General features: G+C 38.1%; 1 pseudogene; it reads left to right on the forward strand.

Moving 5' to 3' along the window:
* The first annotated feature begins 31,098 nt into the window (after window positions 1-31,098).
* LOC104105628 (tryptophan aminotransferase-related protein 4-like) lies at window positions 31,099-59,286 on the forward strand (annotated as a pseudogene).
* The last annotated feature ends 1,662 nt before the right edge of the window (window positions 59,287-60,948 follow it).

Raw genomic sequence — 60,948 nt, forward strand, 5'->3', positions numbered from 1 at the left:
TTTTTATTAATAAATTTAATTGTTTTTATATAGAGTTTTAACTTAGCAATTTTTTTTCATGTTGCACAATTGGTGTTCGAAATGAGATTGTCAATCAATAAATTTTAAAGTTGTTTGATTCTCCACCATTGACAACCATTAAAAAATTTTAAAACTTTAAATTCGAATTTGGGTTGTCAATAATTATTGTCTGTTTGGATTGGGTATTGTTGAAAATAATTGGGAATATTCTTTAGAATTTATATCTCAATTCTGAGGGTGTTTGGTGAAGATTAGACTTGATTTTGGCTGAATTTCAGATTGAAACTCGAATAAAAAGATGATATACAATATACTTATGAAATTGTATTAAAGTTGTATATAAATTGTATTATGTTGTAGTTATATATATTTTTTATTTGAATGTTATATGTAAGCTGAAAAATAGTTTTATAATGTATTAGTCGTTGTATGAAATTTTTATTTAAGTTATAAATACTATCTTTTTATATAAAGTTGTTAATAAATATGTATCGCATTAAGAGAGGAAGTTTTGAATGAAATTTCATAGAGGAAGAAGAACACACCACTTATAAAATATATACAAATCATATACAAAATACAAACAAAAAATATATTGTATAAAATTTGTATGAAAATTATATTTAAGTTGTATGATGTCATAGTTATAATTAATTGGATAAAAATAATGTATAAAAGTTATAGATTATAAATTATAAATAAGTTATATATTATATAATTATTGTATGAAATTTATTTTTACTATGCATGTTATTGTAGATATTCAAACCAATGTGAAAATTTTGCAAAAGAACGTCAAAGTCCTCAAAAGAGAAGAGAGAGAAGCTTTTGATCATCTTTGTTGTCTAATAAAAGAGCTATTCTTGCAATAAAGTACTGTCTTAGAAAGTCCTTTTAAGATACATTAAGAATTTTTTTAGGGAGGCCAGTTCAAGGCTCCACAACGCTCTCATTATTATATATCGAATATAAGAAGAATGAAGTCCAAAAGAACTACAGAAAGATTTGACAAACTGATCAAACTCTATTGGAAGGCTACAGGCAATACTCGGGATTTACACAAACTCAGAAAGTGTTAGATACCAAAAATATTTACTCAACTAATAAAGCTAATTTTGTCTTAAAATAGGTAAAACACACCTCTAAGGAGTCTTATTAAAAGAGGAGTGGAGAGAAAATAGGAAAAGAATGTAACTAAATTCCCTAATTTAAAGCATTATTGACGGATTGTATATAATTTGTTAGTAATCCTTGTTTATGGCGGGTAATATACAAAATTAGGATAATTTTAGTAAATAAGTTTTAAATATTGTATAGCGAGGAAAAGTTTTTGAATCGTAACTGCAGGTTTAAAAGTTTGAACAACACAGTTGAGTCTTTCCTTTCCATTAACATGTTAATTACATGAAAAAAGAAGAAAAGAAAAAGACTAGTACTATCAGCTTCATCCTAGATTCTCAATTGAGGTAACGCATAAAAAAAATACTTCACAAAATATTATTTTTTTAAGAGTACATAGATTATATATTGACTGTACACGGTTATACACATATTATGCATGAGTATATACACACACACACCTAAGAAATAACAAATTAAATCGCATTTTTTGACGAATTTCCGACTGAAAAAGGTCAGTAAGAAAATACGTGGTCGCAAAATATTTGCGATAGAATCAATCAAAAATTTCCGACGAATTCAGTTGCAAACTGAAAAATACAGGCACATTTGAATTTATGTCATTTGCGACCGAATCAGTCGGTAAATTTATGACTGATTCAGTCGCTAATAAAAAAAATAAATTAAATGTTCCGACCGATTCCGCAGAAAAATTTAATAATAAAATTAATTTTTAATTAAATATTCCGACTAAAACAGTCGTACATATTGAGTATTGATTAATTAATTTTTTTCAGAAATTCTCAATTTGCAATCAAATTAGTCCCAAATCTGGGTAATTTATGGTGAAATTTTCAACTGATTCAGTCGCAAATCACGGAATTTTTTAGCAGAATTTTGTTGTATTTTTAGTTACACCACTTGCCAAATAAAACAGCCAACAAAACACCTAATAACCAACCAAACACTTAGTATAACAATTCAAATCCAATATTTACTATAAAATGAACAATAATATTTATAACAATACAACCAACTAATCAAACAACATACATTAAACATGTCTCTAACTTCAACTCTAAAACATTCAGATAGCAAATCCTAGTCAGACTCAGTCTCATCCTCAGACTTAGACTCCATTGCAGCTTGACTACCTTTCTTGCTTTTCTTTTTAATAATTTTTGGATCAAAACCTGAGTTGCTTGAAATTTTTGCGACATTTGATCCACATTTTGACGCATAGCTTTCATGTCTTCTTGGGAAACTGATGCCCCAGTGAATAATGCTGCCGGTGGACGACTGAAGGATCGTTGTACTCTAATTCTGTAGACTCGACCTTATTTATTTTCACGAAAAATAAAGAAAAGAACGTAAAAGGAGTAAGAAAACAAACACGCAACTTTCAAATTAATACCAAAATAGATAATTACATAATATTTATACTTTTATTCACGGCAACAACCACCTGTGTCCAAATTGCAGCCATATCCTCCAGGGTCGGCAGAGTTTGTCGCCATGTATCAAGAACAATATGATACTTATCCTGAAATAAAAATAATACACGTTATATAAATAAAATAAACCAAGAGAAAAAATAATATAGTGTCGGAGTTGGGATCATGAAAATGTCTCTAAAGCACACGGTTCGACCCATCCTTCTCTAAAGCTAACAATTCCAAATATACATAAACTTTGCAATTGTTAAAACCACATATAGGTACTAACCTCAATTTTAAAAGTACTAATATATCTTAATGAGAGATTAGGATGTTAATGACCAAAACACTAAAATGAACAATTTTGTTTACATGAATTACGGCATGCCCAAAATAGAAAAATGATACCAGATAATCCTCCTTTGCCAAAAAATATATTGGGAGATGTAAAACTCAATAAATACCTCCAAATATTAAATGTCAAGTTTCATTATAGTAGCCTTTGGGGGCACTATAAATCAAATCGATTTCAAATGATTAGATTTGAGATAATTAGAAAATGAAACCCTTTAATTGAGTAATTCAAAGAATTTGATTCGTCCCTACTGCAGAAAGCTCATTACTACCATTCTACTATATTTTAAGGACAGAACATGAAGAAAATTATTTATTAATATTGAAAAGACAAATTAAATGTAGGCATGCTTTCAAGTTCAACAGTTAAACTCAATTCAACAGTTATGTAGGCATGCTTTCAAGTTCAACAGTTAAACTCAATTCTAGTAAAATAGATCAAATTCTGAATGATGTGAGGAGTATGACCTTTCTACATCTACATGCCAATGCACATGCTGTATGTGATGCACCATGCTGAAAGCCTCGTGTACTCACACTCTTAGAATATTTAATCGCTCAGTACTGTATATGGCCAATCCAGCCTAGGGAGGATCTATCCCATATATATATATCGACTAATAGTCAGTCACTCGGTATTGTATAAGGCCAATCCAGCCCAAAGGAAGATCTATCCCCAAGTATAAATGATTCGGACAAGATCCATCTCTCAATATAATCAACTGCAAGCTAGGTGTGTGTACAAACTCCGGAGGGTCTCCTTCATCCCAAGCACTATAATAAGCCAGATCCAGGTATAAATCAGTAAACATGTTGCGACGTGTTCGATCCCGTAACTGTCACTCTCAATCAGGCCCTTGGCCTCACTAAGTCATCAATCTGTCCAGTCTCTATCTCTTTCTCGGGCTCACAATGTCGTGAAGCTAGCCCAAAAAGGATGATATGATATAACAATAAATAGAAACGGAGGTTGAGATATGATATGCAATGAATAAATATTACTGAGTACGAAATTTCAATGAAATCAATAAGTCAACAACAAGGAAACAACCATTATGGGTCCCAACAGTACCAACAATAACCTAAACATGATTTCTAGCATGATTGGAAGCTCAATTACATGATAAAAATACGGATACCAACAAGATAAATCCACTATACAGTTCCATGGAATTGACCAGGTCACAGTTCTTATGGTGCACGCCTGTTGATACCCAATTTTCCCCTCATATTTCTAAATATATATATATATATATATATATATATATATATATATATATATACCTTCAAAATAGTATATTTGCATCATCATTTAGTTTATGAACCTATACAAGCATTTTTCATAATTTTTCATAACTTTTAAAGACTTTAAATTAATTTCTTTCTGCATTTTTATTGTATAAATATCCAATAATTTTCCTTCAAATTATTTTTATGATGATTTAATCATCCAAACTCATCATTTACACCAACATATATGTTTTTAAATATTTTACTGCATTTTTTATAATTACATTTGTATTTTTAGGCTAATTGTATATTTTTTCTTTGCAATAATAGCCTACATTCATGTATAATTACATTATTTATGCCAAAATATCTTTTATATTTCTACAATGTCACGTTATTATTTTCTATCATTTTAGTGCACAAATAATTTTTTTTTTACTAATTACTTTTATAAATTACTTATTGATAAAGATACAGGGTATTTAAATAATAGCCTAATTTTAACCTATTTTCGGACCTAAAACTACCAGCCTCAGCCCAATTACCCCATACACCAGACCAATTATCCTATACACTAGCCCAATTACCCAAGCCTAAAAAAATCCCTTTTATTTTATAACCCAACCGGTAACCCATTTACACGACCCGCCCAACTCCCTCATATCATCTCAAGAGATCAACGACCCCTAACAAACTAACCTATTTTAATTACCCCTTTCACCCAAAACCCTAACCCATTTTCCCCTTCACCCTCCGCCCTTGAACTCTCTCAAACTCCCCTTCTCTCTCTGTCAAACCCTAGCCGTCGTAACCCCTAATCCTCTCCAATTCCATCTCAAACATGGAATCAATCTATGATCTACTTACCTATTTTGTAATACTCTATCATTATACACATATTTTTGGCATCACTTAGTTCTTGCCCTATTTTTGGCAAGAACTACCTCTCAAGAACGGGCCAATTCACTTTGATTCTATGAAGATCTGGACGATATTCTGTCTCTATACATGTTATATTGAACGACCCTTGTATTTTTTATCCGATTCAAGGCGTCAGTCTCAACTAGGGTTTGAGATTTTTCCTTTCTTTACTGATTTCTGATTGATACTCTTCCCTTTCTTGTGTTTGACTGATATTTTCCTTATTTCTGTTTAACCCATCGATTTCCCTTATTTTTACTTTATTTCGCCCTAAATCTGACTCTAATTGATCTTTGTATGATATTTTCCTTATTATCTATTCTATCCCCTTATTTTAAGTGTTATTTGCATGATTATGTTATCTCATTTTCTGTTAATTTACTGAACTCCCTTGTTTTACGTATTATTTGCCCTAAAAAATCGATTCTAATTGATTCTGGGTTTAATATTTACCGTGTTTCCTGTTTTATGTATGCAATATGCTACTATATAAACCCCTCTCATAAAACCCCTCAACGAGGGATTGGAACCTCTGGATCCTTACTTTGTTCTCACTACTCTTTTCTCTTACTCACTGACTAGCACACTCAAACACTCTCTAAATTGTTGAACAACCTCCTCCGGTGCAAAGCTCATTCTCGAGGCTCTTGTGAACTCTGAAGCATCGGAGATTTGGGGTTTTTGCTACTACACTCTGTACTCTTTTTAATTCTGCTACTGGTTAGTGTTTAAACCTTCATAATGTTTAATTTCTTTCCTTCTCTCTGCACATGTATATGAACTTTGGTTCAATTGTGATGGTGTTCATATTTGATATCATTATGTGTTAGTTGATGCTTGAGAATAGTATATTGTTCATGTCATGCTTTACCATAATATGCACCCTGTGATATCTTATCTCCTAGTATTAGTTCTATACCCATGTAACATCTTAACATGTTAATTTGGACTTCAATATTGTGGTTGTATGCTGTTTTGCATGTAATGCTTAGATAATGCCCTAACTCTATGAGAACCCCTTTACTTGAATGACCTTTCAATGAATCCTGTGTATATTGGAGTGTTTTAAGGCATGTTCAAACTCGTTTCATGCTGTCCTGGATTTCCAACTCTATTTTCTAAGACTCTTGTGATAACATGTTTCCTAGTATGTCTTGGTTTATCTGCCGTTCTCTCCTTTCTGTGGTTATCAACATGTGTATCCCTCTATTGTGTTCAAGTATTGATTAATGTGGCATTAGGATAGACTAAGTTAATTTAGACCCTTAGATGTCCACTAGTGCAACCTATGTATGCTTGCAAACCTATCTCTTCTCCTCGTCCCTATGATGTTTGTTTATGTGATATTCTACCATGTGCACCTTGCTGAACCTACTGGCTTGCTTGACTATTTGTGCTGTATGTTCAGTTCAGTGATCTCTATCTACCCTCATTACTTGTTACTTTGACATTCTAAATTCCTATTCTTAGCCAGCTGAAAGCCAATACTATCTAGGCTCTGTTGTTGGCCTTCCTAGTGTGAGCATTGCTCGGGGTCTAATTGGGATCCTTGTGAACTCTGACACACTAGGGTTAGACTCTAGTAATTCTTTAACTTATATAAAAACTATCCCTAATACCCTACCTCCATATTATGTATTGTGTTGATTCCAAGTGATGCAATATTTGGTGTTGTGGCTCTCTAAAGGGGTCTGAACTACCCCATGGACCTGTGATCGTGTGGTATGCTAGGCCGGAAATGTTGAAGGCCCAGCAAGGCTGTGTATTTAGTTGTTTATTTGGGCCTGCTATAAGCATGTCTATTGCCATGTAATATTACTATTTTACTTGTTAATATGGGCGTGCAATAATACTTTGTATAAATAATTGAGGTGTTAGTGAAAAGGGAATGGGTAGAATTCTATATCTACATGCCATGGGTAGATAACATGCCTATAGGACTTGAAAATGTGTTTGCTATATGCATTGTTCGATTACATGAGCCCTATAGAAATTATGATATTAGGAGAAGTACACACACACCCTACGTGTTTACTATTCAGACGCTATGTCTATTGTTGCGTGGTTATAGACAACATATCCATATGAAGTGAGCACTTTGCATGACTACTCAGTTGTTCACTAGAAAGTATGCCTATAGAATGTATAATATCTGCTTTGTCGACTTAGAAACCATGCCTATAGGAAATCACACACTTCATTTAACTTGCCTAATACCTGCACATTATTCAAAAGCATGATTGTTTGACTAAATATTTTACCTGCTCTTATGTCTGTTTCTGTCCGATTATTAGATATATGCCTATAGGGAATGGATGCTAATAACAACCCTTTCAATCTGCACCACGCTCAATAGATATCATGCCCGTAGGATTTTAGTTACTTAAATTCGCTATTGCATCATATTGTCCATCTAGAAAGCATGCCTATATGAGCTAAATATGTATAAAATCAGCTCAAATTGTCAACCTTTAGAAAGCATGCCTATATGAGCTAAATATATGAGAATCAGTCCTAATCGCCAGTCTCTAAAAATCATGCCTATATGACATCACTACTCGCTCTTCAAACGATGTTATTCACACGATTATTAGGAAACATAAGTAATTTTGAGCATTTCCAATAAGTTTTATTGTCCCTACTGCGTAAATCACCTAAAGATCATGTCTATAGGTTTAATAACTTATAACCTGTAGTCTTAATAATCAGCGTGTAATACCAAATACTCATAAACTGTATAGTTGCTTAGAAATCATGTCTATAGGTTTCATAACCCTCACCCCCCCCCCCATAATATGCAAATCAGTTAACTTGGGACAACAATACCACATATACGATATTGAATTCAGTATCACCTAGAATCCATGCATATAGGACTCTAAGTCTCAAATTCTGAAACTATGTATTGCTTAAACTGCCCGCGTGCATTTGTTTGTTTGTGTATGGAGGCTAACTTGAGCCCTTAATTGCCTTTACATGAAGTCCAACTTGTTTTTGTATATCGCCTAGTTTTATCATTTTTGAGAAGCTTAAGTAAAGTCTAGAACTACCCAAATAGAGGTCCAAAGCCTCCTGGACCGTAGGTATGGGACGGGTAGTACACGCATAGGGTACGAGTTATAATTGAACTAGTACACTTTAGGTAACAACTTAAAGATAGTAATCAGGTAGCAGGAGATGATAGCCTGTGCCCGCTGAATAGTACAAGTAACACCCCATCTGGAGGGAGTTACGAAGTATTATTTATGTTGCACGGGGTGATCCTTCAGGCTAAAAAACTTAGGACCTCCCTATTTTCTTTCTTTTCCTACTAGAATCGAAAATAGTTGTACCCTCTGTTCAAATTCTGTTCATAATAAACTTCTTAATTTTTTGTGCTCTCTCTTCATTTATTTGATCACATAGACTAATTCATATAATTAGAGTTCGGCCGGGACTCACAGTTATGGACCTCGAAGAGTACCTAATACCTTCTCCTCGAGGTAATTTGAGTCCTTACCCGATCTTTGGTGACGCAACTGGTTAATCCAGAGTTATCTGCAAATACATGCCCTAACACACCTTACTCCGATTGGTGGCAACTCTCTATTTTAACACCCTTTCTTTAAAAAGGTTGTCACGTGTCGAGGCACGATTTCGCGAGAAAGAAGGGGCGCGACAACGCCCACACACCGGTCACTTGGCATGTGCGTCACCTCAATACATAATTCGGGGTTTCGAACCCTCATGGCCAAGTTTAGAAGTGTTACTTACCTCAATACGAGCAAATCTTTGCTCCAATACACCTTTGCCTCACGAAACGGCCTCTGAATGCCTCAAATCTAGCCACAAACAATGTGATACAATCAACATGGGCTAAAGGAATCAATTCCATAAGAGAATACTAAGTTATTAATCAAAAGTCAAAAGTCGACTCAAAATTCACCCCCCCAAGCCCACATCTCCAAATCCGGTACAAGTTACAAAACCCGAATGCTCATTCATTCACGAGTCCAACCATACCAAATTTATCAAAATCCGACACCAAATCGTCACCCAAATCCCCAAATCAAACTTTTCAAATCTCTAGCCTTAAACTCCCAATTTATACCTTAAATACACACCAACTAGGTGGGAAAATCAATGGGGAAATAAGATTATCGGTAAAAAAATGAGCACAAGGGACTTACCTTGTGAAACTCCTCGAAAATCCTCTCAAGAATAACCAAAACCCGAGCTTAAAATGTTTAAATTGAATCAAAATCACGAGCCCTTGTTTTTAAATAATTTGCCTAGCATTCTAGCTTCTGCGGCCACTTACCCGCTTCTGCGGCGTCGTAGAAGCGACCACATACCCACTTCAGCGGCTTTCTCCACTGCTGCGACCCCTAACTTGCTCCTACGGACTCGCTTCTGCGAGCCACCAAGTCGCTTCTACGGACCTAAGGCCTATTTCCGCTTCAATGATCCCCCTGCCGCATTTGCGGTCACGCAGGTGCGACACTTCCCTCGCACCTGCGACCCCTTGCACACTCCCTTCCAAAAGTCGCATCTGCGCAATGCAGCCCGCACCTGCGATCAAAGCTTTGTAGGTGCGGTTACACAAGCTGAGTCCCAGCTTCAGCAGTCCTTCAAACTCAACTTTGATCCGAAAACCATTCGAAATCAACCTAAGGCCACCGAGACCTCAACCAAACATACCATCAAGTCTCAAAATATTATACGAACTTAGTCGAGCCCTCAAATCACCTTAAACACCATCAAAAATACTAATCGTACCCCGATTCAAGCCTATTGAAATTAAGGAATTCTAATTTCTACAAACGACGCCGAAATCTATCAAATCACGTTCGATTGATCCCAAATTTTGCACACAAGTCACATTTGATATTATAGACCCACTTCAACTTCCGGAATCAAAATCCGACCCCGATATCAAAAAGTCCACTCCCTGCCAAACTTTCAAAAATCAAATTTCGCCATTCCAAGCCTAATTCTACTACGGACCTCCAAATCACAATCCTGACACGCTCCCTAGTCCAAAATCACCCAACGGAGGCAACAGAACCATTTAAACCCCATTTCGGAGTCGTTTACACATAAGTCAACATCCGGTTAACCTTTTCAACTCAAGCTTCCAACTTTGAGACTAAGTGTCTCAATTCATTCCAAAACCACACTGGACCCGACCAACTACCCCGGCAAGTCACATAGCATTTATAAAGTACAAAAAATAAGCAGTAAATGGGGGAACGAGGCTATAACTCTCAAAACGATCGACCGGATCGTTATATGGCGGCAGGGCTGGGGTTTTAAAAGACTTTTGTGAGCGATTCGGTTGCAATAATAGCGACTGTTTCGGTCACAAATTTTAAAAATAAGTTGTCTAAATTTTTATTAAGGTTTGCGTCCATTTCGGTCAAATGGTCAAATCAAAAAGTTTGACTTTTAGTTTCCGATCGTATATGTCGGAATTTTTTATACCGGATTTTTTTGCCAAAAGTTGCTAGCAATGTTGTCCGAAATATAGTCGAAAGAATTTTAAAAAATAAAACAAATATTATTTTTGAAATTTTTGTCCGAATCAGTCGGAAATTTCCGACTAATTTTTTTGGTCGGAAATTTTCAGTCGCAAATTTGTTATTTTTATTAGTGATATATATATATATATATATATATATATATATATATATATATATATATATATATATATGCGTATGTGTTAGCTATTTTAAGTTTAATCAATTTGATGAGCGATTATTTAAGTTAATTATTTTTATTTCTTTAAAAAGTTTATGTGCTAATAAGGCTGAGAACTAGCTTGAATCCTCACTATCTTTTTACCTAAAAGGTTATGCCAGCATGACTCCCTTTATTAGCTCAAAATTAAGGCAACTTAATTTCCTTTTTCTTTTCACTAAATGGTTCTCCATTTCTTTAAACAAAAGATAAAGGTCATTTTTTTCCAAAAAGCCAGCTCAGTACCTATCGCTTAATGGTCAATAATCACATGATACAACAGTAGCTGGGCACATTTAGCATGTTAATATAACACTAAGAACTATAATTAATTTCGATAGGATCTCGTGCATTAGCTAAAAGTGTTGGGGTCAATCACATTAAATTGTTGCATTATTGTTTATTTTTTATAGTTGGACACCTCGTGATTGTCAAGTTGTGATAAATGAAATATCCATATGCAAATAGGTAGGCCATACATGTTAATATATATTTTTTGGTTTTCATGTCCGGTACTCTTATGGGAACCCGGCTATATTCGAATTTGCATCGCGTAGGACCCTATTCCGAGGGAAGCGTTCCTTACCAAAGATTTTTCCATCCCCAAAACCTGAACCCGAAACCTCTGATTAAGAGAAGAGCAGCCTCATCCTCGGCACTAGGTGATCACGTACATTAGTATGATGCCCTTCTATTTGGAAGGATATAAGAGGATTCTCATTCTTTTCTTCAGTCTTTCTTTAATGTCCATAACCTATTTTTTCTTTCTATAGTTTCCATGCAGATTAAATATGATAGTGCATGCCAATTAGTTAATTTCGACTATAATATTTTGCAAATGGTAGTTGTCTTTAGCACATTTTAAAACAAACGCACCAAAAAAATGTGGTGTTTGGGCTAGAAAAAGAAGCTCTGTTTTTAGATTTTATTATACCACCGGAGAAACAAAAAATACTGTGTATGTGTCAAAGAATGTATTTACTATTTTATGCGAGTGTACTAATTTTGTACAAAATGCAAGGTCAAGATTTGGTAGTTTGGTATTAGATTCTCATTTTTGTTTATCCGAAGGCGAGGCATTCATTCAAATCCTCATCTTTAATTATTTATTCTATTGCTTATTCATTTACTCCCTTCGATCCATTTTAATTGATTTTATAATTTTTTTTATGGTCCACAATATTTGATTTTTCAGATATCAAGAAGGAAGTAATTTCTTTTTCCAAAGTTGCCATTGAAGTAAAGAGCCTAGGAGCATGTGTTATATTTCCAACGATGTTAATCAGAGGCAGAGCCATAATCTGAAGCTTATGGGTTCAGTTTTCCAATTAGTATAAGCTACTGGGTTCAAAATTAGCAATATATATATATTCAATGAATTTTTTAAGACAAATATAGGGATTGAACTAAAACTATTGGGTTCGGACGAATCCGCAACCTCAAGGCTAGCTCCGCCCCTGATGTTAATTAATACTAAAAAATTAATTCCTTAATATGTGTGAAAACAATAAAAAAAATCAATTAAAGTGGACAAGAAGGAATATTTGATTAAGTTGCAATAGTTATTTCTTGTTTTTTCTTCTTTTCCAAATGCCTTAAGCACTTTTTTTCCAATCACGATAGGTAACCGTATCTTATTCGGGGTTTAAGGACGGCTTACACCTTTATATTAACCAATACACTTAGTTATGTTGGGCGGTGACTCCAAATTTGTATACGGTCAAAACCAGATTTTTTCTTCGAGATTGGAACATGATGGACCAAGATTCGTCATTGTAATATCGAGCCATGAAGCGGAGTTTGGTTATCGAGCTCGAGCCCCAGAAACCAATCTAGATCGAGATCGGTCAAGATCGAGCTCGAGATATCGAGGTCGAACAAATAGAGATCGACCAAGATTGAGCTCGAGACATCGAGGTCGAACAAATAGAGATCGGCCAAGATCGAGCTCAAGCCCCAGAAACCAATCAGGATCGAGATCGGCCAAGATCAAGATCGAGCCAAGAAACAAAAAAGTCGTTATAGCCACAATTAGGGGGAGAATCTCGGCAGAAATCACGTCTTGAATCAAGGAAAAGCTAATTAATTAATCTATCATGGGATTCCCACTATGTATTTTTAATTATATCCAAAATGGGATTCCCCCGTTATATTAAGAGTTGTTATCATGTGTAGAAGGACATATTCATTTTTGAGATATACAGAAAATAGAGCAAATACTATCCTTTTTAGCTTTTGATATTTAGTTATATATTTTTTTTCTACCAATTATTCTTCACTCATTTTGGAGGTGATAAAACTTGAAGGCTTAGGCTAATTATTTCATTCGGTTTGCATTCATTTCTTTTATAACTAATTTCGATATTCATTTACATATCTTTCCCAATTTGTACCAATTTATATCACGTATCATTAGAACTACGTATAAATTCAACTCTATCTATTTTTCGGGTAAACAGTTTAGCATTCACCATGGGGCTAAGGATAATAGTGGTTATTTGGTACGAATATCTATAAAACGCACTATTTTACACTTGCTCTTGGAAGTATATTTTGATTTCAGGCTAAAAATGACAAACTCTCAATTAATGGCCATACCTATCGACAATGAAGCTAGCCAGACAACGAAGCTAGACATCAAGGTGAGAATAATAACCTGACGACCGAGGATGAAAGGCCACTCGTTGACCCCGTTGGAACTCGGGTCGTGGATCCAATTGACGTTAATTCACATGTGGCCATTGAAGCGAACTAACATTCCGACCCCGAAAATAACATTCTTGGTGGAACTCAATCTGCAGTTCGAAATACCCAAAATGTTGGAGAAGACAGGATCAACATGCGTATGATTTTCAAAATGTTGCAAGCTCAACAGGTAGCGATAGCTCAGTTGCAGAGCCAATTCCAGGCACCGAGCAGGACTAACACCGAGCAGGACTAACCCACAGAATGGGCCCATCTATAGTAAGGTCAAATGAACAAGAATCGGGGACTAACCCCAAAATTATAAAGATGCTCGAGGAACTGACAAAACGGATAGAAGTGCGGAGAAAAGAGGATTGAAGCAAACGGCAAAAAAGTAGAAACTTATAGCTCCAGGGTTGATCAGATCCCAGGGGCACCACTAATATTGATGGGTTTGGATTTCAAAAGGTTCGTACAAAAGCCTTTCCCCCGAGAACAACTCCCAAACCGATCCCCAAGATGTTCCACATGCCCGAGATTCCTAAATATAATGGAACGACTGACCCCAACGAACATGTCACCTCTTACACATGTGCCATTAAAGGGAACGATCTAGAGGACGACGAGATCGAATCCGTATTATTAAAGAAATTTGAGGAAATCCTGTCAAAGGGAGCAATGATATGGTATCATAATTTACCACCTAACTCTATCGATTCTTTTGCCATGCTTGCAGATTCTTCTATAAAAGCACACGCTGGAGCCATAAAGGCCGAGACTAGGAAGTCAGACCTTTTCAAGATAATGAAAAACGATAACGAGATGCTAAGAGAGTTTGTATCTCGTTTCCAAATAGAACGAATGGATCTACCACCGGTCACGGACGATTGGGCCATTCAAGCTTTCACCCAAGGACTAAACGAACGAAGCTCAATGGCTTTGCAACAGTTGAAAGAGAACTTGATTGAGTACCCGGCTGTTACCTAGGCCGATGTACATAATCGATATCAATTGAAGATTAAAGTGGAAGACGACCAATTGGGGGCTCCTTCTGGTTCCGTTATTAAAAGGGACATCGACCGAGAACCGAGGTCGAACAGGGATTGATACCATCCATATAATAGAGATCGTAGGGGCAACGAACCAGGACGCAACTCTATACGAGGTGAAAGAAGAAGTGATCGAGGCCAAGGGTCTCGATGGATGATGAACAAGAATGGTTTCGACAGGCATACCAGACCTAAGGGAGCACCGCGATTGTCAGAGTATAACTTCAACATTGATGTATCCACCATCGTATCGGCTATCGAACGCATCAAAGATACTAAATGGCCTCAAACTCTGCAGGCTGATCCAGCCCAGAGAAATCCCAATCAAATGTGCAAGTATCATGGCACCCATGGACACAGAACAGAAGATTGCAGGCAGTTAAGAGAAGAGGTAGCTCGGTTATTCAATGAAGGGCACCTTCAGGAGTTTTTAAGTGACCGGGCAAAGAATCATTTAAAAAATAGAGAGTTCCATAGACAAAACGAACAAGAAGAGCCACAACACATTATCCACATGATCATCGGATGGATCGATGTCCCCCAGGGTCTAGTGTTTAAACACACTAAGATGTCGATTGTAAGAAATAAGCGATCTCGAGCTCATAATTACATACCAAAATGAACATTGTCCTTTAATGATGAAGACGCAAAAGGAATCATGCAGCCCTATAACGATGCACTGGTAATATCTGTACTTATGAATAAAACTCAAGCTAAGCTTTTGTTAATTGATCCAGGTAGCTCGGCGAACATCATTCGATCAAGGGTCGTAGAACAACTCGATCTATAGGACCAGGTCGTGCCCGCAACCCTGGTACTAAACAGATTCAATATGGCATGTGAAATTACTAAGGGTGAGATAATTCTGCTAGTAAACGTGGCCGAGACCATCCAAGAAATGAAGTTTCACGTGATCGAGGGAGACATGAGGTATAACGCCTTGTTCGGGAGGCCGTGGATCCATAACATGAGAGCAGTACCCTCGACCCATCACCAGGTTCTAAAATTTCCAACACCAGAGGGAATCAAAATAATCTACAGGGAGAAACCAACCGTAAAGGAAATATTTATCGTCGATGAAGTGATTCCGATATCATCACTCCCATCGACAAAGGGATCAAATTCGAAGGAAAAATGAGATACCAAATAGCAATCACAAACGTCAGCCTCGACCCAACTAGAGAAGCAGAAGACTGACGAAGATGATGATTATGGGATCCCTCGATCCTTTGTGGTCCCCGATGATTCCAACGCTACCAAATCAACGGTCGAAGATTTGGAGAAAATCACACTAATCGAACATCTTCCCGAACGAAAGGTATACTAGGGCATGTGGTTAAGTATCGAGCTCAGGAAAAAGCTTATTCAATTTCTTATAGCTAACATGGACTGTTTTGATTAGTCCCATATTGACATAACAGTGATCCCACTAGAAATCACCACTCATAGACTAAGCTTGGATTCGAAATTCCATCCGGTGAAGCAAAAAGAAGGCCCCAGTCCGAGGTCAAACATGCCTTCATCAAGGACGAGGTAACTAAACTTCTCAAAATAAGATCCATTCGAGAAGTAAAGTACCATGAATGGCTAGAAAACGTGGTGGTAGTCCCTAAGAAGGGAAACAAACTTAGAATGTGTGTAGATTATAAAGACCTAAATAAAGCATGCCCCAAGGATTCTTTTCCTTTGCCTAATATTGATCATATGATCGATACGCCGGCCGGCCACGAGACTCTCAGTTTTCTCGATGCCTACTCCGGGTACAACCAGATACAGATGAACCCAGAGGATTAGGAAAAGACCTCGTTTAGCAATAAGTACGGCACCTACTATTATAATGTAATGCCATTCGGTCTAAAACATGCTGGTGCAACTTATCAACGCCTAGTAAATCGAATGTTCGAAGAAAAAATAGGAAAATCAATGGAAGTTTATAGTGATGGCATGTTAGTCAAGTCCCTGCGAGCAGAGGACCATTTAAAGAATTTGCAGGAGACTTTCGATATATTGAGGGAGTACAATATGAAGCTCAACCCCAAAAAATATGCATTCGGGGTTGGCTCGGGCAAGTTTCTTGGTTTCATGGTGTCCAATCGGGGAATCGAGATCAACCCCGATAAAATCAAAGCTATCGAGGATATCACAATAGTAGATAATGTAAAGGTCGTATAGAGGCTGACATGGCAGATAGACACCCTAGGACGATTCATTTCGAGATCCTCAGATGGGAGTCACCGATTTTTCTCACTGCTTAAAAAGAAGAGCAATTTTGCTTGGACTCCGAAATGCCAGCAGGTCTTGGAGGAACTGAAACGGTATTTATCGAGCCCGCCGCTGCTTCATACCCTGAAAGTGGACGAACAACTTTACCTGTACTTAGCTGTCTCGAAGATAGCGGTAAGTGAAGTCCTGGTCCGAGAATAACAAGATACGCAATTCCCTATTTATTATGTCAGTCAGACCTTAGGTGAGGCCGAAACTAGATATCCACACTTAGAAAAATTAGCGCTTGCTTTAATAAGCGCATCTAAGAAACTAAAACCATATTTACAATGTCATCCGATATGTGTTGTAACAACTTATCCTCTTCGAAATATTTTACACAAACCCACGCTTTTGGGTCGATTGGCCAAATAGGCCATAGAAATCAGTGGGTACGATATTGAGTATCGACCCCGAACCGCCATCAAATCTCAAATCTTGCCAGACTTCGTGGCTGACTTTACGCCGGCCTTCGTACCCGAGATTGAAAAAGAACAACTGATAAAGCTGGAAACATCTTTGGGAGTCTGGACCCTCTTTACGGACGGTGCTTCGAATGCGAAGTGGTCCGGACTAGGCATCGTACTAAAATAACCCACATGTAATGTATTTAGATAGTCTATTAGAACTACAAAATTGACTAAGAATGAGGCTGAGTATGAGGCCGTGATCGTAGGTCTCGAACTAGCTAGAAGCTTGGGAGCGAAGGTCGTAGAGTCTAAGTGTGATTCCCTCATCGTGGTAAACCAAGTTAACGTGACTTTTGAAGTCGGATAAGATCGGATGCAGAGGTACTTGGATAAACTATAGGTGACTCTACATCGATTTAAGGAATGAACCTTGTAACATGTACCTCAAGAACAAAACAACGATGCCGACGCTCTTGCAAACTTAGGTTCATCGGTCGAAGACGACGAACTCAACTCGGGGACTGTCGTATAACTCATAAGATCGGTAATCGAAGAAGGACATGCCGAGATAAACTCCACAAGTTTAACCTGGGATTGGAGAAACAAATACATAGAGTACTTAAAGAATGGGAAGCTTCCATCAGATCCAAAGGAGTCGAGAGCTCTGCGCACAAAGGCAACACAGTTCACTTTGTCCAAATACGGAACACTGTTTAGAAGGACGTTCGATGGACCATTGACAATATGTTTGGGACTGGAGGATATCGACTACATCCTACGGGAAATTCACGAGGGCACTTGTGTAAATCATTTCGGTTTTGCTGGTCCACAAAGTAATCAGAGCAGGGTATTATTGGACCGATATGGGCAAGGATACAAGGGTGTTCATTCGAAAATGCGACAAATGCCAAAGGCATGCGCCCATAATTCATCAACCCGGGGAACTACTCTACTCGGTCCTACGCCCATGGCCCTTCATGAAATGGGGAATAGATATCGTTGGCCCCCTCCCATCGGCCCCAGGTAAGGTTCAATTTATTTTATTTATGACTGATTATTTCTCTAAATGGGTTGAAGCACAAGCTTTCGAGAAAGTCAGAGAAAAAAAGTCATAGACTTCATTTGGGACCACATCATATGTCGATTTGGGATGCCGTCCGATATTGTATGTGATAATGGAAAACAATTCATCGGCAACAAAGTAACTAAATTCCTCGAGGATAACAAGATCAAAAAGATCCTATCAACACCTTATCATCCCAGCGGGAACGGACAAGCCGAATCAACCAACAAAACCATCATCCAAAATCTTAAGAAGAGACTGACCGACGACAAAGGAAAATGGAGAGAAATACTACCCGAGGTCCTATGGGCATACCGCACAACATAGAAATCCAGTACCGGAACAACACCATTCTCGTTGGTTTATGGCACCGAAGATCTGATCCCGGTCGAGGTCAGAGAACCTAGCATCAGGTTTCGATATGAAATAGAGGAGTTGAATAACGACATCATGAATACGAGCCTAGAATTGTTGGATGAAATACGTGAAGCCGCTCTCGTCCGATTAGCCGCCCAAAAATAGCGGATCGAAAGGTACTACTATCGAGGAACCAATCTTCGACATTTTAACATCGGGGAGTTGGTGCTAAGAAAAGTCACCCCCAACACTCGAAATCCGAATGAAGGGAAATTGGGTCCGAACTGGGAAAGACCGTATCAGGTTCTCGAAATCATCAGAAAATGATCCTATAAGCTCGGCATGATAAATGGCAAACAACTACCGAGTAATTGGAACATATCGCACCTAAAACGATACTACTGCTAAGGTACGATTTCCATTTCCATTTATATTTCAAAACTAACCCTTGCAGGTGTTCGACCAGTAATATCGATGGATTCTTCAACACGAAGCCTTTAAGACTGAAAGCACGCCTTGCACTCTTCTTCCCTTAGGTCGGTTTTTATCACGATCCAAATCGATGGGCCGTGACGAGTGCCCGAGTTCTACCTATCGAGCACCCCTAAGCATTCGTCTAAGATATAAACATGAAATAAGTGTAGGTCATGCATAACATCTGGAAATAAACTACTAATCCATATGAACAACCTACATGAGAAAACATGCCCAAAAGACATATATATATATATATATATATATATATATATATACATACGGTAGGGCGAGCCGACAAGGCCACATACTATATAACTATACATGACTATCTACAGACCTCTATTAGAGTGTACAACTGTATAAAGGACGCGATTAGGCCCCGTCGTACCTATATATGTATGCAAACACATCGTACCAAAACTCAAAGCAACTCCGGATCAAATGGCACCCAACGTGTCAAGGATCCTAAAAAGGGGGACCGTCAGCCTGTCTACCTGCACCTGCGAGCATGAAACGCAGCGTCCCCAGGCAAAAAGTGACGTCAGTACGAATAGTGTACTGAGTATGTAAAGCATGAAAATCAGTACATAAAAGACATAGATGAAACATGGGGTGAAGAATTCCACACGTGAGTCTAAATAACTTTGTGTATCCTGAAACATTAATAATGTCATGCACGTGCATGTAAATGTCGTATCATGCATAGGTATAGGTGTACATAACATCATCAAGACTCTTATCGCTTCTCGATTTCGTACCCGAGATGTTAGTATTATTTGAAGCACTATTAGAGAGCTCAAGGACTATTTTTATGGTGTTCCCTGGTCAGATTCTGTGTAAAACGGAAGAGAGAGAGAGACGAGTTAAAACATATTTAACAACTTTTGAAAAGTCAAAAGGTGCTAGCTTGGCACCCTCTGATTCGCCCATCTTCCGATGCTTATATCTTTTTATCCGGATATCGTATGAACGAACGGTTTAGAGAGTTGGAAATTACATTCCAAGACCTTCAATTTGGTTTATAATATGTCCTAAAAAGACCTTATATAACATACAAAATGTATTTCTCAAAAAGCTATGTTACAGGGCAAATCCTTAGTTGGGTTTTCCGCAACTTTAATTCGATTTTTTCCAAACTTATATATTTTATCCAAACATCATATAGTCATATTATGACTTTAAACTCATTTAAATCATGATTAACAAGTCTCATATTCATTATACGTCACCTTGGGGCGCATAGGGTGTAACAATCTTCCCCCCTTAGAAATATTCATCCTCGAATGTTAAACTCTAAGATATTTATAGAATTGTTTTTTGCAGAGTCACCTCTGTAATGGTGACATTATCAACCTTCCAGACAAAAAAACCCAACAATACAAAGCCACACATGTCCACAATCAACAATAACACCAATGGTCTCACACGATCAATGGCATTAACTAACATAAGAATCAAGTACCATATACGTACCTAAGGCTGTGATGTCTCAGTCCGATCCTCCTCCGGAAGCGAAAATAAGTGAGGATACCTAGACTTCATGTCTTCTTCAGATTCCCAAGTCATCTCCTCCATATTATTGTTCCTCCAAAGTACTTTAACTGAAGATACGTCTTTAGTTCTCAATCTCCGAACCTGTTTATCTAGTATAGCAATGGGAGCTTCTTCATATGATAGGTGTTGTGTGACCTAAACATCGTCAACTAGAACGACTCTATAAATATCTCCAATACACTTGCGGAGCATAGACACGTGAAAAACTAGATGTACGGACTCCAAGTTGGAAGGCAAGTCTACCTCATATGCTACCTGGCCTACTCTGCGTATGATCTTATAAGATCCGATGTACCGAGGGCTAAGCTTTCCTTTCTTACCGAATCTCATAACGCCTTTCATCGGTGATACCTTTAGGAATACCCAGTCATCTACCTGAAACTCCAAGTCTCATCGTCGATTATCTGCATTTGACTTCTGACGACTCTGAGCTGCTAATAACCTTTCCCGTATAAGCTTAATTTTCTCAACTGCCTATTGTACCAACTCTGGTCCTACTAACTTAGTTTCCCCAACTTCGAACCATCCGATAGGTGATCTACACTTTCGTCCATAAAGAGCTTCGTATGGAGCCATATAAATGTTGGAATGATAACTAATATTATATGCGAACTCAATAAGTGGAAGATGATCATCCCAGCTACCCATGAAGTCCATCACACAAGCCCGTATCATATCTTCCAGTGTCTGAATAGTACGCTCAGCCTGACCATCTGTCTGGGGATAAAATGTTATACTAAGACTCACCTGAGTCCCCAATCCTTTTTGGAAGAACCTCCAAAAATTAGTTGTAAACTGAGCACCTCTATCTGAGATAATAGATATAGGGACACCATGAAGTCGTACTATCTCCTTAATGTAAATCCTTGCATAATCCTCTACTGAATACGTAGACTTGACAGACAGAAAATGGGTTGATTTTGTAAGTCTATCAATAATAACCCAAATAGAATCGAACTTATGTTGGTTACGAGGTAAGCCTATGATGAAATCCATGTTAATCACTTCCCATTTGCAAGTCGGAATCTCTATAGCCTGCAATAATCCACCGGGTTTCTGATGCTCAATCTTAACCTGCTGACAATTAGGGCACTGAGCAACAAACTCTACTATATCCTTCTTCATTCCGTCCCGCCAGTATATTCCCCTAATATCATGATACATATTCGTTGCTCCTGGATGAATAGAATAACGAGAATAGTGGGCTTCTCCTATAATCTGCTGGCGTAACCCTTCTACATTAGGAACACATAATCGACCTCGATATCTGAGGACTCCATCTCCTGTAATCTACAATGGTGTCTTCTCATTTTGAGGGGTTGTATCTCTATAGTGAGCTAGCACATGATCTTCCTACTGGCGTTCCTTCACTTCAGCTACTAGAGAGGATGTTGCCGTGTCCTGAATAGTAACTCTGGTACCACCTGAATCTAATAATCGAACTTCAAGATTAGCTAGATGATGAATCTCAAAAGCCATCTCACTCTTCTCTGGCTGTAAATATGATAAGCTACCCATAGATCTACGGCTGAGGCCGTAGGCTACTATATTCGCCTTTCGTGGATGGTATAAAATATCAACATCATAGTCTTTTAGTAGCTCCAACCATCGCCTCTGACGTAAATTCAATTCCTTTTGCTTGAATATATACTGAAGGCTCTTATGGTCCGTATAGATATCAACATGAATGCCATACAAATAGTGCCTCCACATCTTTAGTGCATGAATCACCGCGGCTAACTCTAAATCGTGGGTCGGGTAGTTTTTCTCGTGGTTTCGTAGTTGTCTAGAAGCATAAGTGATAACCTTACCATGCTGCATCAATACACAACCCAATCCAACGCTCGAAGCGTCACAATAGATAACATAACCATCAGTCCCTACTGGAAGTGTCAGAACCGGTGCTGAAGTCAATCTGTTCTTCAATGCCTGGAAACTCCGCTCACAAGAATCAGTCCATTGAAACTTGGTTGCCTTGTGAGTCAACTTTGTCAATGGTGCTGAAAGGGAAGAAAACCCCTCTACAAACCTCCTGTAATAACCTGCCAAACCCAGGAAGCTACGAACCTCTGTCGGTGTGGGTCTAGGCCAAGTATTCACTGCCTCAATCTTCAATGTATCGACCCAGATACCCTCACACGAAATAATATGACCAAGGAAGGCTACATAATTCAACCAGAATTCACATTTAGAGAATTTTGCATACAACTTCCTTTCTTGTAGATCTCTGAGCACAGTACGCAAATGATCTGCATGCTCAACCTCTGAACGAGAATAAACCAAAATATCATCTATAAATACAATCACGAACAGATCTAAAAAGGGCCTGAACACACAGTTCATCAAGTCTATGAATACCGATGGGGCATTGGGCAAGCCGAACGACATAACACGAAACTCAAAGTACCCGTATCTGGTCCTAAATGCTGTTTTCGGAATACCTTTCTCTCTAACCCTTACCTGATGGTACCCCGACCTCAAGTCTATCTTCGAAAAACACCTGGCACCCTGCAACTATTCAAATAAATCATCAATCCTCGAGAGCGGGTACTTATTCTTGATCGTCGCCTTATTCAACTGTCTGTAATCAATACACATTCGCAAGGAACCATCTTTCTTTCTCACAAATAACACAGGTGCTACCCATGATGTTGTACTGGGTCTGATAAAGCCTTTTCAAGCAAATCCCTCAGTTGTTCTTTCAACTCTCTCATCTCTACAGGTGCCATTATATAAGGAGGACTAGATATCGGCAGAGTATCTGGTAATGTGTCAATAGCAAAATCAATCTCCCGCTCTGGCGGAAGACCTGAAAGCTCATCGGGAAAAACATTGGGAAACTCATTAACCACCGGGATAGATTGAAGGGTCGGTGACTCTACTTTCATATCCTGTACCCGAACTAAGTGATAAATATAGCCCTTTTTGATCATCTTCCTTGCCTTGAGATAGGAAATAATCATACCTCTTGGCGATACAGTATTACCTTTACACTCTAGAATTGGCTCCTATGGAAACTGGAATCGAACCATCTTTGATCTACAATCAACGCTAGCATAACAAGAAGCCAACCAATCCATACCCATTATAACATCAAATTCCAACATATCTAACTCAATCAGGTCTGTTACTGTAGAACGACTATGAACTACTACTATACGGTCTTTATATACCTGTCTAGCTATCACTGGATCCCCAATAGGTGTAGACACCTCAAAAGGTTCAATCAACTCAAGTTCTATCCCAAACTTACTAGCAACCAACAGAGTGACATGTGATAAGGTGGAACCTGGATCAATCAATGCACATACATCATATGAGGAGACTGATAAGATACCTGTAATAACATCAGGTGATGACTCATGATTCTGTCGACCCGCTAAGGCATAGATACGGTTCTGAGGATCGCTCGAGATAGATGCTCCACTTCTGCCTCTACCACGACCAGCTGGTGCCTGTGATCCTTGCCCGGGGGGGGGGGGGGGGGTCTGATGATGATGAACCAACTATAGATCCCGCTGGCTGAACTATACCTGCACCACTTCTCGTCGGACAATCTCTCATAACGTGGTCTGGATAACCACAAGTATAACAAACACCCAACCCAATGAGGCACTGCCCCACATGTTGCTTACCATACTTAGCACATCGTGGCAATGGTGGCCTCATCTGACTTGACTCACCCCTATACTGAGAACGAGAGGCCTTGGAACTTTGACTGGGCCCTGAATATATGGAACGATCAAATCTCCTACCGAAAAACTGAGGGGGTGCACTAGCTGAAGGCTGAGGTGGATACCTCGGATACTACTGTATCTGACCACCTCGAAACTCACCATAAGGACCTGAAAATTTCGCTATATTACTCCGGCCTCTATCATGCTCACGATTGGCCCTCTGCTTCTGCTTATGCTCCTTTAAACCCTGAGCGTATGCCTGAATACGAGAAATATCAATGCCTGGATGAAGTGAGACTGACATACAGTCATTGAGCAGGTGCAACTCCAACCCCATCACGAACCGGTGAACTCGATCCTCCATCTTAGCTACAATACCTAGCCAAAGAATCAAACTGAAGGCTGTACTCTCGAACACTCATATTACCCTATCGAAGGGTCAAGAACCTATCAATTCTGGCCCGTCTAAGCTCTGGTGGCAAATATTGACGAAGAAAAGCCTCTGTAAAATCCTGACATACTGCTGGAAGGGAATCCTCACCTCTGGACAACTCCTAATACTCGTACCAATTAATTGCAACATCCCAAAGTCTATAGGAAGCTATCTCAACTGACTCAGTCGCAGTGGACTTCATTACCCTCAAAGTTCTCTGTATCCTATCGATAAATACCTGAGGGTCCTCGTTTGGATCTACTCCAGTGAATATAGGAGGGTCCAAATTAATGAAATCACGAACCCTCGCACTAATGTCCCTATCTGCATGACCAATACCTACCTCCTGGCGCCAAGCCTGTGCGGCCACTATTCAAGTCAATAGCTGAATAACATCTCTCATCTCCTGACCCGGTGCATCTGGATGAGGAGCTGGGGGTACTGGTGAGGGTGCTGGAGCTGGTGCCCCTCGGATCTCCTCTGGATAGGGCAGGGTATGTGAAGTCTGAGATGGAGTCTCACTATGCGACTCTCCCCGAGACTTGGTAACTCGTGGCGCTCTACTTGTAGTCTTATCATCCACGGACTTGCCCTTCTGGGCGGCTGTAGCCTTCTTGGGCATCGCTGAAAACATAACATGTTGTTAGGAAAATGAATTCTTATATCGCACGATCTAAGATGAGAAAGAAAAGTAACCATCCTAAATATCTTGTAGCCTCTTGTCTATAAGTGTGGTGCACAACACACCCATAAACAAAACTCTACTAGACACGGTCTGTAGACAACCCTAGGACAGAACTGCTCTGATACCACTTTTGTCACGACCCAAAGCGATGGGCCGTGACGAGTGTCCGAGTTCTACCTATCGAGTACCCCTAAGAATTCGTCTAAGATATAAACATGAAATAAATTTAGGTCATGCATAACATCTGGAAATAAACTACTAATCCATATGAACAACCTACATGAGAAAACTTTACCAAAAGACATATATACACCCCCCCTATATATATATATATATATATATATATATATATATATATATATATATATATATATACGGTAGGGCGAGCCGACAAGGCTACATACTATATAACTATACATGACTGTCTACAAACCTCTATTAGCATGTACAACTGTATAAAGGACGGGACTGGACCCCATCGTACCCATATATGTATGCAAACACATCGTACCAAAACTCAAAGCAACTCCGGATCAAATGGAGCACACCAACTCTCGCTGATCAAAGATCCTAAGAAGGGGGACCGTGAGCCTATCTACCTGCACTTGCGGGCATGAAACGCATCGTCCCCAGGCAAAAAGGGACATTAGTACAAATAATGTACTGAGTATGTAAAGCATGAAAATCAATACATAAAAGATATAGATGAAACATGGGGTGAAGAATTCCACATGTGAGTCTAAATAACTTTGTGAATCCTGAAACATTAATAATGTCACGCACGTGCATGTAAATGTCGTATCATGCATATGTATAGGTGTACATAACATCATCAAAACTCTTAGGGAATCCCATCATATCATCTCGGCTACTGTGGGAAAAATTATTAATATATACCAGCTGATCAGGTGGTGGTGCGCATATAACGCCGTAACCTTTTCCCATATCCCATATACATATAATATACGCATATATAACGCCTTCTGGTTATGGGTCAATGTATATGTATAAATGCATGAAATGCATAAGAAATACGTTAATAAGATTTCTCAAATATCATAAAATTAATATGCCTTTCGGACAAACTTTATCAAATACATATTTTTCGGAGACCCATGAATAGATGATGTGATAATAATTTACATAGGGAATCAAAAATATAGATACCCCTAGTATTTCTATGAATAGAGTCATTTATGAAAATTGCGTATTTTGCTCGTTTTGGTTTGTATCATTTGGATCATGCCAAAAAGAAAGAAGAGATAGCCTTAACATACCTCAAGTCATCAATGCAACTCAACAACAAGCTTATGACAACTGGCGCGCCAACCCTATAACAAAGAAATGCGTGTATTATTTAGATGGCGGTAGTATATTACGTATCTCAAATAATAACTCAATTCTAAAATAAAACAGGCAGCATTTTCCCTGATTTTACTGCTCCCTCAAGCCTACTATAGGTGAGATATAAACATAATACAATCAGCAACTCAAAACCAACCTAATTACAATTCGGGACCTTCAATACAACAAAACCCCTAAATATACCATAATACACCCAATCAACAAGTTATCAATTAGCTTGTAACTACAACGACGAGTCAAATAAATCAACACGAAACAGCCCACAAAACAGTCCACTACAAGTCAAATAACTCGAACTCACGGCTTCCAATCACCGTCCTGTGAGGTCTAACTATTAGGGAACGAATTTATTAACTTTTCTTGATATTTTAAAGCTTAAATATAGAATTTAGGATTTTTTATTAACTATTAAATATATTCCAAAACTCAAACTACAAAGAAAAAGAGAGGTGATATACCGATACTTACGTAGTAGGGATCGTTCCGATGTTATCGCTTCTCGATTTCGTACCCGGGATGTTAGTATTATTTGAAGCACTATTAGAGATCTCAAGGACTATTTTTATGGTGTTCTCTGGTCAGATTCTGTGTAAAACGGAAGAGAGAGAGAGAGAGAGAGATGAGTTAAAACATATATAACAACTGTTAAGAGAGTTGGAAACTACATTCCAAGACCTTCAATTTGGTATATAATATGTCCCAAAAAGACCTTATATATCACACAAAATGTATTTCTCAAAAAACTCTATTATATGGCAAATCCTAAGTTGGGTTTTCTCCAACTTTAATCCGATTTTCCCCAAACTTTATATGTTTTATCCAAACATCATATATAGTCATATTATGACATTAAAATCATTTAAATCATTATTAAGAAGTCTCATATTCATTATACGTCACCTTGGGACGCACATGGTGTAATAGTTTTGTCCCAAATGGGTTTTCCGACGAGGTTTTTAATGAGGCAACCATTGATCGTGCTAACTTAGAACAATTTAACAGTATCCGAGGCCTCTTTACAATCAACCTCATATACTCGGGGGAATTGCCCTTGAATATCTAGTTTGATTCTAGGAAGTTACTTCATGGCAGCGGGGTCTTAATAGGAAATATTTTGTAAGGGCCAAACGGTCAAACGAACCATGCCTGCGTTGTTTGCTCGAGCCCTGACACAAAATATGTACGCATGTATAATGATTTATAAAGATAAGTATTTTTCTTTACAGATATTTCGTACCTTAGAAAAGTTTTTCTACTTCATATTCTCGATCTATTATGTAAACAGGCTTAAGGGCCGACCATGACCAGAGTTCAGATGATTTACTCCCACAATCGGGGACTACCATCCAAAAAATAAACGAGATCAAATTATATAAACTCCGAGATCATAAGACCTTTTAGGAAACCCTCGATTTTATAGGCCACGACCACCTCACTCGGGGACTGACACTTCGGGCAAGCTCGAAGTAAAACGGAAAAATAAGCTCAAGAGGAAAATACCAAACTAAAGAGGCTACGGCCGAATTAACATGGGTCGGAGACGTCCGAATTTCGTAACAAAACAGGCCTTCGAATTCTTTCATAAATCGGTTAAAAAGGCTACCCCCGACAAAATCATAAAAGGTTACCCCCGGCAAAATCATAAAAGGCTTCGATAATATCAAGCCTCAAATACTCTAATGAGTACAAAATTGTTTGAACTCTCGAACAATTCCTTATTTCATGCCAAGGCATTACAAGTTTCATAATTACAAATGATAAGAAACTTTTTCAAGCCAAAAAGGGGACAAAGCAATAAACAATCTTTTTACAAAAGCCTAAGGGCTATTTTCTTTGCCTTGAGTTCGAGATACCATCCTCGCTCAAATAAAAAACCTAAGGGTTACTTTACTTCGAGTTCGAGCAAGCACTCACTCGATCATAAAGTCTAAACCTCAGATCTTAGAATACAACTTCATAATTTTATAAGGCGGAAAGGAAGAAAATTTTTATATATATGTCAGAAGTCATTTACAAGGGCAGCATGGCCCGATCAAGTTTCTCTACAAAAAACCGAAAAGATATTAAAAGAAACACAAAAAATACTAATCCTAAAGGACTTAGTCCTCTCCGAGAGCAACATCTTCGCCCTCGAGGCCTCCTTCGCTTTAAGATCCGCTCATACTCCCGATATCATCATCATCAGGAAAGGCCAACACTCTAGTTTCGGTTTCAAGCTCCTTAGCATTCTCGATCTCAACTGTAAGATCGAAGCCACAAGCATGGATATCCTCGAGAGTCTCCCTTCGAGACTGGCATTTAGCATGCTCGGCAACCCAGTTTGCTCGAGCCTGAGCAGCCTCGGCCACCTCCTTTGCTCGAACCTGAGCAGCTTCAGCATCGTAGATGGACACCATTGCATCATCATTAGCCGTGGCTATTTCGACCTCCGATTTGGCCGCTGCAAGTTCTGTGGCCAGTCTCTATCGATCTGAAGTTTGTGAGCCCAACCGAGACTAGAACTCCTCGATTTTCTTGGCTTGCATCAAGGCCTTCTCTTTCAAGCTTCGGAGTTGGGTCTCAGCCGAGGCCAGTTAAGCTCGGGCAGCCTCCTTTTCTGACGCAAGGTGGTCCATGTTCTTCTTCCACTCCTCGGCCTCTGCTTTCACTACGTCCACTTCAACATGAAGATGCCCGATCACATCAAATTTTTGTTGGACCTGTGGGACCGAACTGTTATCCATCACACCCAAGTCAGTGTCATTAACCTCAAAGATTCTTTTTACCTACTCGATCAGATCATCTTGTTCTTTCCGAGCTGCTTCTAGCTTATCCCGAAGTCCTTTTGTTTCTCCTTCTCTCTGCTCACTGAGAAGCTTGAAGGCATATTTTTTCTTAGTAAGCCCTCGGATTTCGACTTTGTACCAGCCCAGCTCCCCTCGGGATCGGAAAAATGCCTCGTAATGAAGCACAAAGGCCTACAAAAATAGAAAGAATGAATTATACAAGGAAAGAAAAATACAAGTATGAAAATTGACAAAGAAAATATGAACTTACCCGATTCAGGGCCTGTTGAGCTTCGTTGAAAAGACAAGACGCTACCACTTCGCCCGAGCTCTTCTTCGGAGCATCTAAGTCACTCAAATCGGTGACATCTTCTACCCCAACAAACTAACCATGAAAATGATCTTCCTCTCCATGGGCTCCCTCCCCGTGACAAGTCTCCACGGCCTGAGTGTCACATATCATTGACTAGGAAAATCAAGGAAACAAAGGGGAATCCCCGATCTCTATTGCCCCAAGTAGGTTTTTTGGGTCGTCGCCTCCGTCTTGACGAGCCTCAAGCCCGGTTTCTGCATCAGCATCCACTGCCTCTTCAACGGTCTCTTCGCCTCGAGGTAAAACATCTTCGGTTCCCCTCGGCACGAGAACTTGGGTTGGAGTATCCTCCTCGACCTCATCGAGCCTAGACGGAGCATTATCAACCCCCACCGGTTTCGAAGTTTTTTGAATATCGGTGCTAGCTCGTGCACGGGCCACCAGCCCAGAATCACCTTCTTCTTCTTCTTCTTGTTCATCCCTTAGTCTTTGGACTAACTCCATAGTTAGTGGGATTGTATTCCCCTTGGGTTTACGTGTCACTCTCTTCTTGGGATTTTGACCCTCGGAGTTCGAGGCCCTTTTTCTCTTAATCACCTTCGCCGGTTTTGAGATAGGCGGTAAAGCTTATTCTTCACCGGACGGGGGTATCATAACTGCATCCTTTCCGAGACCTACAAAAGGAAAAATTAAGTAAATTCATGCTTGAAAAAATTCTTGAACGATAGGCAAATTGGTAAGCCGAGAAGAAGGCTTACCATGAGTACGAGCCTCCCACCGACCTTTTGACAAATCGCACCACGCGCGCTCGGCGTATGTTGACGTCGAGACCAGGCTCCTGACCCAGTTCTCAAGGTGGGAAACCACACCCGACATCCAAGCAACGGTTGCATCGATAAAAACACTGATAAGAAAGAATGAAGAAGTAAAAACAACAAACAGAAATTAAAGATGGGATCATACTTACGTTTCATATTCCATTTCTCAGGAAATGGTATGCTCTCAGCCAGGATTAGGTCCGAGGTCTTCACTCGAACGAACCGGCCCATCCAGCCCCGATCTTTGTCTTCATCTATACTCGAGGTAAATGCCTTGGTAGCCCAGTGTAGAAGCTTTATCATCCCACATCGGTAGAGTCGAGGCTATATAATCTTACGAGGTGGTCGAGGGTGAAAGGAAGCCCGTCGATTTTGCTCACGAAGAAATGGAGCAGTATCACGATCCTCCAGAAAGAAGGATGAATTTGGCTGAGGGTCACATGGTATTTCTTGCAGAAATCGACGATAACCGGATCAAGGGGACCCAGCGTTAAAGGATAAGTGTAAACACTCAGATACCCTTCCACGTGGGTAGTGATCGCTTCCTTCGGTGCCGATATCACAACCTCTTTGTTTTCCCAATTGCAATCTTTCTTCACCAGATCAAGAAGGCTTTTGGATATCGAGCATATATATATCGATACCGGCTCGCATCGACCAACAACCGATAAGGATTTCTCGACCTTAAAGTCGGAATCAATAGCACACCCCCAGGAATAAGTTCTTCAAGGCGTGGCTCCACCACTGGTTTCTCGCCGGCCGGCCGAGATGAGGAAGCAACCTATTTCTGCGGAACGATTTTAGATGTTTTAGCCATTTAGTTTTTGTGAACAAAGAAGAATCGAGATTGAAGTATTTGGTGTTTTAGGAAGAACAAGCAAAGAAATTTGAAAACCTAGAAATAGGGAGCTTTGGAGAAGGCAAAGAACTATGAAGATTGGAATGAAAAAGATTTGAAAGTAAAAGTTTGGAATAATGAAGAAGGGGGCTATTTATTGGTTTCACAACGACGGTTCAAAATTGGTAGTAGCCGACCATCGACTGACGCGCATTTAATGCCTTGGTAACTGTACCGACGGGACGTTTGTCGCCTACGTCACAATCGCGCTCGTCGCTGATGTCATTGCCCATCTAGTTAGAGTTCGAGAATTCATATCGTTTCTCTCTATCTTCTTTCCTAGAAACGAAGGGACTATCTGTATACGGTCAAAACCGGATTTGTCCTTCGAGATTGGAATATGTGGACCAAGGTTCATCATTGTAATATCAAGCCATGAAGCAGAGTTTGGTTGTCGAGCTCGAGCCCCAAAAACCAATCTAGATCGAGATCGGTCAAGATCGAGCTCGAGACATCGATGTCGAACAAATAGAGATCGGCCAAGATCGAGCTTGAGACATCGAGGTCGAACAAATAGAGATCGACCAAGATCGAGCTCAAGCCCTAGAAACCAATCAGGATCGAGATCGGCCAAGATCAAGATCGAGCCAAGAAACAAAAAAGCCGTTATAGCCGCAATTAGGGGGAGAATCTCGGCAGAAATCACGGCTTGAATCAAGGAAAAACTAATTAATTAATCTATCATGGGATCCCCACTTTGTATTTTTAATTATATCCAAAATGAGATTCCCCCACAATATTAAGAGTTGTTATCATTTGTAGAAGGACATATTCAATTTTGAGATATACAGAAAAGAGAGCAAATACTATCCTTTTTGGCTTTTGATATTTAGTCATATTATTTTTTTCTACCAATGATTCTTCACTCAATTTGGAGGTGATAGAACTTGAAGGCTTAGGCTAATTATTTCATTCGCTTTGCATTCATTTCTTTTATAACTAATTTCGATATTCATTTACATATCTTTTCCAATGTGTACCAATTTATCTCACGTATCCCTAGAACTACATATAAATTTAACTCTATCCGTTTTTTGGGAAACAAAATTATTTTCCGATCCCTTTTAAGCCATCAGATTGTTGCAAAACATCACTACCCTTTCCTACCTAAAAAGTTTTCGCCCTTTAGACATAATGAAATGAAATTTTGGGTGTGGCAATTCACATCTCTTTAGCCATACTCACTTAAACCCATAAGAATGAGATCAGATTTATTAACAAGTGAGAGCATTGCGTACTTATTAGCTTAAACCCTGACAGAGCTTTTATTATATATTTTGAAAGTTTATGCGGTTATATGGATTATATCTATTTACACAAAAATATATGTAAAAATCTACTAAAATCTCAATAAATATTAAATTTGAACTCATAATTTTAACAATATAATAAATTTAGTACAAGGTTGAACTCTTTAAATTTAAATCTAAGTATCCAGATACTCTAGTCTAATATATCCACCGCAATTAGTGGTTGTTACAGCCATGTTGGCTGTCTTTAAAGTCTATCTACAGAACAACTGCCATTGATTGTAATTCCAAATTGCCAATCACTGCACAATACTCCTAAGTACCTTTTGTTTGGTAAATGATCACTGGTGATTTTAAGCACCTTTTCTTAATTTCCAAAGATGCAACGTTCTTGAAATCCGTTTGACTAGTCTTTTTTTTTTTTTTTTTTTTTAAATGCAAAGAAGGCCTCTTTTGCTAAGGATGGAAAGGCCTTAATTCTCACTTATACTTCAAATTACTAAAGTAGCACTAGTAAACTTCGTGCGTGATTGAGATTTGAGAACCTGCACTTTATTTCAAGTCGATCTAAAGAATGAGATAACAACTACTATCAATTATAGTGATTCCAAGTTCCAACCTACTAAATACTATTCCTACGTCTAGACGTGTTTCTTCTTTACACGTATCTTAAGAAAATATAAATTTAAAGGGATTTTGGACAATTTTACTCTTACATATGTCTTAAGATATAATCTCTCTTAATTGAATATTTTTACTTTATTTATGTGTTATCTCCATCTTCAAGAACAATTATATTAAGGGTATAATGGAAAAAATATAATTATTTTTGTCTTGAATTACTAGTATAATAAATAATGTGAGATAATTATTTTTAGAAATCACTACAGATAATTTAGGACAGAGAGAGTAATCTTTGCAGCATTCACACATTTTGTCATTCCACAATTTTTGCATCTAGAAGTAGGAGTGTACATAGGTCGGGTTAGTTCGAATTTTCTAATTACCAAACCAAATCAATTGTATTGGATTATTAAATCTAAAGACCAAACAAAACCAATAAAAGTCGAGTTTTTTAATCTCAGTTTTTCTCGGCTTTTTTGAATTTTCGGGGTTTCCGGATTTTTTCCCATAAAGGCTTCATAGCACAAAATATAAAATTTGTGCTCCAAATATTTCTTTAATCATAGTAAGAAAGAACTATATAAGGTGTTTTCCAATAAAATAGCATAAATATGAGATGAGTCATCGCATTGTATTAAACTATTCAACAATAAAGACAATAAAATCGCATAAAATAAATATTATTAATAAGCCATAATGAAAACAAACATAATTTAAAATTACTAATAAGTTGCTAAAATAAGTACGACTAATAAATACTATTATTTACATGACTAAACACTAAAAGAAAAATAAGTTATACATTTTATCTAAACCATGGATAAACTAAAAAATAGATATTTATACAACACTATTTTCATCCATAGTACAATTGAATTGAATGTCTTTTATTAGCATTAGTATTGATTTGATTTTGGTTTAGGATTTATTTGAGTTAATAACATATATGGACTATAAAACTTATTGGAACATCCAAAAATTATAAGTCCAAGATTGAAATAATACGTTAAAAGATAAAACTATGAAAAATAAGAAATATTTATAAACTACACTATAATAAATATTTTTATGTATTAAATATATTTAAAACTTTTATACATATAATGTCGGGTTGGTTTGGTTTCGGTTTGACTTTTTTTAATTAAAACCAAACCAAACCAAATATGGTCGGTTTTGTTTTTCCAACGCCAAACCAAATCAAACCAAACCATAGTCGAATTTTTTTCTCGGTTTGACTCGGATTATCGGGTTCATGCGGTTTGTTAGTTTTATTTGTACAACCCTAGCTAAGGGTAGCAAGTAGGCCGGTCCCGGGCCTAAACGGGCCAAGTGGGCCGGTCCAAACGGTCCCGGACCGGTTCCAAATTAAACGGGCCAAACGGTCTTTTTGTAGGGACCAGGACCGTTTGGCCCGCGGGCTAAATGGGCTAAGTGGGCCCAATAGGTTTTTAAAAAAAAATTAAATTAAATAGATATTAGAGACTAAAGGATGTTAAAAAAAATATCTAAGGAAATGCTTTGTAAATTTTATTATAGAATTGTGACCTAAATTTTAATATTCAATATTTAATATCGAATATAACTTATATATATACACACTATACTATACTATATATACATCTTATATCGAATATAACTTATATATATATATATATATATATATATAGTATAGTATAGTATAGTATATATATTATACTATACTATACGTACATCTTATATAGCTTATATACTATACATTTAGTATATATATATATATATATATATATATATATATATATATATATATTATACTATACTATATGTACATCTTATATACTATACACTTAGTATATATATACTTTTTAGTAGTAACATGAAAGGATCAAAGTATGATACTTTTTAGCTGGTATAAATATGGAATGATAGAAGATCAAGTTTTAGCTCAACTCAGATTACAGTTTCAACTAATTTCCCACTTTTAGATATATTATCCTCTTTATCGGCTAGCTACACCAGTAGCATAGCTAAATATTATGTCGCTTAAAATCACAGCAGAGAATTTGGCAGCTGGTGACCCCATTAGCCGTATTATATATAATATAATACGATATAAGATTGTACATCTTTTATTCGGCTAATGGGGTAACCAATTGCCAAATTCTCTGCTGTGATTTTAAGAGACATTATATTTAGCTATGCTACTAGTGTAGCAAGCCGATAAAGAGGATAATATATCTAAGAGTAGAAAATTAGTTGAAACTGTAATCTGAGTTGAGCTTAAACTTGATCTTCTATCATTCCATATTTATATCAGCTAAAAAGTATCATATTTTGGTCCTTTCATGTCACTACTAAAAAGTGTATGTATATATATATATAAATTCGGTAAACTCGTTCCAACTCTTAAGTTTTAATATATACATCTTATATAAGCTATATAAGATGTACATATAGTATAGTATATATATATATATATATATCAGCAGGTTGTGCAAGATAAACATAGCAAAACCCAACATAGGGAATCCAGTCTTGCAAATATGATGATATCATAATCTTTGAGAAATATTCAGATAGGAGTTGGTGTTGTTAAAGGTAATGTATAAGTGTTATGAAAAAAATAGTGCCACTGAGATATATATACATACATATAGTGTCACAACCCAAAATCCAACTAGTCGTGATGGCACCTAACCCAACCTGCTAGGTAAGCCAACTTTAAATTATCCAATTCCAACAATAATTATTAAAGCAATTTAAGTGAATAAACATCTTTATCTTATACATCCCCCAAGAACTGGTAGTATAAATCATGAGCTTCTAAAAATAGAGTATGCAAAGCGGAAATGAAATAAATACATAGTTTGTTTGAATAATACATAAACTGAGCTTTTTATAAATCTAAGGCTACCCTGAATAAGAGGCAGCTACAACAGGAACGCAAGTACATCTTCAAGTCCCGCAACCATCGAGCACAACAACAACAATAGCCAACATCTGCACGCAATGTGCAAAAGTGTAGTATCAGTACAACCGATCCCATGTACTGTGTAAGTAACAAACCTAGCCGTAGGTTGAAAGTAGTGAGGAGATTCTACCAAGGTCAGGTCCATAACCAATAGTCCACAACAGTCCATAATAACATAAAGCAAATAATACCAGAAGTAACTCAGAGATAAAATGCTCAGCCAAAACATGATTTCAAAAATAATAGTTCTTCCTTTCAAGTACATCAGTGAAAAACCCAAATCATTTACCGAAATTTCCAAAAGTATGAATAAGTTTGAAAGCAATAATTTTCCCAAAATCCTTTAAATAATAAATGATATGTTTCATTTCCTTTCCAGATAACCCGTATAAAACAAATGCATCACTATGCCCATCTGTCAACATGTGAGAGAAATCATGAATAATGTGATACCGTCAGTATGAGGAAAATAAATCTCTATGCATCTATGTCATGTGTGCATGTCAATGCAATGTATCTCAGAGATTGCACTCATGTACTCACACTCTCAGAATACTCAATCTCACTGTCTCGCATTCTCTCTCACTATGCTCAACACACTCAATCACTCAGCGCTATACAATACCTGCTACGACGTGCAACCCGATCTCTGTTTATAGTCGACTGCGCTTACTGGGGGTTTGTACAGACTCATGAGGGGCTCCTATAGCCCAAGCGCTATAAGCACGACCAATTAACGTGCTATAATATCATATCTGGGTTCGCACGGACAACTCACGTGCTCCACGGCCAACTCACGTACTATAATAATATCTGGATCTACATGGCCAACTCACGTGCTGCACGGCCAACTCACGTGCAATAGTATAATATATGTATCCGCACGGCCAACTCACGTGCTGCACGGCCAACTCACGTGTTGCATGGCCAACTCACGAGCAATAGTATAATATACATAAAGCCAACATGGCCTGCTGCAGGATGGCAGCCCCGATCCACATAATAATCCTCACAATCAGGCCCTCGGCCCTATTCGGTCATCAATCTCTCCGGTCTCTCTCATGGGCTCACAATGTCATGAAAAAAACCCCAAAATAATGATATGATGTATCAATAAATAATAACAGAGACTGAGATATGATATGTAATGACATGAATATGATTGAGTATAATTTTCAATTTAACACAAATAATTCACAGCAATATGACCTATGTGGGTCCCAATAATACTGGCACATAGCCTCAACATGATTTTCAGCTCAATTTCTTTAACACATAAAACCACATGGAAAATGCCAAGATTACTTAACTACAAAATTTCACAGAAACAATTATGTCACAATTTCTATAGTGCACGCCCACACGCCTGTCACCTAGCATATGCGTCATCTCCCAACAATTCACAAAAATACATATATTTTGGGTTCATACCCTCAACTCCAAGATTAGAAGAGTTACTTACCTCTAACAAGCCGAATCCAATGTCGAGCAAGCTAAACAATGCTCCAGAACTCCCATTATGCGCGTATCAACTCCCGAATGGCTCGAATCTCCACAATTAATTTTATTCAGTCCACACAATTTATAGGAATTAATTTCATATCAAAATGCTAATATTTTCCACAAAATCTGAAATCTGAAATCACCCGTAGGTCCCGCGTCTCGAAATCTGAAGAAACTCATAAAATACGATAACCCATCCAATTACAAGTTCAACCATACTAATTTCCTTCTATTTCTCTTGAAAATTCAATAATCTTACACCAAAAATGAAGATTAATTCATGGAACATAATCACAAGGGAGTTAAGAACACTTACCCCAAGTTGTGTGGAAAATTTCCTCTCCAAAATCACCCAAACCGTGCTCCAAAATCCGAAAATGAGAAATATTCTCTGAACTCTCGTTTTAAACACTGCTCAGGCATTTCCGTACCTACGGTGCATGGGCTCGCACCTGTGCATCCGCATTTGCTGAACAAATTGCACGCCTGCGGACAATGCCACCCTCTTAAAACCTCGCATCTGCGGCGCCCTTCTCGCATCTGCGGGCTCGCAGATGCGCAAACCCTTCGCACCTGCATTCGCCCTAGGCCAGCCCCAGTCCGCATCTGCGCCAACACCTTTGCACTTGAGGCCTCGCAGATGCGGCAAATTCCTCGCACATGCGAGCACTTCCTAGTCCCACTCTTAGCCGCTTCTGCGACTGATCTCGCGCACATGCGGCTTCACATCTGCGATCAAAAGCTTCGCATGTGCGATCACACCAGTAGGCAGCAGTTCCAGAAATGTTTCAAGTTGAATTTGATCTGTCAACCATCCGAAACTCACCCGAGCCACTCGGGACCCCGTCCAAATATACCAACAAGTCCTAAACCACACCACGGACCTACTCGAGGCCTCAAATCACATCAAACAACCTCAAAAATATGAACTACACACAGATTTAAGCCTAATAAATTTTGAAATTTCCAAATTCTACAAACGACGCCGAAACCTATCATATCACGTCCGATTGACTTCAAACTTTGCACACAAGTTACATTTTACATTATGGACCTGTTCAAATTTCCAGAATCGGATTCCGACCTCGATATCAAAAAGTCAACCCTTTTGTCAAACTTCTCAAAAATTTAACTTTCGGCATTTCAAGCCAAATTCCACTACGTACTTCCAAATAATTTTCCAGACACGCTCCTAAGTCCAAAATCATCATACGGAGCTATTGGAATCATCAAAACTCCATTCCAGGGTCGTTTACACATAAGTCCATATCCGATCACTATTTTAACTTAAGCTTTAAACCTTGGAACTAAGTGTTTCAATTCATTCCAAAACCTCACCGGACCCGAAGCATTTACCCCGTCAATTCACACAACAATTGTAAAGTATAATTTGAGCAGTAAAGGGGGAAGAAAGGTTGTAATAATCAAAATGACTGGCCGGGTCGTTACATTCTCCCCACTTAAACTTACGTTCGTCCTCGAACGTGCCAAGAGTTATTTCCAAACCATTAAATCACTGTTCCATCTCACCACACACGTACCCGGGGGTGAAGCCGCGTCACCCTATTCTATATAGGCTTGTCAACACAATCCAACTGAATTCATTAATTTAACTCTATCCCATAAACCTTGGAATTTAATTTCCAGCCTTTAAGATTTCTTTCAAGACACAAATGTTACATTTACACACTGTATAAGTTCGAACAAGTTGCATCGAGCTATAACTATAACTACAGATATAGTCAACCAACATATTACACAACTCGCATACTCGTAGCACCATTCCTGATCGCAGTGACTACTCCAAAACCAACCACATACTAGTATTAAACCCATATCGAACCAAACCTCATCCCAAAACTTTCGTACATTGTTGATAATAAGAGAAACATGCGAAATTTCATGAAAACGTACCAGATCAACAAGTCACGGAGCTCTCTCGCCCCAACCAGAATCATAATCTCTTTCTGAGCCGACTTTCAATAGCATCCTTCCGAACATACCGTAATCGAACCTGATAGTACCCATTCTAGGTCCAATGACCTTATTTAACTAAACACAACTATTCCATGGACATGCGCACCAATATAACTCAGAGCCATAACCCATGCCATCCGTGCACCAATATGCAACAATTCAAATGTACTCAATCGTGGAAAATAACTCAAAATGAGAAAATTGCCCCGCCAGATTAACACAATGCCACACAAATACTCATAACCCATACGCAATCAATCATGCAATACCCAAATACTCATCACGCTCAAATTCCGCTATAAGGCTCAAATAGAACCGCATCATCTGTGCACATAACCAGTGAATCACAACTCCTCGTAGCATAAAAGAGTAACTCACAGATCATTTCAGAATACGAATAAGTTCAACATCAACCGAATGATACATCCCTCAACAATAGCAGTATGGAGCCAGCCATTCCGACTCGGTGTAGAATACACATCTTAATTGGGCCTACCAATGGACCGCCAAATTAACTCGGGTTACCCACAAATAGATAAAAATTCTTCCAAAAATCCATAATGACTAAATCATAATATATTCTGTCATCTGGCTAGCTACGACCACAACTTCACAGTCCACAGCCATGAAACAATCCGCTCATGAGAACTCCCAATCTCCAAATCCATAGAACACGCGAATCACCATATTTGATTCCATGTCTACCGCCCGAATGTCTAAAACCTCTCTCATACATGATCATCCCACGATAAATACTTTAAAAATTCTTCCGTGCCACTTGGCAAAATTTGAATATCAGCATTCTGACAACCGTGTGAGTACCGCAATACTAGTTTATATATCCGTAAGTCAAAATACAATGCGCCTTCTAAAGTCCGCCCCTTTCTCATACAACACCAAGTAGTAATAGTATTCATCTAGTTGTTTGAAACCGTTCATGTTGTCCAACAGTCGTTACCTTTTTTTTAAAAACTGTACTGCCACCTTGTACATAAAAATCTAGTTTTCGTACAACACATAACATCTATCTTGCCATCATGTGAAAAGCACAAGAATCTTATTGTTAACTTTAAGTCACCAATAAATAACATACCATTTTAGTTAGAAACCTTTCTCTTTCTTCTTTCCAGGAGAAAATCACAATTCACAACACGTTCTCCACACCGGTAGAAACCATCAAGAATACTTTGGAATCCATTTGGACATAATCAATCCCTTAAAACTAAATTCCTCTAACTCGACCAAGCAACGCAGGTCACCAAGTCTAGGTGTATTGCCACAAAGCACTTGTAGAAACCCCCCACATCATAAGCACCCAAAGAACCGATCATATCCATTACCTTACTGATCCAACCTACTACCCAGTTGTCCTATTTTCTCCGAGTCCCTTCCGAATTTATCTTTGGATTGATACTTCTTCTTGCTAAAATATCATGATCTTTAACCACAACTCACCCTACAAACCTTATCATAGAACCACAATGCCCTACGACCCATAAGCAACTGTATTTTTCTTAAGCACCTTCAAAATAACCACAACTATAACACTCACTCTGAGAATACCTTATGTGAATTTGAAATTGTTCTCCTTACCTTTCTTATACAAAAATGTAGAATCCTTAGTCATATAGAATTTTCACAAGTCCAGGCACCATCAAACGCAAATCTCAGATTTTATCCATACACAAGTTCTGAAATATTCTCAATTGCTACATATAATTCTCAAACTGTAACGACCCGACCGGTTGTTTCGAGAGTTATAACTTCGTTTTCTCCATTTCTACTTCTTTTTGTGTTATTCAGTTATATTATGTTGTATTGGATTAGTTGGTTCGGGTCCGTAAGGAGCTCGGAGTGAAATGAGATACTTAGTCTCATAATTAAAAAATATTAAGTTAGAAAAGTGGACCGGATATGGACCTATGAGTAAACGACCTAAGATTCAAATTCTGATAATTCCAATAGCTCCGTATGGTAATTTAGGGCTTAGGAGCATGTCCGAAATATTATTTGGAGGTATGTGGTAGAATTAAGCTTGAATTGGCAAAATTAAAAATTTGGCGATTTCGGTCGGCAGTGAAAAATTGATATCGAGGTCGGAATGGAATTCCGAAAGTTGGAGTAGGTTTGTAGTATCATTTTTGACATGTATGCAAAATTTGAGGTTATTCGGACATGGTTTGGTTGGTTTCGGCATCAGTTGCCGAATTTGGATATTTAGAAGTTCTTAGGCTTGAATCCGAGGGTAATTTGGTATTTGGATATTGTTTTGAGTGATTTTAAGGTTCGACTAAGTTTGTATGTTGATATATGACTTGTTGGTATTTTTGGTTGAGGTCCCGAGGGCCTCGGGGTGATTTCGGGTGGTTAACGGATTTGTTGAAATTGGAAATTTGCAGCTGGAGTTGCTGCTTCTGCTATTTCCGCACCTGCGGAAGAAAGGGTCGCAGGTGCGAGGCTGCTGGTGCGCAAGTGCAGGAGACGCTGGGCCAAGGCTGGGAACGCAGGTGCAAAGAATTGGCCGCATCTGCGAGCCTGCAGGTGCGAGGTCTTGAGCGCAGATGTGCAGATGAGGAGTTTGGACAGGTTTCGCAGATGCAAAATCTGGGTGATTAAGTGAGTTGCGTAGGTGCGGCTTCTTGGACCGCATGTGCAGTCGCGCGGTGCGAGAAAATGGCCGTAGGTGCAAAAAACCTCGACAGAAACCATAAATATAACCCTTCGCGAATTTTGGTCATTCTTCACAATTACAACTCGGTTTTTGGAGCTTTTGGGAGAGATTTGAAGAGGGAATCAAGGGTATTTCGTTGAGGTAAGTTACTTGAGCCCTAATACTTGTATATATGGTGATTTTCCGTTGTTTTAATTATGGTAATTAGTGAAAATGAGGGGTTAGGGCTTGAAATATTTGGAGAGTAATTTAAGGATTTGAAGGACCAAACGACGTCAGATTTTGATGAATTTGGTATGGTTAGACTCGTGAGTGAATGCGATTTCTAGTTTTGTAAAATTTGTCGGATTTCGAGATGTGGGCCCGGGGGCCGGGTTTGAGCCAATTTCGAGTTTGGGTCTAATTTTGTAGTTTTTCTTGTGGAATTCATTCCGTTAGCGCGTATTGATGGTATTGTACTGATTGTGAATAGATTATGAGCATTTGGAGGCCGAGTCCAGAGGCAAGATTATTACGGATTAGATATTTGACCGGTTTGAGGTAAGTAACGATTGTAAATCTAGTCTTGAGGGTATGAAACCCCGGATTTTGTATCGTTCTACTATTTTTAGTGACACACATGCTAGGTGACGGGCGTGTGGGCGTGCATTGTTGGAGATTTGTGACTTGGTCCGTCCCGTAGCAACTGTAAAGTTGCATACTTTGTTGAAACCATATGATACTTATATGTTTTAGAAAGAATTTCTGTAAATTTGGCTGAATGTCATGTTTGGGCTTTGCGCCAAAGCTGTTTGGACCCTTAGGGGCTATTTATTACCATCCTCTTATTGTTTTCGATTGAAAATCTATACTCAGTCATGTTTATACTTGTTTACCACATAACTCAGTTTTATGACTCTATTTTGATGCATATAAATATTTTGGGCCGAATGCCCTGTTTTATTGAAATGCCCAAGTGACTTGAGAGGTTTATAACTGAGTGAGGCCGAGGGCCTGATTTGTGAAGATGAGTGTGGATCGGGGCTGCCTGCCTGCAGCATATTTATGACTGAGTGAGGCCGAGGGCCTGATTTGTGAGGATGAGTGTGGATCGAGGCTGCCCGCCTGCAACATACCTTATTATTATAGCACGTGAGTTGTCCGTGCAACACGTGAGTTGTCCATGCAGATTATAGCGCTTGGGCTGAAGGAGCCCCTCCGGAGTCTATACACACCCCCAGTGAGCGCAGGTACCTACTGAGTGCGAGTGCCGAGTGCTGAGTGACTGGGACGCATGAGTGATTGTGAGGTATGCCCGAGTGGCAAGAGTTATTGTGAGGTATGCTCGAGTGACACGAGTGATTATGAGGTTTGCTCAAGGGGCTATATATGAGTGATATTTTGCCCGAGGGGTTGTTTATGATTTCATCATTTTTGCTCACCTTTGCATTGAGCCTTTGTTTGAAAACTGTTGGAAAAATATCTTTAAATGATTTTTACTGGAACCGGGTTTAAACGAGATAATTTGATTCAAACACTAATTTTTAAAGCATGTTGTACTTTACTGAGATTTCATGATATGAACGTTATATGCTTTATTGCTCGTCACTACTACTCAGTATTTGTTTATTGTTGTTACTTACTGAGTTGGCATACTCACGTTACTCCCTGCACCTTGTGTGCAGATTCAGGTGTAGCTAGACACGGTAGCGGTTATTGAGTGTTCTGGTTGCAGATTTTCTTGGAGATAGCATGGTAGTTGTTTGGCGATCGCAGCCTCTGCTCTTCTCCCTCTTATCTTCCTCTAGTTGTATTTAGCTATTTTCCAGGATGAGTTAGTCTTGATATTATTAGACAAATTGTAGTAGATGCTCATGACTAGTGACACCCCGATGCCAGGCTTTTCTTTTCCGCACATTTGTTTTCTTTGATTTGAACTCCTTAAATGAAGGTTTTATGTTAACTAGTATTGAAATTATCTTTGAAATAAAAATATAAATATCGGTTTTGTTTGGAAATGAGTCGGCTTGCCTAGTTCCACGATAGACGCCATCACGACAGATTAGGTTTTTGGGTCGTGACACAAACCCACTGGAGTATTTCTTGGGAGTCACCCACTTTGCTCAAATCAAATTGCATCGCCCAAATGGGCCAAAAGACACGTGCCCCATTAACACCACAACACTCAAAGAAGTAACTCTACTTTAACACCACATATCAAATTCATACTCCGTGCGTACTACATCATACACCAATAACAACTCACTCATCCCGCGAATTTTATTTAATCATACGTGCAATATAATCCTTAACCAGGAATTTCCTTATCCTAGTCATCCTCGATCTCAACTTTTGCAAGTCATAGCTAACTCACAAGTATGCTTCAGACCAAAGTTAAAATTTAACACCTAACCATGAAATCAAATTGTCAATAGCAGACTCCCCCACTTGGCTCAAAGCCATAGATTAAAACATTCTATAACTTACAATACCAATACTCTCTTACTTCCATAATGCCACAGTCAGTCCAACGAAACTTCTTCCCAAGTTCATACAACGCCAACTATAAAAATACCTCAATCATCCGCTAAGCTCGTATTCATCCTCTTAACACACAAGTCAACTTTCTCAACCAGATTCAGATTCAAATCTCCACCCATACACCCCGTCGGCAGAAAAGAAACTCTCTACTCACATCATAAGGAATACTCCTATGTAGATTACTTCGCAGGGGATAATCCACATGCTTAGCCTCAATTTGGTATCTTGTTATACCCTTTCGCATTCACAATTACTATGCATCACTTAGTCTATCTGAGTCCAAACTCACTAACCAGACATGAGAATTTAATTTGTCCCAAAATTTAACAATAGTGAAAGATTCTTCAAAACATTCACACTCGGGATTGTACGTCACATAGAAAAGAAAATCAAGCACCCAATGACCTTTCCTTTACATTTCAAGGAAACACTTCTCGTCATATTCAAAACGTCTTAACACGTTCCGCAGTTACATCATACTCATCACAAAGCCATTCCACCGCTCATCGAGTCACAAATTCCACCTGTAGGGACATTATCAGACATATGAATCCAAATGTACAAGTTACAACTGAAGCTACCGAGCCTAAGCTGCGATCTAAACCTGGCCTCAAGTCCTCCAGACTGGCCCATCACCAAAACACAGAATACACATCTTGAACCTCATTTGCAAAATCACAAGCCGGCGATGCACAACTGATACCGAGCGCTCATGTGCGCATACGAATACGTGGAAGGAATTCAAAGAGTTATATTTCAAGCTGAATCTATTCCGCACGATAAGGAAAGAAATATGGGAAGTATGTATCCTAAATGCCTTGTAGCCTCTCTAAGATAAGTAGGGACGTTATCATACCGATCCGCAAGACTCTACTAGATACTTTCTCATGACTTTTAGAACCTATGAACCTAGAGCTATGATACCACCTTGTCACGACCCAATATCCAACTAGTTGTGATGGCACCTAACCCAACCCGCTAGGTAAGCCAACTTTCAATTATCCAATTTCAATAATAATTATTAAAGCAATTTAAGTGTATAAACATCTTAATCTTATGCATCCCCCAAGAACTGATAGTACAAATCACGAGTTTCTAAGTATAGAGTATACAAAGCGAAAATGAAATAAATACATAGTTTGTTTGAATAATACATAAGCAGAGCTTTTTATAAATCTAAGGCTAACTTGAACAAGAGGCAGCTACAATAGGAATGCAAGTACATCTTCAAGTCCCGCATCCATCGAGCACAACAACAAGATCAACCAATATCTACACGCAATATGCAGAAGTGTAGTATCAGTATAACCGACCCCATGTACTGAGCAAGTAATAAACCTAGCCGTAGGTTGAAAGTAGTGACAAGCTTTTACCAAGGTCGGGTCGATAACCAATAGTCCACAACAGTCCATAATAACATAAAGCAAATAATACCAGAAGTAACTCAGAGATAAAATGCTCAGCCAAATCATGATTTCAAATATAATAGTTCTTCTTTTCAAGTACATCAGTGAAAAACCCAAATCGTTTACCGAAATTTCCAAAAATATGAATAAGTTTGAAAGCAATAATTTTCCCAAAATCCTTTCAATAATAAATGATATGTTTGATAACCCGTATAAAACAAATGCATCACTATGCCCATCTGTCAACATGTGAGAGAAATCATGAATAATGTGATACCGTCAGCATGAGAAAAATAAATCTCTATGCATATATGTCATGTGTGCATGTCAATGCAATGTATCTCAGAGATTGTACTCATGTACTCACACTCTCAGAATACTCAATCTCACTGTCTCGCATTCTCTCTCACTATGCTCAGCACACTCAATCACTCAGCGCTATACAATACCTGCTACGACGTGCAGCCCGATCCCTGTTTATAGTCGACTGCGCTAACTGGGGTTCTGTACAGACTCATAAGGGGATCCTACAGCCCAAGATCTATAAGCACGACCAACTCACGTGTTGCACGGACAACTCACGTGCTATAATATCATATCTGGATCCGCACGGCCAACTCACGTGCTGCACGACCAACTCACGTGCAATAGTATAATATATGTATCCGCACGGCCAACTCACGTACTGCACGGCCAACTCACGTACAATAGTATAATATATATAAAGCCAATATGGCCTGCTGCGGGCGGGCAGTCCCGATCCACATAATAATCCTCACAATCAGGTCTTCGGCCTTATTCACTCACAATGTCATGAAAATAATCCCAAAATGATGATATGATATATCAATAAATAATAACAGAGACTGAGATATGATATGTAATGACATAAATATGATTGAGTATAATTTTCAATTTAACACAAATAATTCACAGCAATATGACCTATGTGGCTTCCAATAATACTGGCACATAGCCTCAACATGATTTTCAGCTCTTTAACATATAAAACCGCATGGAAAATGCCAAGATTACTTAACTACAAAATTCCACAGAAATAATTATGTCACAATTTCTATAGTGCACGCCCACACGCCCGTCACCTAGCATGTGCGTCACCTCCCAACAATTTACAAAAATACATATATTTTGGGTTCATACCCTCAACTCCAAGATTAGAAGAGTTACTTACCTCGAACAAGCCGAATTCAATGTCGAACAAGCTAAACAACGCTCCAGAACTCCCATTATGCGCGTATCAACTCCCGAATGGCTCGAATCTACCACAATTAATTTTATTCAGTCCACACAATTTATTGAAATTAATTTCATATCAAAATGCTAATATTTTCCACAAAATTCGAAATCACCCGTGGATCCCACATCTCGAAATCCGATGAAACTCATAAAATACGACAATCCATCCAATTACAAGTTCAACCATACTAATTTTCTTCTATTTCTCTTGAAGATTCAATAATCTTACATCAAAAATGAAGATTAATTCATGGAACATAATCACAAGGGAGTTAAGAACACTTACCCCAAGTTGTGTGGAAAATTTCCTCTCCAAAATTACCCAAATCGTGCTCCAAAATCCGAAAATGAGAAAAATCCTCGGAACTCTCGTTTTAAACACTGCCCAGGCATTTTCGCACCTGCAATGCCTGGGCTTGCACCTGCACTTCCGCATTTGCGCGCCTGTGGACATTGCCAACCTCTCAAAACCTCGCATCTGCAGGCTCGCAGATGCGCAAACCCTCCGCACCTACTTTCACCCCAGGCCAGCCCTAGTCCGCATCTGCGCCAACACCTTCGCACCTGCGGCCTCGCAGATGCGGCAAATTCCTCGCACTGCCCAGTCCCACTCTTGGCCGCTTCTGCGACTGATCTTGCGCACATGCGGCTTTGCACCTGTGATCAAAAGCTTCGCAAGTGCGATTACATTAGTAGGTAGCAGTTCCAGAAATGTTTCAAGTTAAATTTGATCCGTCAAACAACCGAAACTCACCTGAGCCACTCGGGACCCCGTCCAAATACACCAACAAGTCCTATACCATACCACAGACCTACTCGAGGCCTCAAATCACATCAAACAACCTCAAAAATATGAACTACACATGGATTAAAGCCTAATAAATTTTGAAATTTTCAAATTCTACAAACGACGCCGAAACCTATCAAATCACGTCCGATTTACTTCAAATTTTGCACAGAAGTCACATTTCATATTACGGACCTGTTCAAATTTCCAAAATCGGATTCCGACCCTGATATCAAAAAGTCAACCCTCCGGTCAAACTTCCCAAAAATTTAACTTTCGGCATTTCAAGCCAAATTTCACTACGAACTTCTAATTAATTTTCCGTACATGCTCCTAAGTCCAAGATCACCATACAGAGCTATTGGAATCATCAAAACTCCATTCCGGGGTCATTTACACATAAGTCGACATCCGGTCACTATTTTAATTTAAGCTTTAAACCTTGGAACTAAGTGTTCCAATTCATTCCAAAACCTCACCGGACCCGAACCATTTACCCGGCAATTCACACAACAACTATAAAGTACAATTTGAGCAGTAAAGGGGAAGCAAGGTTGTAATACTCAAAACGACCGTGCAGGTCGTTACATATAGAATATAGCTTATATATTATACACTTAGTAACAATAAAGTAAGCAATAGTAGCAATTATAGAAGAAAATTAGAGAGAGATTGTGATAGATTGATAATTTTGTAAGAAAAATGAAAGAATGAGGGGGTATTTATAGTTGAAAATAGGAAAAAATGTAATTATAAAAAGTTTGGGGGGAGGGGATGTTAAATGACTATTTTTTAAATAGCCAACGGTTATTTTTGACAGCCCAACAGCTATATATTAAAAAACAAATTAAAAAATATAGCCGTTGGGACCGTTTGGCCCGCTAAGGGACCGGTCCGGTCCCAATCCCTGGCGGACCAAATGGTCCCGGGCCTGACGGGCTCAAAGCATAGGAACGGCCCAGGCCCACTAAAGTTGGGCCTGACGGTCCTGACCCGTTTAACCCGTGGTCCCGAGCCTGGACCGGCCTACTTGCCAGCGTTACCCCTAGCTAGAAGTTTTTAATATTCTTAATCTCCAAACGCACCTACTCGAAAAGCAAATTGAACGTGTTTTGATTCCACGCATTCAACAATTACTTTTTTGTTTTGTTCACTTTATGAAATGCTCTCCAATATTTTTTCTCATTATCTTATTATGCTTCCTACCTGGAAAAGGAGGCCTGTTTTGTTAGCATTTGCATACTTTATACTCGTTTTGGTTTTAAAATCCAAAAAGGACATCAAACAATAATGATTTTAATTGGCCATTTATTGATTTATCTTTTTCAAACAATCAAGTAGAATTAAAAAAAGCAGAATTAGAGAGAACAGCAGCATACTTATAATAAACTGTAATTGGCTGCAATAAGTCATGAACTTAATTCCCAAAGAAAGAAAGAAGAGAGAATAGAGATAATGACAAAGAATATTCAGAGGTTTAGCTATGTTATGTGTCTTTTGGTCTCAATACTTGTGAATATATTCTTTTTCAAGAACATGTATTATGAGAAGGAGTGTTGAAATTGGCAAAAGTACCACATCGGTGGATGACAATTTTGAATGAGAATTTCACCCTATAAAAGGAGGCCTAATGTTTAGGATTTAAATACACCTCTCATTTGCCTTTTATCTTCTTAAGGCATTTGTATCTTCTCTCTTTAGTATTATTTCACTTGTAATTTTGGAGTGGAATAAAATATTGATTGTGTCCGAGGAAGTAGGCAAAATTGGCCGAACCTCGTAAATTCTGGTGTTCTTTTATTGTTGTCTTATTGTCTTGTTTATTATTTAGTGGTTGTCATAATTTTTGGTATAGTAGTTGTGACTCATTCACACTATATACATTTGGCTTCCGCAACAATTGGTAACAATTGGTATCAGAGCCAAGGTACTGTCTAAGTATGCTCTGTGGTTGCAGCATAGTCTGATCTTCCACATCAGAAAAGATCTATCTTGGTAACTGAGTCAAGGTTCTATCTGAGTATGCTCTGTGGTTGCAGCTTAGTCTGATCTTCCACACCAGAAAGGAAATAATCTTGATTTGTGTCGTCAGCTACTAAATAATATTTGTGTCAAAATGGGAGACAGTAAACAAGAAGAATCTACATCAAGTGTCAATAATACGTCATCGTTGGCATCTTCGCTTATGACAAGAATTGTGTCAAATGCGAAATTTGCGGTAGAAATTTTTGACGGGTCAGGACATTTTGGGATGTGGCAAGGCGAGGTTCTAGATGTTCTTTTTCAACAAGGGCTAGATCTTGCCATTGAAGAAAAGAAGCCAGATGTTATTGGAGAAGAAGATTGGAAAATTATCAATCGTGTTGCTTGCGGTACCATTCGATCCTACCTTGCTAGAGAGCAGAAATATCCATACACAAAGGAAACTTCTGCAAGTAAATTATGGAAAGCACTGGAGGATAAATTTTTGAAGAAAAACAGTCAAAATAAATTGTACATGAAGAAGAGACTGTTTCGCTTTACCTATGTTCCTGGTACCACAATGAATGAACATATCACCAGTTTCAATAAGTTGGTCACAGATTTGCAAAATATGGATGCAACTTTTGATGATGGTGACTTGGCCTTGATGTTATTGGGGTCACTTCCTAATGAGTACGTGCACCTTGAAACTACTCTACTCCATGGAAATGACGAAATTTCTCTCAGAGAAGTTTGTTCAGCTTTGTACAGCTATGAACAAAGAAAGGGAGAAAAACAGAAGGGCGGAGAAGAAGAAGCACTAATTGTGAGGGGTCGTCCTCAAAATCAAACGAGGACTAAGAAGGGAAGATCCAAGTCGAGATCTAGACCCAGCAAAGATGAATGTGCCTTTTGTCGAGAAAAGGGGCACTGGAAGAAAGACTGTCCGAAGTTGAAGAATAAGGCCAGACATAACAATGAAAAGGCCATTATGGATTCAAATGTAGCTGATTGTGATGATTCAGACTTCTCATTAGTTACAACAGAGTTATCAACATCATCAGACATATGGTTGATGGACTCGGCTTGTAGCTACCATATGTGTCCCAACAAGGACTGGTTCGTGAATTTTCAAGAAGGAGAATATGGAGTCATCCACACAGCGGATAACAGCCCTCTTACCTCATATGGCATTGGTTCAATAAGATTAAGGAGCCATGATGGAATGATCAGAACATTAACAGATGTTCGATATGTACCGGGTTTGAAGAAGAATCTCATCTCTGTGGGAGCCCTAGAATCAAAAGGGTTCAAAATCATTGCAGAAAATGGAGTGATGAGAATATGCTCCGGTGCACTAGTGGTAATGAAGGCCAATCGGAAGAACAATAACATGTACTGCTATCGTGGTAGCACAGTTATTGGGACAGCAACAGTGACATCCAGTGATGACAAAGAGGCAGAAGCAACCAGGCTATGGCACATGCGCTTGGGACATGCTGGAGGAAAATCCTTGAAAGCTTTATCTAATCAAGGATTGTTAAAAGGCGTAAAGACTTGCAACTTGGAGTTTTGCGAGCATTGTGTCAAAGGGAAACAGACAAGGGTTAAATTTGGTATAGCGATCCATAATACTAAAGGCATTTTGGATTATGTACACTCTGATGTTTGGGGTGCTTCCAAAACACCTTCATTGGGTGGGAAGCACTATTTTGTAACCTTTGTTGATGATTTTTCCCGAAGAGTGTGGGTGTATACAATGAAGAGGAAAGATGAAGTGTTGGGAATTTTTCTCAAATGGAAAACGATGGTGGAGAATCAAACAGGCAGGAGGATCAAGTGTATTCGCACAGACAATGGAGGTGAATACAAAAATGATCATTTCAATAAGGTCTGTGAAAATGATGGCATCGTCCGACACTTCACTGTCAGAAATACACCACAACAGAATGGAGTGGCAGAACGTATGAACCGGACTTTACTGGAGAAGGTACGGTGTATGTTGTCCAATGCTGGCTTGGGCAAAGAATTTTGGGCTGAGGCAATTACATATGCATGCCACCTCATTAATCGTCTACCATCTGCTGCTATTGATGGCAAGACACCATTTGAAAAATGGTATGGAAAACCTGCTGTAGATTATGATTCTTTGCACGTGTTTGGCTCAATTGCATACTATCATGTGAAAGAGTCAAAATTGGATCCGAGAGCAAAGAAGGCTATATTTATGGGGATTACTTCTGGAGTCAAAGGATACCGCTTATGGTGTCCAGAGACAAGGAATATTATATTCAGCAGAGATGTTACCTTTGATGAATCTACCATAACAAATAAGATGACAGTTGAAGATGTCAAACAAACTGGTGGTGCATCAAAGCAGGTGGAGTTTGAGGGAAAATTTATTTTTCCTACACAAGAAGCAGAGGAGGAAACTCATGAAGATTACCCTCTGGAAGAAGAGCCAGTAGAAAGGGAGATTCCAACTCAGGAACCTCGACAACAACTTGAATCAATAGCAACCAGCAGGCCAAAAAGGACAATAACGAAACCTGTTCGTCTTATAGAGACGGTTGCTTGTGCAACCTCAATTGTAGCTGATGGTGTTCCTACCACTTATAAAGACGCAATCCAAAGTTCAGAAGAAGATAAGTGGAGGATTGCCATGAATGAAGAAATGCAGTCCCTTCATCAGAATCATACATGGAAATTGGCCAATCTCCCGAAGGGAAAGAAAGCAATTGGGTGCAAATGGGTATTTGCAAAGAAAGAAGGATTTCCTAACCAAGAAGATGTTCGCTACAAAGCAAGATTGGTGGCCAAAGGATATGCTCAAAAGGAGGGAATTGATTACAATGAAGTATTTTCTCCAGTTGTAAAACATTCCTCCATTAGAATTATGTTGGCTTTGGTAGCACAGTTGGATTTGGAACTAGTTCAGATGGATGTAAAAACTGCGTTTTTACATGGAAACTTGGAGGAGGAAATCTACATGACTCAGCCAGAAGGATTCAAAGTTGCTGGAAAAGAAAATATAGTATGCAAACTTGAAAAATCGTTGTACGGATTGAAACAATCTTCTAGACAATGGTACAAGCGATTTGACAAGTTTATGTTGCGGCAAGGGTACAAGAGAAGCAAATACGATCATTGTGTGTATTTGCGCAAACTTAATGATGGTTCCTTTGTATATCTTCTCCTATATGTTGATGATATGTTGATAACTTCCAAGAATTCGGAAGAAATTGATAAGTTGAAGATTCAATTGAAGGAGGAGTTCGAGATGAAGGATCTGGGTGAGGCAAAGAAAATTCTTGGCATGGAGATAATAAGAGATAGACGTACAAAGAAACTCTGTTTATCTCAGAAAGAATATTTGAAGAGAGTACTAAAGCGTTTTGGCATAGATAAGAAGACTAAGCCAATTAGTACGCCACTTGCTCCCCATTTTAAGCTAAGTACTACTATGTCGCCAAAGGATGAAACTGAACAGGAGTATATGTCAAGGGTACCATACGCAAATGTTGTTGGTAGCTTGATGTATGCAATGGTTTGTACGAGACCTGACATTTCACAAGCCGTTGGAGTTATTAGCAGATATATGCATAATCCAGGAAAGGAGCATTGGCAAGCTGTGAAATGGATTCTACGGTATATTCATAGTACTGTAGATGTTGGGTTAGTTTTTGAGCAGGAAGGCAATCGGTCTGTAGTTGGATATTGTGACTCAGATTTTGCGGGTGATCTGGACAAACGAAGGTCAACTACTGGTTATGTGTTTACTTTTGCAAAGGCACCAGTTAGTTGGAAGTCTACTTTGCAGTCAACAGTTGCTTTGTCTACAACAGAGGCAGAGTACATGGCTATTACGGAGGCTGTGAAGGAGGCAATTTGGCTTCAGGGGTTGCTAAAGGAGCTTGGTATTGAACAAAAAAATATTACAATTTTTTGTGATAGTCAAAGTGCTATTCAATTAGCGAAGAACCAAGTTTATCATGCAAGGACGAAGCACATTGATGTTCGGTATCATTTCGTACGAGAAATCATAGAAGAAGGTGGAGTCACGGTGAAGAAAATTCATACTACGGAGAACCCTGCTGATATGCTGACAAAAGTGGTGACTGCGGTCAAGTTTCAACATTGTTTGGATTTGATCAACATTGTTGAACACTAAAGATTGAAGATGAAGACACAACCAAAATTTGTTATTGAGAGAAAATTGAAGATGTGGAATTTTGCCAAGGTGGAGATTTGTTGAAATTGGCAAAAGTACCACATCGGTGGATGACAATTTTGAATGAGAATTTCACCCTATAAAAGGAGGCCTAATGTTTAGGATTTAAATACACCTCTCATTTGCCTTTTATCTTCTTAAGGCATTTGTATCTTCTCTCTTTAGTATTATTTCACTTGTAATTTTGGAGTGGAATAAAATATTGATTGTGTCCGAGGAAGTAGGCAAAATTGGCCGAACCTCGTAAATTCTGGTGTTCTTTTATTGTTGTCTTATTGTCTTGTTTATTATTTAGTGGTTGTCATAATTTTTGGTATAGTAGTTGTGACTCATTCACACTATATACATTTGGCTTCCGCAACAATTGGTAACAAGGAGAAGTTGAGTTGGAGCCAAAGAGCAGCAGAAGAAGCAGAAGCAGTAGCTGCAATTTCATGCTCAGGAAATGGAAGAGTATATGTTGATGGCATTGTTGTAGATGGAAAGCCTATTTGTGAATGCTATTCTTGTTATGGAGGCCGTGATTGCTCTTTGTTATTACCCAATTGTCCTGCTGATGTTGAAGGGTAACATTCTCCTACTTTTTATTAGTTCACAATTCAACTAAACTCATTACTTTCGATTCAAGCTCTCATTAAATACTTTTCAACGGATAATTTTACAAATTTTCATGAGTTTTGGATTGTAACACATGCGTCTGCCTTCTGGTTTCAAATATCGCACGAACATTCTTAGTTTGATATTTAATGTAACAAAACTATATCGTAACCTAAATGTAGACAAGTTTACCCCTTATGTTTTTTATTTTCATGTAAAAATATACTGTGTATATTGATCAAATATTACTTTCTATACATATATATTAAATTTTGAAAAACATTCGAACACCCTTGATGAAATACCTGACTTAGTCGCTACCTATTACGCATATCGGAATAGGGCTATACGTAATGTATTGATTGTTTAATGCAGTGGGGATCCCCTATTCTTGGAACCTTTTTGGATACAAAATGCAGCAAACAGTGCAGTAGTAGTAGCAGGTTGGCATAGAATGAGTTATTTCTTTCCTAATCAATCTTACATATCCAAGGAGCTTGAGAAAAACATAAGAAAGATACATGCAATTGCCAAAAATGCTGTCACAGATGGAAGATACATTGTTTTTGGAGTTGGCTCTACCCAGCTCTTAAATGCTGCAGTTCATGCTCTTTCAATGGAGAACTCTCCCTACTCTGCTAAAGTGGTTGCAAATAAAATCCCTTATTATTCGGTTCGTTCTCCTCAATTGATGAATTTTACTTATATATATTAGCAGTGCAACTTTATTTTACAGTATCAGTACAATTTAATCAGTTGTACTAGTAGATAGTGAGTTGGATCTAGGATTTGAATTTTAATTCATGGATTTGTGATGCCATTGAATCTGCTGACCCTTTGAGTTACGGGGCTCAAAATTTTATATTTGTACATATTTAACAAACTTCTTAACAATATACTGAGTTTGAGCCAAACCTATTGGGTTCGTAAGAATCCGTAGATCATACTATACATCCGCCTCGGCTTAAATATGCTCGATGATAGAAGTAATTTTATGCTGCCAAATTGTTTAACTAGTTGTAGCAGGTTATTTACCTTACAGCCAAATTAAAGAGTATTGGTCGAATGGTAATATATACTTGTGGAGCATATATACTTGAAATTAACTAATTTGATTTATCTTTCTTAGCCTTACAAGTTTCAAACGGAGTTCTTTCAAACACTTCATTATGAATTTGAAGGAGATTCATCCATTTTAAGAAACAAATCAGATTTTGCTGGAAATGTGATTGAGTTTGTGACTTCACCAAATAATCCATATGGGAATTTGAGAAATTCAGTTTTAAAAGGCCCAAATGTGAAGACAATTTATGATCGTGCTTATTATTGGCCTCATTACACTGCAATTCCAGCTCCTGCTGATGAAGATCTCATGATTTTCTCCATTTCTAAGCTCACTGGTCATGCTGGAAGCTGAGTTGGGTAATAAACAACATCCAATACTTAAATGATTTTTTTTTTTTTTTTTGCATGAAATTAGTAGATAGAATATAACAGTGTTAACAAGAACAAATTTTATACACAATATATTCTCATGCATTTGTGTCAACATTGAATGTGTTAAATCATTCATATATATTAAAATTAGGAAAACAGGAAAAAGAAAAAGCAAAAAAAAAAAAAAAAAAAAGACTGATCTGATTTTTGGCCACTTCACCGAAAATTATTTGTAGGAAAATCAGTAACTTTTTTTTTTTTTCTCATATCTCACAAATTCCCTCCATGCTGAATTTCAAAAGTCAAGGATTTTGATCAAATGCATTTTTTTTAATATAGATTTATGTAAGTTTTTAAAAATATAACTCAAAAAAGATAAACCTTTTATATCAAAGGAGTACTAAAACTTTTCAAGCATGTAATTTCATGTTTTGGTTATTTTGCCATGCATAATTGTAAGATGTAATCCTAAAAAAAAGTTTAACCAAACAGTGATGCAACAAATTCAAAAACAAAATTAAGAAAAAAATCATATCACGCTAGTTTATTCTTGAAGAATTAATAGAAATAGCCGCCATTCAATTAAACTAAAAAATAGCCGGCAGGAGTATATTATATATATAATCCATGTATATGTGTATAATTTATTATCTATGTACACTTACCTTTAGTGGGTTGCTCTAGTGGTAAGCATCATCCACTTCCAACCAAGAGGTTGTGAGTTCGAGTCACCCCAAGAACAAGGTGGGGAGTTCTTGGGGGAAGGGAGCCGAGGATCTATCGGAAACAGCTTCTCTACCCAGAGTAAGGGTAAGGTCTGCGTACACACTACCCTCCCCAAACCCCACTAGTGGAATTATACTGTGTTGTTGTTGTTGTATGAACACTTACCTTTCTTTTAAGAAGTGCCTTTTAATCTCTTTGAGGATTATTTGTTTTCCTTGACAAGTGTAGTTGGGCTATTGTAAAGGACGTGAATGTATATAAAAGAATGATGGAGTTTATTGATGTTGCTGAAATGGGGACCTCAAAAGATGGCCAGTTGAGAGCCTTAACTCTTCTGAAAGTTGTTGCTCAAGGAGATGGCAAGCAACTCTTCAATTTTGCACATGAAATCTTAAGTGATCGCATTTTCTCTTTATCTAAACGTTTTACCCTCCAAAGTATTCCAACTCAGTATTGCACATTTTTTGACAGAGCCAGAGAACCATCTCCGGGTAACTTTTTTAACTCAAGAAATATTTTTAGATAAAGACTAAACTATCTTTTAGAAAAAAATAAAAAACTCTTTTTACTCAAGAAGACTTTTAGTGGGCATTTGGACACAAGAATTGTAAAATTCCAAAATAGGGAAAAATTATTTTTCAAGTAAAAATGGTATTTGAAATTTAGAGTTGTGTTTGGACATGAATATAATTTTGGGTTGTTTTTGAATTTTGTGAGTGATTTGAGTGAAAATTTTGAAAAACAGTTTTTTGGAGTTTTTAAAATTTTCGAAAATTTTCAAAATGCATCTTCAAGTGAAAATTGAAAATTTTATGAACAAACGCTGATTTCGAAAAAAAAGTGATTTTTTTTTTGAAAAAAAAAGAAAAATTTAGGGCTAATTTGTCTACAAAAAGTCGGACACTTATTGAAAATAACACAAATTATATATCAATTTGATCTAGATAGGTACTAAGTCTTTGAGATTAATAGAAAGGAAGCTTAATCGGAATGAATAATATTTTTTCTTCTATGATCGATCGATATAAACATCAATACCAAAACATTATACTTTTCATTACAAAACTAACAAATCGAAAAAAAGATGGATTATTTTGAGAAAATATTTTTGGTCCGGAATTTGTGCTTGTGGAAATTATCAGAGTAATTGAAGATGAAAAAGAAGACCTGAATTTTTGTGAACAATGCGAAGTCCAATTTGAGAAGACCGAATCGGTCGCTAGAACTACTGGTTTTAAAGCCCGAAATAAATAGGCTTACTTTTTCTTCACTTGAATCATAATTACAAGAATCTAGATTTGAGTGAATTCCTTAAAACCATTTAAAGTATCAAACCAGACCTATATATTTACAAGCAGTATGACAATATACAAAACTATCTTGCGTATGCCACTGTGTGTGTGTGTGTGTTTTGGGTGTTCATCATTGTGGCGTTGATGGCAGGTTATGCATGGGTGAAGTGTAAGAGAAAAGAAGATAAAAACTGCACACAAGTCTTCAGAGTAGCAAAAATCATAGGTCGACCAGGCAGCAAATTCTTTGCAAAAAATCGTTATGTTCGACTTAGCTTGTTGAAGGGTCAACATGATTTTGAGACGTTGATTCGTCGACTGAAACAATTGGTTTCTCAAGAAGATGTACAACCCATGTCAAGTTTTTAACTACTAGATCGATCTATGATTATGCATCCATACCTCTTAGTATGTGATTTAAAATGTCGTGTGAACTTCCTATACTTTCAAAATTTCTTTAATAAAATTTTGACTTAATTGGCCACCATATATTCAACGGCAAAGGGCCAAATATACCTCTCTACTTTCGAAAATAGTCTAAGAATACCCCTCGTTATACTCTATTCCCCTGCAGTCATACTTTGGGTTAAAATATATCCCTCATTTAAACGGAGGGACACGTGTCATCTTCATGTTGGTCAATTCTAAATATCTCCTAATTAATTAAAAAGACTCATTACTCATACCTAAGGCTGGCAAGTGGGCCGGTCCAGGCTCGGGACCGCGGGCCAAACGGGCCAGGACCGTATGAGCCGGTTTTAGTGGATCTGGGCCGATCCTATGCTTTGGGCCCGCCATGCCCGGGACCATTTGGCCGCCAGGGACCGGACCGGTCCCTTAGCCGGCCAAACGATCCTTTTTTTAAAAATAAAATAAAATATAGCCGTTATAAAATAGCCATTTACCCTCCCCCCTCCCCCAACTTTGTTTTAATCCCAAACTTTTTATAATTACACTTTTTTCCTATTTTCAACTATAAATACTCCTTCATTCTTTTATTTTTCTTACAAAATCATTAATCTATCACAATCTCTCTCTAATTTTCTTCTATAATTACTACTATTGCTTACTTTGTTGTTACAATTCGTGAAACAATTGTGAAGTTGGTGAATTGAAGTCTTCAATGATAATCAATATTCAATAAGTTGGTCGTCAATTCGGTAAACTCGTTTCAACTCTTAAGTTTTAATATTATAGTTTTGTTTGTTTTATTTATTTTCTATTACTTTATTAATTAAGATGGCTTCCTTAAAAAAAAAATTTGGTAAAAATAAGGGAAAATTCAAGAGTGACGAATCTAGTGCTCAATCTGTTCCTCCTCAACTGCCCCGGGCTCCCCGAACCAAACTCCATATCCGTCATATACATGCTATTCTTGATAGCGATAATAGTTTATTACAATTTACTGAAAATTAATTTTGCCATAATATTAGAGCTGGTGAACAATTAGACCATGAATTAATAAATGCTCTTTATTCTAATCCAACTATTGATGAAAATGATGACGAGGAAATAGATTTTGATGAAATTCAACCGGATAATGATACACCAACTAGTCCTGCTCCTGATGTTAACCCAACTAGTGATAACCCTGCTAATTCAAATGATGCCCCATCTGATACTCCTGTTACTACCCCTACTTTTTCTAGACAACCTAGCAAACGGACGGAAACATCTCCTGTTTGGCCATTTTTTACTCAACTAATTCCAGAAAATAAGGCTAAGTGTAAAACTTGTAGCACGAAGTTAGTTTTTAAATATTTTTTATCGCGGGAGGGGGGGAGGGGGACGGAAACTTTGGCTAGACACATGTTGAAACACACTCAAGATAAAGTGAAATATCTTCGTCTGAAAATTTTGGCCGAGGGGAAAAGTCTACCTACTCCTAGTCCCAGGTTGACCCCAGTACCGGTTCAAATCAATTTCAACCGGGAATTAACATTGTTACCGGTGGTATTTTATATTATGATCCCAAAAAAGATCGGGAAGAATTTGAAAAATGGTAATTGTTATGTGTTTATCCTATAGTTTTTCTTCTGACCCTAATTTTGTGCATTATATTAGAATTATTTTTAATCCTATATATAAAGGCTTTTCCCGCACAACCGTAAAGAGTGATATTTATAAATATAAACATGAATATGAACAATA

This window comes from Nicotiana tomentosiformis, chromosome 12 (genome assembly GCF_000390325.3).
Source record: "Nicotiana tomentosiformis chromosome 12, ASM39032v3, whole genome shotgun sequence".
Classification (NCBI taxonomy): Eukaryota; Viridiplantae; Streptophyta; class Magnoliopsida; order Solanales; family Solanaceae; genus Nicotiana; species Nicotiana tomentosiformis.